Source organism: Psittacula echo, assembly GCF_963264785.1.
Source record: "Psittacula echo genome assembly, chromosome: 1".
Lineage (NCBI taxonomy): Eukaryota > Metazoa > Chordata > Aves > Psittaciformes > Psittacidae > Psittacula > Psittacula echo.
Genome location: NC_137735.1, coordinates 63,544,994 through 63,617,082, shown reverse-complemented (window position 1 = coordinate 63,617,082; position 72,089 = coordinate 63,544,994).

Sequence of the window (72,089 nt, the reverse complement as noted above, 5' to 3'; positions counted from 1 at the left end):
GAACAGCTCTATTGATTGCCATTGGGTTATTAGCATGGGAAGGTGGTACCCAGTGTGAATGCAAGTGACAGCAGCGAGCCAAAAGAAAGGAAACAGGGAATCAGTTCCCTTCAGAAGGAGAGGCAAAAAGTCCCCTGACCCTGCTTGGACTTACTTTGTATTCTGTGAGGGATGAGCCCTTTCCTGAAGGTTTACAAGGCAGGAAATAAACCATGAGAAACCTTCCCAGCTCTCAGCAAATGGAGGCTGGGGAGACACAGGAGAGCACCAGATGAGTCTGTCACATCGCAAAACCCACCCACAACAAATGAACATTGGAAAAAAACCAAAACAAAACCAAACCCCAAGAACAAACCAAAGACACTTTTTCTCTCCATTTTCTTATGTCTAAACAAACATGTAATTCACTCCTATTTGACTTCAAGGTATTTTGCAAGGAAAGCAATAATTCTGTGTCCTGGTTTAGCAGCTTAAACCATGACATTCTGCTATAGGGAACATTGGGCCAAATTCTCTGCCATCAGCCAAGCACACTTCTGTTTTCACAGAGGTGGCCCAACTTCTTCTGTGCAGTGATTTGGGCTTGTCCCTCTGCCTTATGGACATTAAAAGTAGCATAAAGCTTAGCCTCCAGTAAACTATACTCAAGTTCAGATCGAAGAGGATGATCAGGATTCACAATAGACCTTGGTGTAACTTCTGGAAGGGATTTCAGAATGGGAACCAAAAGGCTGGAGTGACAGGTGTCACTGATGCAATTTTCCTATGAGGTTTCCTTTTAATGGGTACTTTTTCCCCTCTGACACCCACTAGCAACTCAGACTCATGTGCAATTGTCCGAGTAACCAGTTTCACCTCTCATGACCAGGGCTAAGTAATGATTCTCTGATACAAGGGAGTGAAAATCCTTCAGAAATGCCAAGAAAATTTTCTGCTTTTGATCTTTACTAGGGATAAAAATGCCACAGCTCCCTGTCAATGTTTGTGCCTCTTCAGCACAGGATAAAGCAGCCCAGCAGGACACCAATTAAGTGCTGTGGGATGCTGTGTGTGTTTCTGTATGTCTGCATGCCTGCATGCCTGCCTGCGTGTGTGTGCGTGCGTGTGGCTGGTGGGTGGCCTGCTCAACATTTTGGTGGATGTTTCATTCCCACCCCTTTTACTACGACCCTGGTTAGGCCACTTTTATGCCAGTGACAGCTTCATGAAGCACAAAACATGGAGCAATACATGGCATGAAATTGGCAACAAAGCCGAGCAAAAGAAGGAACAATTCTCTGGCAGGATGTGATCACAATATGGCTGATTGGATCTGGAAGCAGATGCCAGCAGCGGGTATTGTCCCAGTGACTGAAAAGACATGACCCCTGAGGTACAGAAGACAACGAGGCCCTCCTTATGAACCACAGGGGGAGGGGAGAAGAGGTGAAACCAATGAATAAATCAGGCGATGGAAACAGGGGAGAAAAGAAAATGCTAAAGAGGACTTTTATGGGGGACAGGGGCAGCTCAATATGCAAGAGCGTTGCCTCCCCAGCTAGCTGAACACTTGTGCAGACAATGGCTTTTTAACAGATGGGAGCCCTGCTGAAAGGGGCCAAGTTTTGTGCAGTTGAGAATCCCTGTTTGTTTAGTCTGCTGCTCAGGCAGGTGTCTGCAGAAAGGCAATCCAGCAGGTTAAGTGTCTCAGGGGCAGTTTAAGACAGGCAAGCCAGCGTATCTACGAGGACTGGTTTTATTGGCATGGGACTGATCTTGTTGGACTTATTTGTGAAGCCCTGGGGAAGAAGAGAGAAAAAGAAACCTCTTTTCTCCTTTCCTTCTAAGGACAGATTTCCTCAGTCTGGGCAATCAGGCCCTGGTAATAAACCCGGCCAGTAAGGATGCTTCATGTCATAGGTACCAATAGAGCACAAAACATCGCAGCTTACATTGTCACAACTCTCTGCTCCTACACATATTTGTTCTTTTCCTCCTTTCCTACAGTGCATTTGAAAACCCAGCTGCTTACACTACAGTTTTCTGGATGGGCTCCTTCATCTATTTTGGCATTTACTAGAGATAATTGAAATTCGACTCACATGGCTCCTGACCTCAGTGATGTGCAATTCTCCTCTGCAGTAACAGAGATGCTGCCGTTCTCCTCAGTTAACGATGACATCCAGCTAAGAGGACTGGTGGGGTTGATTTTTCCCTAGTCACATAAGCACATAGACACTAAACGCCACATACAGGATTGGGAGATCCCAGAAAGTAAGCATGGCGGGTGTGTGCTGGAGGAGGTGAAAGCCTCACTCACTCACTGGATACTTGTTTCCAGACTGGGTAAGAAAATGCTCACTGTGAGAAGGCCAGTGCCAGAGGATGCTTCTCTGAGGACATCTCCACAGCAGGGTTACAGTCCTAAGCAAACCAGCAAGTGGCAGCAGGTACAGCTTCTCCTTGCAATGTAAGAAATGGCACTAATTGCAAAATCCTGACCTGTTCCTGGTGTGAGCAGGCAGCGTAGCAAGCTGGCTGCTCAAACAGCCAACGTGCCTTTGTCCCTGCCCATAAGCAGCCTCTGATAATGCCAGGCCCCCGTCTTTCACAGAACTGCCCTGTGTTGAACCACAAAGTATTTGGTGATAAACTCACCAGCATCCAAGATGGGAAAATTTTTTGCATGACCCTATTCAAAATGGCAAGGTTATAACGATGTGGATCATGCAAGGAACACAAAGCATGCGGAGAAGGCAAGAGAAGGAAATGGAAGGGAAATACACACTGCATCAGGTCTGAGTGACACGGTGAGTGTCACCTCCTCTCACGCTAGATCATGACAATCATGATAGCCCTGAATCTCAAACAACTCAGTGAAAGGATAAAGAGACACCCACATGGGTTGGATAGTCTCACTTGGTCTCAAAGCAGTGCAGCTGTGCTCTGGACATACCCAGTTCCTGGCCCATCTTGAGGTGTACCCAGTGCAGTTGCAGAGCCGTGCAAGGCAGGCATGCAACGTCAAATGCAACATCCACCTTTAACTCCTGCCTGTGCTATTGACTTGCTAAGCGGTTTCAGAAAGGAACATGACTTCTTTGTGCTCCCACTCCCCCCGCCTTCTATATCCTTTCTCTACTTAAAATACACTGACAGTCATCCTTGGTAAACGTATGGATTCTATATGCTCATATATTCTTAGCATATATTCTAAGAAAGACTACTTCTAGCTATTCTTCCTCTCAGGAGTGTGGGTCAGCAGAATTTCCTATGCTGTTTTACCTCCTTATTTGCCCTGAAACCTCTCTGTAGTCATGATTCACATTGGGAACAAAACCATCACCTTATTTCTATCTAAGAAGCCCACCAGAGGATAAACAGTGATCATTACTTTCAGCGGCTGGAGGTAGCACGATGTTTCCATGACTAAATCAGTGCCTTTCTGCCCTAGGCCCCTCTCCCAGTCTGTCTTCTGCCTCCAGATCTGTTTTGAAAAGAGGGAGGTGAAATCTTTTTTTCCCATATATACTGGATTGCTGTGTGACTACTGAGCCCACCCACATGAGATCTGCAAAAATCCCCACAAGAGCAGAACTCAGTATATTGAAAGTTTATTCTCATCCTTTCTACTTTTCTTTAAAGAAAACCCTTTCTACTTCTCTTTAAAAAAGACCCAAATCTTTCTCTGGTTGGATTGGGTTAAACAGCATAAAATAGTAAACTCCATACACAATTGCACACGCAATTGCATCTTTGATACCTACTTTCTGTCATAAAAAACTTCGGTCTTGAACTAGTAACATAGACACAAAGGTTTTTCTATTACTTTCCACCTTGCAAAGCCTCTTATTTTAATATTTTTGGTACAAAGTTAAATATGTTTCTTCAAAGCACCTAAGGACAATGCTAATGCTTTCTGAATTTGCCTCTTCCTGTTTAGTTATCTTGGTACTATTCATTTTTAGAGGCCTAAAGTAGGGTTTATGTGGCATTAGTATTCATGGGCACTGTGTAATTTACTCTTATGTTCGGATATGTAAGTGGGTTTTTTTCAGATGAAACAGAGGGGATTAGATCTAGATCACTTGCTCTGAAGAAAAGTTGTAACATGCTCCAACTTTTTATTCTTTACAACACAGCATCAATTACTAAAAATAGACTTTCTATTCCTAATAAAAAAAAGTATCTGCTTCAGTCTTGGAAAGAAAAATTATTGTATGCTGGCATAAGAAAGTCACAAAGTCCCCAACCCCTCCCTCCATCCTCTCCTTTTCACAGGGATGAGGGATTATCACCACTGATCCCTAATGCCAATCTCAGTGCACTGGCTTTGCACTGTTGTGGAGGCCCTGGGTGCACTCCAAACCCTCGATGCGGGGCTGGCTGCAGCCACTGCTGCTTGGGGAGGTGGGCTGGCCACTGACCACAGAGATGCCAGACGCAAGGGCTGTGCTCTGGCTGTTGCTTATTAGCCATTGCAGTGGGAGGGAAGTGGTTTGGGTCTGCCCCAGCCAGTCACAACTTGGAGAATCACCCTCATTCATGGAGGGGAGAACACTGTAAGGTCAGCATGTCCCTTGCCTAGGTTTCACAGGCATAGAAATTTGCTTCCACTTACAGATATGGTTGAAGGAGAAACTCATAACAAAAGCTTTTTCTAAACGTTCAAAAGCATATGGTTGGAGAGGAAACAAGCTGCCTTTTTGATTCTGTTATAACTCAGATTTTAAACATCATTACTGTTCAGTACATTGACATTTGAAAGTAAACACAAATTTTCATCACTTTTTCCTGTATTTTTGGTTTGGAAACAAGACAATTACCCCCCTAAATTCCATTTATGTTGCGAATTTGATTTGGAATATGTAATCCTCCATGAGATGATAATGCAGTTAAAGGGATGTGAAACAATGCCCTGTTTCCCTCTTGGGCAGCTATAAGGTGCCAGGGTCCGAGCCCTCCCGCAGAACCCCCGCACCCCACAGGCCCTCCTGCCTTTGGCCCTGCACAGACACAGGCAGCCTAGGGTCACTGTTAGCTTGGATGCTGCGTTTCTTTCTGATGCCCTCCAGCGGCCAAGGCAGTCCGACGGGCTGCAGTTGACCAAGGACGTGCTCAAGCAGCTGGGGTGGATGGGGCAGGAGAGGCAAGCAGTTCAGCAAGGTCTTCTTCAGATCTCTGTACTAGGGAGGGAAAGGTGTCATTCCAGGCACACTTTTGTTCCAGCGACAGGTATTCACTATTAAGACATTTTGCGTTTTAGTTTCGGAGTATGTGCAGCTACATGCCGTTACTTGAAATGTGTAAACATAAACTATTCATATGCTTGTGAGAGTATATCAAAGTGGTGCTCATTACCCGACACTGGATCTCAGGTCCAGGTATAACTTTTAATGCTTTTAATGGCTATTTTACATTTTGTCCTAACTATGCCACTAATTTGCATCAATAGAAGCCACATAAGCGCACAAAAGGACTTTTCAGACAATAACATTCTACTAACCAAGTCAACCAAAGAAATGAAGCTAAAGTATGACTGCCTGGCCAGACGACCAGGACCTGGATCAATTAGACATTAAGGTTACACCAAGATGAGCGCATTAAGCAGTGAGAGGACACAGTTCTGAGCATGTGAATGCAGCTACAACTTTCCCTGACACTGTTTTGGTCCATGCCAACCTGCACCTTCTTAAAAGATGCCCAGGCACAATTCCATAGAGAGTGCACATCTGCACCTGGGATTGCTCACAAAAAGCAATGCATGTGCTTCACCCTGCTCCGGAAGCTAAGAGGATTTACGAGCAAAGCTGCAAGCCGTTCCTCACCAATGGCCTCTGTGTCTGGGAACACTTCAGAGCATGTTTAATTGTGTTGTCTTGTGTAACCCAAAGGTCTGCTTTCCCCAGGGATTCTGAAATTATAGTGGTTGCTTGGCATCAAACTCTAAGGACATTGCACTGCTTGTTTTATATCAAGTAGTAGTACAATTTATTACATAATGCAGACAAAAGTAGGGGCTGCAAGGTCTGTCATTCCTGAGAAAGGAAATTTTGGTTTTAAAGCTGCACAGATGAATTCTGGTACAACCTTTAACCATCATCACTACCCCAGCCCTTCACAAGCATTATTGAATTCACTTCTGTAAAGACGTCATGAAAAACAAAACTTTTTGTGCACTCATTTCATACATGGGAAATGGGCACTGGGAGATTCAGATGAAGAAAACTCACTTTTTAATTTTTTGAAATATTTCTGCTTGCTTTTCCGGCTATTAAAATTGTTTTGTTTTAGCCCTATATACATTCAAAGTACAGTTCCCTGTTGATTTCAGCTACTGAACTAACTGAAGGGCAATTGTATCCAGGTTGCCGTGCTCTTAATTTATTTTGCATTTAGTCTTGGCCTCAAGCCCAGGAAGGACAGATACCACAATGAAATCTGATTTTCTAGTAACTGCATAAAATGTATTTTTCACCCATCTTTCCCCTAGAAATGTACAATCTTCTTGGGTTGAAACTTTACACAGTATTCAGGCATCTAACACAGAAAAGGTGCTTTAGGGTGGGCGGGTGCAGAGAAAAAGCTGGTCCTGAGAGCTTTCATGATGGCACTACTCCTTCCAGTATTTCTCTACAACAGCTGGAAATGGCCTGTAGTCAGTGAAGCTTCCTTTTGGGAGCAAACTGGCTAAAATTGCTGTTCTTGTTTAGGTAAAAAAGGCCCTGGCTGGTGCAAATTACAGCATACAGAAGGTTAAAATGGATAATGGGAGTGAAAAAAAAAAGGAAGAAAGAAAAGTGCCATTTAATGTCACTGGAGCTGCAGTCCTGCCAGCCCTCAATGTTTTACTGTGAGTTTCATAAAACAGTTAATTAAATACTCCAGCAGAGGCTGGGCTGCACAAATGCCTCAGGTTTTCCATGGAAGAACATCTCAGTTCTTCATGCAGCTCTGAGAAGCCTGAAATCACCACCCCAGTGCATAGGAAGAGCTTAGAAACCGAAAGGCCCCTTCTGCATTTCCCAATTTGTGGTTTTTGAAAAGCTTGCCATTTCTAAACCAGCTTTATGTTACTTTGGTCTCTGCTTGTGCGATGCTTAGAGGTGCAGCGCCAAGCAGGGACCTCCTGTCATGTCATTCTGCATACGATTTTTGAGAGTATTCCTGATAATGAACCTGTTCACAAGCAAGTGGGAAATAAAGCCCTCCAGAGATCAGTGTGGCACATGCACATCCTAGGACATAACAAACCTCCCCAGCTGACCTCCTCTGGGTTGTGAAAGCCATCTCCTTAGTCATCCAGGGCCCAGTCTGCCTGAGGTGGCAATGTCTGCTGACTGGTGTTGAAGCACAGAATGAACTGAACATGTTGTTCTCTTTGTAAACTGGTTTAAATGGACAGAATGCTTGACAGACTGGAGCTTCCAGCTCTGCTTGTTTAGCAAGGAATGCTCTCTTAATTTTTTATTGTGGCACACAAGATTTAGTGAAGATCCTTTAATTTAAATGTCAGAATGTGAGCAGTAATTTATTTCCATAAAACGAAAAGCAATAAAGTCAAATATATTAAGCTCTGGCTGTGAGAGCTTAGATTATACAATTTATAATTGTACAAAACACAAACAGCAAAAAATTACCCCACAAAGGATGAGTTATTATCACTCAAGTGTTGATTCACGGCTGGTGAAAGCAGTTGCAAGAAAATTAAAAAGGAAAGAGAAGGAAAAGCCAAAGTACCTGGGACACTGAAAGGCCCTTGGTGAAAGCTGAAAGTGGGGAGCAGGAGCATCTGAGATGTCCCTTCACCTGATGGCTTTCCCAAGTGCTCCTCTGCTGCTCCTCCATAATTTGCGCTCTGAGGCTTGCTCTGACTTCCCATTTTCATATTGAGAAGCCGAGTCTTGGCTACAACCCATCATTTTCATATGTACGTGACACCCCTAAAATTACACTCCCTGACAAACGATAAGGTATGTCTAGGGATAAGGTGTTGTGTTCCTTGCAGCAGGGACCATCTTTTTTCAACACCTGCGGTAGATGAAACCTGGTCCTCAGTAAGACCTTATCAGACACTAGTGATAACACAACTCATAATGTGACATAGGCGTTCAGATGATGATTAGCTGAACTGAATCAGAATGACTCCACATAAAAGTAAAGTTAGACTGTGAAAACACATCTCTCTGAAAGGAGCACCAGTATTTCAGATGGTACCTGCACCAGAACTTCTCCAGGAATTTGATTCCGATCCCCTCTGTCAATCTAAGCTATCCATAAGATGACCATCAAGTAACGAGGAATATCTGAATTATCCTGGCAAAACCAAGTATTTGGAGGAAGCATGTAAACATCAAAGAGCACAGTTAAAATGTACAATGGGTAAGACAGCCTTACTACGGGTATTTAAGTGACAGAGCCAGAACTGAGGACAAAACCACCAGAGACGCCATTCAGAGACTGATTTATACCACAGTTTGAGCTATTACAAAAGCCACTGAAGCAGAGCTACAGAAACAAACATCTGCTGGCTGCAAACCTGCCAAGCCTACCCACTTTCATGGCTGACCCTTACGCTACATGCTGTGGAGAGGCTAAGAACAAATTTGCCCTGTGCACCATTTCTGGAGAGTGAATCACAGGCCCTCTCAGGTCCACAAGGCTGTTGGGGCTAGAATGTGCTGGTCCACATTTTTTTCCCTTTGACATAGTAGAGGCTGGAAAAAAATGTAGTCGTACCAGGAAGGTCTACAGTCATAGAATCATTTAGGTTGGAAAAGACCTTTAAGATCATCAAGTCCAACTGTTAACCCAGCTCTAACCACATGTACACTTCTTTTAAATAACTCCTGGGATGGTGACTCAGCCGCTTCCCTGGGCAGCCTGTTCCAATGCTTCACAACCCTTTCCATGAAGAATTTTTTGCTAATATCCAATATAAATCTTTGGCGCAGCTTGATGTCATTTCCTCTTGTCCTATCACTCGTTATTGGGAGAAGAGCCCAACATCCATCTCATTACAATCTCCTTTCAGGTAGTTCTAGAGAGCAATAAGGTCTCCCCCTGAGCCACTTTTTCTCTGGGCTAAACAGCCCAAGTTCCCTTAGCCAGTTTCTCCGAGAGAATGGATGCAGGATGGGCTTCCTTGGCAAAAGGTGTCTGCTGTGTTTTTTGAAATCGAAAGAGTACGACCAGACACAGCTGCAGCATGTGTGAGGGCTTATCAGGACCAGAAGGATGCTAAATTTTGGGACCTATGTGATTTCCTTGCTGTTTCTACTTGCAATCAGCCAGAGAACTTAGGAGTGGCTCTTCCAGTACCACTTAATGCCATCACTCGCAAGCTTCGCTGAAGCCTGAGGAAATACTGATTAACAGTATTCATCCTGGACTGGGGCTTAGGCACTCCCCTCCTTTTCACTAACCCTTAATGTATTCATTGCCTTATTTTCATACATGCTGATTGAATAGCGATTTATTCTTCTGGTGCTAGGCTAGTCCCCCCATACTAAATGTGAAATCTTTATTCTAACCAATGTCTAAATCATTGTTTTCTGGCGGCACAGATCATGTGGCACAGATTATTAATAGCTCTGGTCTCTACACCACTTGACACGGCGCTCCAGCTGTCATTCTGCTCCCTGGCTCGTATGATTCTTGCACTGGTAAAGTGCCAGGCCCGGGCCGAGCCCATCAGTCACTGTCACCCACCACCCAGTGATGAATAGCCCCACGAGCACCGTGCCGAGGCCCCGGCTCCCGTTCACACGCGCCTGACTTTTACCGGCTCCAGCACGCCAGCTGAGGCCGGTCCCCGCTGAGGTGGGCCGTGGCGACCTGGAAAGACCACCCCCCCCCGCGCCCCGGATTAGTTAAAAATGAAACAAATCCTAATGCGATCATGTCACTAATTATGCATTTAATTCAGTTATAAGGAGCTAATGGCTCCCCCAGTGACAGCTTTTACTGCTAAAAGGCAATTCATTCCTGAAACTGAGAAATCTAATTACACAAAATGCTTCGTCCTAATCCTTTCAAAGAATAATCTTATTTGTAGACATTAACATCCCAGATGCTGCTGCTGTTTGTCCATTATGACAGTGTTTGTCCTGAATAATGTATAAATAGCTCTTTCTGGACAGTTGCATGTCACTAAATCAATACAATTTGCTGCCTTCTGTTACATTAAGTCAGCCTGGGCAAGCTGGAGAAAATTAACCTTTTGTTTCCCACTCAAAAGGGCCTTTGAAATTAGAACAAGAAAAGGTTGGAGGGCCTATGGGAATCATGAGGTTTTTTTTCAAGCCCACAAAGTATTCAGCAGATCCACCGGGCTGGTGATGGATATATCCTCAGAAAAACTGACAAAACATTTCCAGGCAGCAGAGGAGGAGCAAAAGGCAAAATTATGTTCTGCTTTCTTGTCTCTTCCTTAAATGTTTCAAGTTTCTTCTACTGAACCAGCTTAATTGTGGTAAATGCTCGCCATAGTGTTTTGTTGTCAAGGGAACAGTACTGCTGCTAAGATGTTCCCTAGCAGTTGTGGTTGCTCCCACTGCTAGTGAGGTGGGAAACATCTCCATGGAGTTGCTGTCTACACAAAAAGCCCTTCAAACACAGAAAACCTCGAGAAGAAAAAGTCCTTCTCTCGTGCGGTGTATAACTGAGAAGATGAGCTGAGAGCACACAGCTTTGGACAGAAATACCACTGAACACACAACTGGATTTTAGTGTTTTCTCCTATTTATCTTATGTGTTAAGAAATATCTGCCTGTGTCTGTTGCTGTGTTAAAGTAATCAGCTCTCTTCTAGTTTTAGTAGAGGAGTTCCAAATTTCCATGTGATGTTCTGGTAGTATCCCAAGAGACACTTGTAGGATTCCCTAAATGTCACTCATATTTACGAAAGGCTCTGAGAGACTTGTTTTTAACCATAAACTCAAGCCCCACTGAAACCTCTATTCCTTTGCCAGGGACAAAAAATGCAGCTGAATAGTGTGGAGAACAGAACATGGCTCTGATTGAAAAGGAAAACACAGGTCCTACCAAACCTGTACCTTGAGTCAAAGTAAATATGAAGGGTATGTACTTAATGTTCCACTATGAAGTCGTTAGGAAGCTAACCCACTGGAAAAAAATAGTGCTGAGAAATTATGTCCAAGCTCCCTGTAGAGTAGAAGTGACAACTTCAGCATTTATTCTGTCCCCAGCCTCCATGCATCTATTCCGTGAGCTTACCAGCACTGCCCCTAATTGCACTGGTTTCTTGAATCAGCACAGAGGGAATTCTGCAAGCAGAAGTATCGGGGAGAAATTAAGAAGTGATCTGCTGTTCAAAAAGTGCAAAGTGCAAATTAGGAAAAGCCAAGTTTCCCCATTGTGGTTTGGGTTCTGTCTTAGTAGGAACAGCTTCTATGGGCAATCTTCAGGGCACTGTAGGAGGTGAAAAAGGTAGAATAGACCACAGCTTCACTAACACATACCTATCCCTCAGAAGCAGGCTTGCACAGAGCTCTTGCTTCCCTTGCACACAGCTCTAACAAACTCTAATGGCAAAAGAAGTAGTCAAAAGCTTGCTCTCAGAACCAAAAATCAAATAATAGTCTGTTTACCCAGAGAAATAACCATACAACAAAGCATTCATGTCTGCTACCTTGTGAGAGGATACATGGAGGGAGCTCCCTGAGGCTGCACATGCACTGCATAGCATTAGGAAGAGCCCCTTGCATGATGACAGGGCTGTTCTAACTGCTTCCCACACAGATAAACCACATCTGGTAGCATAACCACTTATACTGTGATTTCAAAAGTATTCTCTCCCTGTTTTCTCATTTTGCAGATGATTCTTTCTTTTCCATGCCCACCTGGGTTTCTTCATTTTACTCTTCAATAAAGTCTCATGGCAGGTTTCTCTTGTAGGAGCTGCCATAAGACAATGCTCTCCAGGACCTTTTCCTGTTTGTAGCCTCCTGGACTAGCTGATGGCAGCTGCTTTGCTAAAATGAGCTTCTCTTTGCTTCCTCATCCTATCAAGAGAGCGGCTCCAGAGAGCTGCAAGCACAACATCCTTCACTGCACCACACTGCCGTATTTCCATTGCCTTCTATGGAGGCAGTCAGATATAGAGGCTGGGAGGGTGTTACCTTTGGGGTCCCCCCATGAAAGCAGTGATTAACCTGCAACATCACAGATTTCTTCTGGAAACACATGCCTGTGAGGCAAACACAGAATAGAGCCCTGCAAAACCTATGTGCTCTGTGGCATGAGCCTCTTGTCCTAGCCACTTACTCTGGCTCTGACATCATACTGAAGCTGGCACTGGGAATGGTGTGCGGCAATGGTTTTAAACTGATTGCACTACTACAGAGAATGTGAAACCACTTCTTCAGACTCTGCTGTTACTGTTCTGTGGCTAGGAGGACATAGATACATAGTAATGTCAGGTCAGCATTTTCCACATGTACTAAATGTATTTAAAATATTCAATGTATCCATTTGAATATTTTTAGGGGGATTAATTGTTCAAATCTAAAAAGTTTATGCGACTCTAATGGACTACTAATGGAAGAAGCTTTTAAAAAAATGTCTGCGTTGTTCTGAGACTGGACTGTGACCTAACCACCAGGTATAATACGCACCAGTATCTATCTTACACTGTGAAATTTAGACTGCAAATCCATTATGATAGAGTCTGTGTCTTTATGTATTGTGCGCTGCTGAGCAAGCTCACAGAGCTCAATAAATAATAAATGGTAGGAACTTGACCTTGAATATTAAACGTGATCTGAACCATTCTTCACCCAGGAATTTGGGTTCATTTTCCCCAGAAGCTTTAAATTGGAGATTGAGGTGCAGCTGTGACAGAAAAGCAAAGCTAGCACTGTCTTCTGGCTGGGCTGGGTCTGATTTTGAGTCACTGCCTGTTCCAGTGTCTGGCTGAACCCAGGACAGCATGCAAGCTCAGACAGTCCACTGGTGCCCATCTCACCCACAGAGTCTCCAGCTGCCTTTTTGGATGGCAGGTGCCTTACAGGTGAACTCATCTGGGACAGGAAACACAGCTTCCTACAAGATGATGTCTTTCAGATCCCTACACCAAACAAGCTGACAGGTTCTTAGCAAAGCTAATTCACAGTGTAAAACCCAGATCTCACACTCCTAAATCAGTTACAGAGAAAAAAGAAGGACATGATTTTCTCAAGTGAGGACCAAGTATTTCAAATATTCCTGGAACAGAGACAATCTCCTTTGACCATCTCAGCAATAATTCCTCTATTGCTTAAAGACAGAGAGAAACAAAACACAGAAAAACTATCTCCTGACCACAGTGGTTTGAGCAGGTGCCTGGAACCTCATTCAGTTATCAGGATACTGTGAGGTTACTAATTTATTGCTGTTAGTGAGGAGGCCACATAGAAAGGGCTCTCTTACAGCTCTCATGATAAATAATGGGTCCCTCCTGCTAAGTCAGTAACTATCGCTTAGTAGCAGGTTTAGTTTTCATTTAATTCAACAAATTGGACATCACCTCTGGTTATCTGTAAGAAAAGAACACAGAAACTGGAAGATGCAGCGTCAGGACGGCAAGAAAAAAAAAATTATGGTATATTTTCCTTCCTGAAGGAATCACGGGTCCTTGGAAAAGCCTTTTCACCCCTCATTGCACGAATTGCCACTGGTTTGAGGTTTTTTTTTTCTGTGTAAAACATTGCTGGAGAGAGTAATATATTCTGCCCCTGAAAGATACGAGACTTAAGCTACTCCTGGGGAGATGAGAAGCTTACACTACCTTGCTTGCAAGCTGTCTGGATAGCAGATGATTTCTCTGTGCTGTTTTACATACATGCATGTTTTCATACATGGCTTAATGGAACCGGTCCTATGTGGAGAGCTGCTTTCTGCTTTTGACAGACTAAATCCTGTCATTGTGAAGCCAAGGGTTACTCCACTTACAGCTGACATGAGAAGCATGTCTGCTATCGGAATGGTGGAACTAGACATCTGGATCAGAAAGGCAGGCGTGAAAGAGTGAGTAGTATGTTGAGAAGTGCTAACGTCTCCTGGCTAAAAAGTGTATTACAACTGAACCGATGGGCAAGATAAGGGAAACCTCTTTAATTTTACAAGTCTTTGGAGCTTTTGGGTGCACTTTGAGGGCCCGTGGAGCCAAGGCAAAGAACTGATTCCATCCTGTCGAAGGGGAACACAGAGACTTGTGTCCTTTCGGAGGTGTACATGTGCCCAGGGTCAGCCTAAGGAAAAATGCAAGGTGGGAAGAGAGAAAAAGAGTGCACAAGTTCCTGACCATTCCTTCAGGATTGCTGTTCTTTTGTTTCCAGAGTGAGACAGGGTTTACTAAGAATGGCATCTGAGCTCAATACCTGGTGTTACCATCACACATCTGAAATTTGAAATTAATAGAAAAGAATCTCCTATTATAAAACAAGTAATATTTTTATGCTATGGAGTAGCATACAAAAGGAAAATCAATTGCAACGTCATTTAAGAGAGAAGTCAATAACATCTTCATTCTTCCCAAAAATACACCTAGAAAGATCGCTTGGGTACTGGCTACAATATATGGCATCCTTTCCAGCTGTATTTTCGTGTATTCTAGGATACTTCATTGCTTGAGCTGTTTTAACAATCAGTAAGAAACAAGAAGAAAAACATCATGTACTCAACATTTCTTGTCAGGATGGGATGAACAGCATCAGAGCAATGGAAAAATTAAAGATTCACGTAAGAAGTACTTTTAAAATGTAAAATAATAAATGTAATGTTATTGCTTACCAAACAATCACAGCAGCAACATTTTCAACCATGCTAGATAATCCATGCACTGTACTGAAAGGCTTTGTCCCTTGGGATTGCCATTTCAGATACACTGCTGCATGGCACACCCAAAATACCAGAGTTACCTTAGAGGCCTTTTGAACAGCATCTGAAGGTGGCAAAGGAAAAGGAAAAGCAGCATCTAGTAGAGAACCATTAGCTCTGCTTTGCAATTTGGTTCATTGGAAAGTTTGTGTCTGCCTAAGCAGGCCTGTGTGGTCAGGCAAAAAGCCACAGCTGAGCAGCAGGGCTCAGGCACCCCTCCATCACTGTCAATAAGTGAAATGAAGGGCCTTTACATCATTTCATTTACTATTTCAATGATTACATAGATCATTGCCTTCTCATTGTTTCAGTGATAGATTTAATTAACTTCCAATTAATCACAGAGGGTGATATTTAATGCTCAGCCCTGCACCGAGCACAGTGTCACAGACCAAAGAATATATTTTGAAGGCTTCAGTAATCAAGAGGTCATGGAAGATAGATGTTCTTCACCAAAAGAGAGAGAGAGAAGATAAATTTGTGTGTCCACTCTGCTCTGGCTAACTGTTTTAGGATAATTGTTTCACATCCAAATTATAACTTTCCAAAAGGTCCATCCATGCACAAAGAGAGATAAAAGGGAGGAAGGGGGGCAGGTAGTAGGGTCATGTTATAGAGATTTCATAGGGCTGTAATTCCTATCTGCCGGCAGCAGTGATGTTTGCAGCTGCAGTGGTTAAGGCCCTGACAAATGGGCAGAAAGAAATTTCCTGTAAAGATACTTCCATTTAGATAGAATGATTCAAAAAAAAACCCAAACCCAAATCAATGACAAAAAGGAGAGTTCCATTACACCAAGGGTGATTACATGCAGTGCAAACCCTGCATCTCATCTGCTGCCTTTCTAGGAGCAGGGTGTCAATGTTAGGGCATCTGCTGGTGGCCTTTTAGAAGGGGCTCAAAACATTTCTACTAGAAAAAAAAAAAAAAGCCCTCTTATTTTAAGCAGAAAAATTTAATTGATAGCATCTTCCTAATATATCTAGTGAACACACTTGGGGTAGCTGTGCCACTTTAAAGAAAATTAGATTTTACATACAACACACATTAAAAGCAGTTTTGTTTCTTTTGACAGCATTCATGTCAAGCTTTCACCTGAGACAGTGCCCAAAGGTACCACTGTAACACAAACGGTGACCAAGTGACCAAGGCTGAGAGCCCTTCAAGTTGGCTCTTCGTTTACTGGGCAACATCTGATCAATTCCAAAACTTCCAGCTATGCAAGCTGCGGGACATGCTCAGCAAGGCCGGGGATTGCAGCACATCAGCTCTTCCCTGGGAGCCAGAGAATATCTTGAGCTCATCAGTTCGTAACTCCCCATATCACCAACATGCCCCCAGACCTCTGCAAGCACAATGCTAGTGCTTTAGAAGATTAATTATTCTGTCTGGAAGAAAGAATAACAGCACTTAAATGGGAGGATAAGGAGAACCCAAAGAAGTGGGAAGGACCAGGAAGGCAGAAGACACTGGCCTCTGGCCTGAAGGAGCCAGAGCGATTCTGACAATAGCCACAAGACACCATTGCCTTCCTCACCACCTCCAGAGACATGCTGCCCACTGCTTGCCTCAGCTCCAGCCCTACCTTTTAGCAATAGTCGTGAAAGAGGGGTAATGTTTTCAAACCCTCATAACAAGCAGAGCATCATGTTTGGGGCAACTTCTGCAGTTTGCATTGTAAAAGCAAATACAACGAGACAGAATGAGTCTGTGCTTGCTGAGAAATCTTCCCATAAGGATTTCTCACATGCTGGCAGTCCTGGCTAACCTGACACTGTGACAGTAAATTCAGCTGTGTGCATGTGTGTGCATGTGTGAGTGGGATGGAGAGAGAGCAGGAAAGCTTCTAAAAAATGCAGAGTATAATTCTTCCCTTTTCTTTCCTTTGGCTAATCTCTGAGTGCAAAGTAATTATCTTTCTCATGACTTTAAATCTCTCTCTCTGGTATATTCTTGCCTGTCCAACATGACTTTACAACTCCTTCATCTGGCACACAGCTGGCATGTCTCACGGTGGATTCCTCTAAAGAGTGATTTAAAGTTGCTTTCCATCAGTGTAAAACTAATGAGCAAGAAACATATTGACACATGGTAACTGTAAGCAACACGCTTGGTCAGCTGCGTACGAGACAGACACCCTCACTTAAGGCTTTCCAACTGTTCTCTTACAAGCACTCACAAGGCTCAAAGCCCAGGATGCTTATTTATTAGTATCTTCGCTTACCCAGGTGTCTCTTTTCAGATAGACACTCCACACTTTTAATGCAGCTTCCCATCTGGAAGTACTGCTTCTCCCTCCCGCTGTTTCTAGAGATGAACATATCAGAGTTTTAAATCACAGGACACACATTTTCAGTTAAAAAAAAAATCCAAAACAAGCAACCACCAAAAACCTGAAGCTTTTTCTGTAGCGCTCAGCACTTTGTTGCAGCAGTGTGAATACAGCCAGCTTGCTAGCTTCACTGTTGTGATCCCAGATTTACCTCAGCTGAACTGAAAGTAGCGTGAAATTATTTCAGATTTACCAAGCATATGTGAGAAGAGAGTTTTGACCCCTTCTAATTTATCTTCATTTTTTCCCTTGTGAAACAGAGAAGCCTGAACAGAAATGAAACCTCAGGCCAGCGTTTTATTACACAAATAACCAAATCAACACTCTAAGCAGGTTCAAGCCCCTAAAGGAAAGCACCCCCATTTACTATAATTTAATCTAAATAACTGTTGGTTGTCAGAAGTTTCAAGAATTCGGCTCAGTGGAAAAACAGCTTCTACATTTAGTACTTGGACGTGATTTTGTGGTTACTTTAAAAAACATGAATGCAACCGTAGTAATATACATTGGAACTATCTAACACTAGAGTGTTTGCAACTCTGTGCTTCAGCAGCCAAATACTTCATAGCCAGAATTTAAAACGTATTGACTGTAGCACATTTGTAAAACAAAAGTATCTGCAGGTAGAGAATATCTTCTCCTCATATGTGTGTAAGACCATTAAGTAAATAACAGAAGAGCCATAAGAGTATCTTAGGACATGGCATTGTCTTACTTGAGTATATACAAGGCAAGCTTTGTAGGAAATTAAACCAATGCACTTCAAGGAAACAAATTAAACAAAACAGAAGAAAAGCTTTTGCTCACAAAAGATTTGAGGATAAAGCTGAAGAACAACTTTTGTGCCTGAGAGTTTGCCTGCATTTTCTAAAACATAACAGACTTCCTGGGAAGAGGCTTACACGCCTGGAAGGCTGAACACACCAAGCTGGCCAACATTACCAAACTACTACCAAATTCAAGCATTTTCTTTAATGTACTGGAATTTATTAGTCCTTTCTTTACTGTGCACTTTCTACCTTCCTTTCCAATGCATCCTCAACCCTAATTATGAATAAATGTCTTCACTATTGCTCTTTGTGCACTCATGGAGCTTCCAAACCCTACCAATTTGTTTGAAAAAAATTACAAATTAACTAATTCTTCTATCTCAGTAGGCATCAAAAGTGGTCTCCGTAGTGAGGTTGAGATGGAAACATCCACAAGGTGCTGTAATGTGCATTGGGGTGTAAATAGCAAAACTAAAAGAAACTGTCAACATAGAGCAGCCAGAAAGGAGGTTCGTGCCTTTGAACACCTCTCTGCTACCCTAGCTGAGAAGACAGATAACTTTAGAGAGATGAATGATCTTAAACAAATTGGGAAACATGTTACTAGAAGAGGGAAAAGATTTCCACAGTATTTTCACTCCTCCCAGAATTAAAGGTTATCTACATCAGGCTTACTGAAAATAGATGCACTTCGGATTATGAAGTTTGATTGGCCTTCTCCTAACATCCCTCTCTTCCGGATGACAATAATTTCCTATTAGCTTTGTTAATGCATGAGGAGCTCTGCATCTGCTTCCCAAAGGCTATTTCTAATTCCCGAACAGAACTCCCTGCCTCTCAGATCTGTACAAATCTTCAGCAAGTGGGGCATCCTCTGTGCCCCCTAACATCATGGGAAAAATGCTCTCTCCATCTCTTATATAAGCTACAGAGCTGGCTGCAGAAAGCAGTGACTTGTAATTATATTTAAACTTCTCCCTCCCTGTAACTTCTTAGTCTGCATGCCAACCACAGCACTCACCACAAAATTGCCAAAGAAAAATAAACAAAGATCAGTCCCTCTCGCATTCTAGCCTTTCTGCCCCATTACAAGAGCACAGTATGAACACTTCTTCAAAAGAGCCTCCATCAGCACTGAGCAGACATTAAATACGGAGAGAGACAGAGAGAGCACACGCACATGAGTGTGTGGGCACACACGTGTGTGACCCACTCTGTCCATGAGTGTCCCCTTGTGTACTACTGACTATGGGACAGAGGTCTAGCAGTGAGCCTGGAGTGGAGGAGTATCCTTCACTTGATACTTCTATTATTTTTAGCAGCAGCAAATGCAGCCCCAGGCCACCCAGCCAGGTGTGAGAACTGAGTGTGCATGGGGCTCTAGCATCTGTTGCTGCCCCAAGGAGCAACCACCTAATCAAACACAAGTGGAGAAATACAGGAAAGTGGTGAAGCATGATGAAGCCACCTCCTCACTTGGCAAGCCTGTGGTCAGGCTGAATATAAACCCTAGAATTTCCAGTGTCCTGGCCACATTCCCTCTGAAATACTAAACAAAGGAAGGTAAAGGTATTTTTGTTAGGACCCAAAAGTATGTTCCACACAGACACATCAAGATACTCTAAGAATGAACCAGATTGTGTTAGGTGTTTTCTAATGAAGCTAAGCCACTGGTTACTAAAAGACTAGGCAAAACAGAGAAGTTATTTATATTTTGTACAATACTCTGCTTTGTGAACAGGAGCATTACCTAGATACAACAGTATTCCCCAGAGGCTGGGAGTCCACTGTGCTCCACAGCACACAGGCACTTCCCTTCCAAAGGGTGAAGGCTGAGCATCATGGAAAAGAAGATCCAAACGTGTAGAAACATGAGGCATGTCCACATGTATCTAAACAGAGGCACAAAGAAATTGCTGACTTATCCAAAGTTATGAAAGCAGTCTGTGGCCAGAGTCTTTCCTGAGTCCCATCCCAAAGGCTTCAACTCAGCACCCTCCTGCTTCCTGCAGACAGGATCAAGGAGCAATCATTTGGCTGTCAAAACGGAAGGCATAATTTTGGACTTATTTTAAAGAACCAGTACTCCATTTTGGATATGGATGAAGGCAGACAAAGGGAACTACTGCACTTAATGTAGTTTAAGAGCACCATGGTGGAAGATGTTTTTTTTATCGAACTACTCAGCCCTGTCATAAACCTGCATTAGATGGTGTTTATTCCTTGAAACTGGCCAGGATCCTTCTCTGATTAACTTTCATTTTTCTGGTCCAGATATCTGCACAGTGTGTAAGGATAAATCCAGGTCATGCTCTCTGAAGACAGATTGATAACTCAGTCAGAAATTGGGAAGATCTTCATTTGACACATGTTGTCAGTGATGGAATTTGTTGATGAAGCTAGCACGTTCTTAGGCTGACTGGGGGTGGCAGTGAGGACCTAACAAGCTGTGGGTGGGAGACACCCATCCTTGCTCTGACTACAGCCAAACCCTCCTGACAAATGCTTATGAAAAGGCCTAGGATGGGTTCCTGTATGCACACTGATGCAGACAGATTGCTGGTGGGCAGCAAAACAACACCATAGCGCTGTGTTCCATAATGGCAAAAACAACCCGGACAAAGAAAATATCTCCTTCTGCCTTCAGGCTGTATAAGATGACGTTTATCAAGATCCGCATCTGAACTTGGCCCCTGATGGTAGCTGTGAATCATGTAGGTGTCTGTTTCCCCATAGTTACAAAAATTAGGGGAAAATTCCTATTTGCAGTATAATAGTGCTCTGTAGAGCTTGCTGAAATCTTGCTTCTTCCTTAAAAATACCTGGTGCTGACTGCTAGTAAAGATGAATTGCTGGGCAGATTTAAGGCAATTCTAAATCTTCCCAGCTGTCTATCTCTCTGTTTACTTTCAGAAGTTTTAAAATATCCAGGGTTCGAGGAAGACAACCCTAGAGCTGGAGACTCCTCAAGGTGCAGGCAGTGAGAAGTGACTTAAGTTCTAAGCTGCTGGATCTCAATAACCTGAAGAGGTTAGGTTTAAGTCTTCCGCTTTCTCTGCAGATACTGGAATCTGCCTGTTCTTCAGATGAATACTTGCTCTCCATTAGCAGTTAAATATCTTAAAACCAGACAGAGCAGGCTACAGCATTCTCTTTTCCAAGATGCTCATGTTAGGGGTGGGCACTGGCTCTGCAGCTCATAGGCACGGAACAAAACACAACGTGTCTACTTCTTAGAGACTTTTCTGTTCCTTACAAACTGCAAGCACAAATCACACAGGGGTAAAGGCCAGGTGCCATAAGCAGTTTGGGGACTATGTATTTTGCAGTCTTCCTAAGAGGTCTTCCTGTCTGAATGAAGTAAAAAAGTGTTGATCCATTAGGAAAGAAGAGAACACTTTACATATTCAGTACTGGAAAAACATTGTGGAAATGTATCCTTAGCCTACCTAATTGCCTTGAAAGAGATGACCAGGAGACTGACACTAATTTTCAGCTCATCAAAGATGTCCCTACAGACCCTGATCATGGGTGGGCTCACATGTGGGCTGCTTCATGACACCCACCCTGCCCTGCCACAGGGATTTGGTTGGCATCAGGTAGATCTTCACTGCACCTATGGGGAGCATTGCTAAACCCACACTTGGGATGTGCCCATGAGTGCCAGATAGATTCTAGTGTTCACCACTTCTTTCTCAGATGGTCAGTCTCAGCCTAAGTTCCCCCTTCTTGCTACATGTTGCTCCATTTCACTTCCTATAGCACTTCTTCCCGGTTTGGTGTTCAGCTCTCCGTGACTCTCAGAGTTCAAATCACAGAACTATAGGTAGGAGGGTAAGTGGGAAGGAATATCAGTGATTCCTCTGTTTTGGACTTCCCTTCTAGTTCCCCCAAAACCGCTTACAGTTTTCATTTTCGTATAGTCAAGGGTATTTTACAGCTACCGAGATGGAACTTTTCAATATCCCCATCACCATAGTATAATTTCCTTGTAGTGTTCATGAGGTGCAGTTTTTCTTGTCTGCACCTTGTAGCTCTACTGAATGAAGACCACTCACATTGGCGCATTTGTTGTAACAAAAGCAATATATTTCTATACAATTATGTGGCCAGCCCCCTACCAAATAACAAACAAGTTAAGAGGTCGACACGGCTTCTTGATGGATTTCAAACTTGCAACCTCTGCGTCTCTGCCTCTGACTACATCAGCTTATTTGGCCTAATTAACCTGAGTTTTCCTTGCTCAACAGAAATCATCCCCATGAAAAAGACATAGCTTGCAGATTCTGAGAAAGGTTTTTCTGTTTTGAAATATGAATGAGAACATGCTCTGGGCCATCTGGTGCTGGCCTTAGTAAATTCCAAAATGGATTTATTACAAATTAAAAAGGAATTTTGGAAGTATATTTTTTTTCAGCTTATTCTAGTGTTTACATATAGCTCGAGACTGCAAAACTGTGGTGATGTGAAGTTAACATTTGAACAAATGTGTCCCCCCAAATCTTTCTTCACTCCTAGGGATTAGCCTTAAGGACTGGGGTAACGATGAAGAGGAGTGGATATCATGGCTTTTCAAAGACACTGTTCTTCTCACATTAAAACAAATGTGAGATAATTAACGTCTGGACAGTATTTACTGTGTTTGAGTGGGAATTAGAAGTACCTATGGAAGAAGTTAGCAGGACGCATCTGAACTTAAAGAACTTGGTGGTTTGCCTTAATTGGCTTCTATCACATATGACTGGGTGAAAAACCACACTCGCTTCATGCTTACTATCCCTCCCCACAGCTAAGACGCCATTGTACAATGTACTGCAGTGGAAAGACATCTGTTTTGCCATTAGCCAAAGCAATTGCAGAACTGTGAGCAGTGTATCAAATGTGTGTGATGCCTAGGTAGTGATGAAGTTAGTACAGTTGGCTTAAAGGCAGGAATTACTAGCCTGAGCACCATGAACATTCATGCAATTGCTCTGCTAATGAGACCTGAGCAAGTAACTGCACATGGTGATGTACCAGACTCTTCGAGGAGCTCAACAGCGCACATGGCAGTGTGGCATAGACATCCTTTGTGCGATGCTCCCAGGACATTTGTTTCCTACAACAACTTGCCAGAAATCTGCTTGTTTCCTGCATCACAGTGATACTAATCTAACCAATCTAGCAGCAGGCACTGAGTGTTATCACCTAACCCAGGAATGAGAGCAGATTTGTTTCTCTGCTTGCTTGTTGTCAGATGGGAGCAGAATTGCCTTTTGAGTGCAAAGGAGAGAAATAAAGATGGTGGGAAACTGACCCACAGATACTCCATTGCTGTAGGAGTGAAAGCTTTAAACTGGCAAATTTAAAAGCACGGTTCTGTTAAATAACCCAAGAAACTGGGAAAGCTGATCTTCTAGTAAAAAAACAAGCTCATTTCTGAGTAGTTTAATTCACTTGGGAATAGCTCATATTTAATAGAAAAGAAATATCTACAAAAGCCCAGACGCAAGATTCACATTCAACTGAATGACAAAGGATACTGAAAAGAATTGCTACATTTCTGTGGCAATCTTCAGCTTTCAGCATTTGTGAATTTAGGAATACTATTACTTTAAAAAAGCTTTCACTGAAGCATGGCTATTCCTAAAAAAATGAAAAAGAAAACTTGCTAAAAAAAATTAATTTCCAGTGGCTCTGTTCTATTCCCCCACGTCTTTAAAAATCTCAGATTGAAATGGATGAATATGCAAGTGCCACTTATTGACGGCCTCCCACAAGCAGTGAAATCCTTTGAAATCATTGTGGAGGTAATTGTAAAAGAAGTTATATGCATAAAATTACTTCTCTGGTGCAATACGGATCATAAATCAGTTCACAATCAATCTATCCACAACTATTTCAATCTAGAAGATTTAAAAGTATATATCTATACATGGAAAACCAAAGTTAAATGACTAGTAACAAAAAGACGTGATTGAACAATATATTTCCCTCTTGCTGTTATGCAGCACGTAGGTGCTATAGATTATTTTCATATTAATTGAATTTGGCATGGAAAGTCACTGGTGGATTTTTTTTGTGTTACTTAGTTGCACCAACAACATGGTGAAAATATTTGGACAACCCTAGCCACAGCGATTACTGCACTAACTAAAAGAAAATGTAAGGTGAGCATGAGCAACTGGATATCAAGATCCCTGGATTTTATCATCATCTCTTCCCACGGCTACATTAATCATGGCCAGGTCTAGACTTCTGCATTGCTCCTTGTCAAGAGTTGATGCTTCATCACACATGGGACTACAAGCATGGCCAAACTGCAGGCTAGTGCTAATCCAAGCTTTGAGTGCTTCGATAACAGGGTTGGATAAAGTTGGGATTTTTTTTGTTCCTGTCAGATTCTTTTTCCGGGTAAGCTCGGAGGTATAACACAGTATTCTTTTATATTTCTCTTACATCTCTTTGAAAGCCAATAAGCCACCCATACAGAAGCACATGGTTTCTCACTGCTGCTTTACTTGGCCATCCAGTGTAATGTTGTAGTTGGTTTTTAATGAACTATCTTGGAGGTGGGGAATAAGGGAAGGCATCGTCTGCAGTTGAATTAGACAACCTTGGTGATGAGGGGAGAGCTGAGTTTTTTCCAAAGAAGCCGACAAGCTACACATCACAAACAGTACCGATACAGGGTTGTGGCTACTTTCCAGTTAATCTGTTAGGTATACAAATCTCTGAAAAGAATATGCTGCATTTAACAGAACCTGCACTTCAAAACAGATGGATTTTTTAAAATTTATAAGGAGTGGTGGGATGGGATGAGATGAAGTGTGGAATGGAATGTGTATCTCCCCTCAGGTCCACACCCAAATTTTATTTCCTCCTAAGGAAAAAGTCCCTAAAGCAGTGACCTAGGTTCAATTGGTGCGCTTTATAAGTAAAAAAATATTTGAAATAAGTATGTTCAATGGACCCTGCACTTAGCAGAGGAAGGGGCTCTGCAAAAGGATATTTCCAAAGGATAACATGAGCAGGCACTGAGCAGATTCTGACTGTGTTCACATACTTACAATAACAGTAGGTGAAATACATTATTAGTGATGGTTGATGTTGACTTTTACATTTTCCAAGGGTAAGGTTTATGACTAATGAGTCCCATAGTAGCCCCATGTTACAAGAAATAACACCATTATAATATCAAAGCAGTAACCAGAGTGCAGAGGAGACTGCAATATAAAGCTGGAATGGAATCACGCTTATACAGTGGGTTTTCTCCCCTCTGCTTTAAAGAGATTGGTTTTAAATAAAAAATGAAGACGGCAGCATTTCACCTCAAAAATGAGTTGGAAAATTACCTTTGGCCTACCTAAATTTCCCTGTCTTGTTTGCGGAGCAGAAAGATGTTGCTTCCCTTTGTCTTGCAACCTGCTGGGCAGTGCCTCTCTGCACCACTAAACAGATGCCGCGCTGTGTAGGGAAGCAGTTACAGTCTCCAAAGCACGGGAAGCTGGGCTCACGTCTCCGCTCCAAGTCAATGATAGGATTGAGGTCATTTGGCTCCCTGGCCCGTACTTTTAGATCTGGATGCTGTCCTTCTGCTCAAAAATAGCTGGTCACTGCTTCTGGATTCTCAGATTAAAGGATTTTAGCTTGCTAAGTTTGATGGGATGCACTGGCCACTTGGATCAAATGTAAAAGAATCCTACGACCTAACTATGGTTCATAGGGATTTCTTGCATTTATTATTATATCACTAAATATCTCTTAACACCTTCAAGAAATGTCAATGCCCTAGAGAGCTAAGGCTGAACGTTTACATGATGTGCCCACAACATATCCTTCTGGAAAGTGGATACCCAACTGTCTCAATGATTTTAAAATTACACATTTACTTATTCTCCACTAGGGTTTTCTATTATTAATTTTTAATTTTAGTATCTGTAAATTGTTCCTGAACATCTGCTTTTGCTTACTTGAAAGGGAAAAAGCTGTCCTGGGTCTCTTCTCCCCATACACACTCAGTTTTGATTTCTTCTTTTCCCTCTCTTTCTAGAAATCTTTTTGTTTGTCAAAACTATACTGATATTTAAAAAGTCACAAAAAGAAAATAAACTGCAATTATTCTATAGGCAACTTCTGAAAGTTGAAGCAGTTATGAAAATGATATATGCTATGAGTTAAATTAGCTAAAATTAAACATTACCTGGAGAAGCCTTTTCCCATTCCTTTGTATGCAGTGCTCAAAAGGGAGGAAAAAGGGGAAAAACAAAGCCCAATCTGCTGAAAATTTTCAAAAGCAAATTTTCAAGTTTAATCAGAAGGGGCTTATCTGGTTGCACTGTAAAATTTCTTGTTGAAAGTAACCAAAGTGACACATTCCTGTGAGAAATATAACTTTAAAATACAGTCCATAAAACAGAGTATATAACATTACTGACATGATAAAACACTCACAGGAATAGTAAGATACTCTTCTTATAGTTTTCTTAGCATTATCAATGATCCTCCTATGATCTCCACATCATGGGAAAGCTGAGAATCACAACTAATTAGCTGTGTGCTTTATTTAAGTATCTTACTGATATAACTGTGTCTGTTAGAAGCACAAATCATGCTCACAATAGACATGACTACTACAGCAAACCTCAGTAACACAACATCCCATTAAAAAAACCTAAAAACTATCTTTCTCTGCTAGTGGGACTTACTCTTCACCCACCAATTTGAGGTGTCTGGAAGTTTGTTATTATAGGCAGAGGGGCTGAGCACATGTCAGCCTGGCTCTCCCCAGGCAAGCAAAGGTGCTCACATTCCTGGTTGCATCCTGGAAGATGCCCAGGAGGGCAGATGCAGGGGTACTGTGCAGCATCAAAGTGCTGAGCTCATGAACTAAACAGCAGAAAGGCAAACTAAGCTGAGTGCAACTTTACTGTCAGAGACTCCCTTATTTTAGAGTGCATTGAAAATGCCGGTGTTTTCCTTTAGGGCAGCTGAACTGAACAATAAATTCACACGTTTTGAAGCATAGGTTGGAACAGCCTGGAAGTTGCACTTTTTGTAACTGCTTTTAGACAGCAATGGTCCTGCTGGCTTCAGCAAGTTTAGAAGTTCATACTTTTTCCACTTGTTTTAAAAAAGTGCCTGCATGAATATCCATGACAATAAAATACACACGTCAAATCAAACAAAACCCCCAAGCCAAGTAAATGCTTCTTCACTTTCGTTTCATCACCTGGGTAATTCTCCTTATTGTGAGACAGGCTGCTCCACAGAATACAATCTTCCCCTTCTCAATCAACGCTACCATTGCTCAGCTGAATAAATAAATTCTTTCAGTTTGCTATTTTTATCTTGGGTCTATGTCCATTCCCAGAGATCATTACTCCTCTTCTCCTCTTTCTTCAGGACTTTCACAACTTCTTTTGGCAGGAGGCTGACAGAGCCCTCACCAGCCCACTCAAGCCTTTCCCAAGGGCTTCCCCACTTTTCTTAGTTTTCAGAGTTGTTATCAGGAGAAGGCAGGAAAACACGTACAGGTGAACAGGGCAGCATATATTTGGCCCCATTTTCAACTGTTTAGTTTTTTCCTCCACTGCTTTAAGTTTCCAAACAGGTCATTACACCCACTTTAAAAAAGTCCTGGAAGCACACCAAAAGACGGCTTGACTGCTTTGCATGATTTTCCCTTATTCTAGCTCAGAGCCCACATTATCAGATCAAAACTTCAGAAAGAAGCCGAAACAGCTGCTTAAATTGCTAGCACCCACAACAGGATCAGATACTTCTGACAAAGCCAGTCTGTAACTGCTCCTTTATAGCACGTCCTCCTCTGAGGTTTATCTCCTTGGCACTTGTTAAGAGGTCCCTCTTGAGAGCTCACAGACTACGTGAATTTTTTATTTCAAAATATCAGTGCCTCAGCTACAAAAGTAATGAGAACACAGGCGTCTGACCAGCTTTCCAGCCCTGATCAGCCACCTCTTTCCCCAGCACCTCCCTTTCTTATACCCACAAGCCAACATTCCGGGTATATTTCTCTGACAGCTCCACACGTACTACAAAAGGCACGTAACTGCTTGGGTGAGGGAGGAAGAAGGGGGGCACTGAGCTGGTTTCTTTCCCACAGAGGAGGCTGCGTTCAACAGCTGCAAATATCACAAGGAAATTAACAGGACAAATTAACTGAAATACCGTGTGCCATTCATCTACCATTTCACTTGATTGACGTGCGTATCCACCCACTTACTATTACCCTAATGAAGATGCCATAAAAACTCTTAGCTACTTAAAAGCCAGTAATTAGTACAGTTTAAGGATGTATAAACTCAGGAGCTGTCATGCCATCCACCCAGTGGGGTAGCTATTAGCAAAATGGAAACAGGGAAGGCCCGGCATGCAAAACAGGGGCTGTGTGATCTGAATAATTCAACTTTTGTGAGCAGCGGCACAGAGCAGAGCCTGATGGATATTTCTATCAGCAAGGGACCCAGCCTTGTGCCTGCTTTTCCACTACAGTTTTGCACCAGGTTTGGCTCCCCACAGAGCTCACTTCTCTCAGTTGCTGATGGGGCAATCCAGAGGCACTGGCAGGGGGATCATCTGCTCCACTGGCATTAACAGAGCTTGGGAAAACTATGCTGTTTGAGGCTTAAGCTTTGTGTCAGTGAAGATTTATATGGTCAACCTCTTTTTCTTGACTGTTCTCTTTATTTCCAGACAAAACTGAGTTAAAAGCACCTGTCAGTAATCTGTGGATCTATACAGGAGCGCTGGTGCTTATATAGGGGTCAGCCATCATATCTCCTAAAAAGTTCAGGCTTGAAGATTTCCATGAGAAACTGTCCTTTCAGTAGCAGAACTTTTGGGGAAAGCAACTCCCTCCCACCTTGTAAAAAAAACCCCAAAGTCCAAAAAACCCAGAAACTTGTAGAGTAAACCCATTCCTATGAGCCTTGACATGACATAAGGCAGTAACCACACCACTTATAGTTTGATATATTGGATAAAACTGCAGACAGACTGTTACACTGCATCACACTAGGAGCAGGTTAGGGTTAGGGTTTTGAAGAATTTTAGTTCATGAAACCAGATGGTGTTGTATTAATTTAATCCGAGGGCCACATTAATTTAGTCCATCCATTCAGTTCACAAACCAAACCCACATCAGTTCTGAGACCACAATAAGCTTGAAACAACAGATAGCATTGTCAAAGTGGGCTGATATCTTGGGGAACACCTAATTCAGCCTTTCTTACACACCACAGGTGAGTGGCTGCTGTAACGTAAACTCATTCTCAACTTCACTGCAAATTCCAAAACAATAGTAAAAATAAAATCTCCATACCCGAATAGTCCTGAACATTTGAAACATGGATCAGCATCTGAATTATTCAGCTGAGCTCATTCTCTTGTTCTCATCTATAGAAGCCACAGTGTTCAGAAACACTGCTTTTTGAAATAGATCAAAATGTCGTTCATTGCCAGGTCAGTGTATTTGTTTTCATTATTTTTTATTTTTTTTCTAACATGACTAATATGGAACCACAAAGATCTTGCAGAATAAACGAAAGAAAGGTTGGAGGTTTTTTAATAGAAAATTTCATAGTGATGATTAGCAGGCTGTGGAACTTTTACTTTACAAAAAGACACTAAAAAGGAAGTGGCTGTTTATCCAGTTCCTGGGAAAATAACTAAATGCTGGCTGGTATTTATTCAGCTGAATTATTAGAATAGCATTTGCTCCTATACTTAAAGTTGTGTCAGCATTTCCATTATGAAGCGTAGCACTTAAGAAAATCAACCCAGAAGCAAATTGGTTAATAAATAAAAATAACCCCAATAAATCAAATTAGCTTTTTATAAGTTAAAATGCTGTTAAAATTCTGACTATTTAAAAAGATGTTGGAAAGAACAAAGAGACACTAGTAACAAACTGTACCAGAAATCCTTCAGGATGCTTTCATACTGATAAATACATAAAATGTTCATTGAGAAGATGTTAATATTTTTCTTAATATGTATCAGAATAAAGACAAAAGTGGGAATTATTTCACAGACAATTCTATCACTTTGAAGTTGTTTTGCTATGTTAAGGACAGAAATGGACTCTTATTTTGAACTTCAGATAATTTCTATATCTTTCATCATTTTTCTATTAGATGCTGATTTCCCATTATAGAATTTCAGTGAACTGAATATCTTTATAAAGATTCTGACTAATATGATTAAAAAGCCTTTCTCAATATTTACAAACTATTGCTTTATTTGAAAGATATTGACACTCTTGTAAATATTTAAATAATAATTTTCAGTCACTATAAATTGTTGTATGTTTCTACTCGGGCAATGTGCGTGTAACCACATTTTCAGTTGTATTAAATTGAGGCTACTCTCATGTGCAAAGTTATGCACTTGAACAGGCTTTTGAAAAATCTGTCTATTAATTTTCCTGTAAGCAGTAACTACAAATCCCAAGTACTGAAATTGCTAAATCTCAATGCGCAGAAAGATCTTTGTCAGAACCCCATATGCAGCCTTACGCCAGAACACCCACAAAATAACAGCACCCTAGCTACTCAGATTTAAAACTGGTGGAAGAGTTTGTCCCTGATAATCTTGTTGCTTCTTGAGATGCCAGTTTGCTCACCCCAGGCAACTCTGGCTAATTGTGCTAATGATAATCTTCTCCCTGTTCCTCAGCCCCACACCTCACCACCTCATCCTCCTTAGTGGGAGATAGATTTTTCTTCTCTAGTATTTAGTGAGGTTATTATACCCCTTAGCATGTCCTTTTAATGATATTCCTTCTTGTATTGATGCCAGTTCTTCTTTCACTCAGTATGAGCTGCCCACAGAGTAGCCCACAGGACAAGAGAGACAACCACGGACGTCATTGTATCAGCATTCCCCATCACATGCTCCAAACCAAAGCATGAAAGCCCTAACATTTGTACTTACAGAAAGGTTCACACACAGAACAAACTGATTGCGCTGCCACAATATACACCCTATTATTATTGATAACATGATTACATAGCCTAATGCAAAGCTCTACCTTGCCATTCATGAAACTGCGTTAACAAAAACATTTGTAACATTGGTCCTGACATCCTTGGGATTACATTTAATGTGTATGTGACCTGAAGTAGACCCCTGATAGACGATCATGATGCTAAGCTCTTTATTTATTTATTCTTCCTTATTTCAAATGTTGAAGATGATTAATGCCACTACCTTTACTGCATTCACCTCTGCTTTCTGAGGGCTGTCCTTGAAGGACATCCATTTAAAGAAAATGCTGATAAATCTAATCTCTCCTTGTCAGGCTATGCAAATGATGACTTTATTGGAACCTGTGAACACCTACTTCATAAGTGTGAAAAGCCACTGAAAGAGACCTAGAGACTTCAATGGAAACAGCAATAATCCTTATGAGAAAAAAATAAAAAGGTTCCTATAGCTAACAGCAGTGATTTAAATGCTACACCTTTGAAGAATGATACAGTTAAGTACAGCTAATAGAGAAGTAAAACACAAGTGAGAACTCAGAAGTTTCAGGACATTGCATTTTAGATGAGGATGAGCTGGGGAGCATTTCTGGGGAACACCAGCAAACCCACACATTTTACAAAATTGAAGGCAGCGCCTTCGATTTTGATAGATGTTACTGTAAGATCTAGAAGAGTATTACATGTTAAGACAAAGAAGGCAGATTTCTGCATTTCCTGCCCTCACCCCCAATTCTCATGCAGATTATGATTTTCTTGGACAGTGTTCATCCGTTAGAATGATTCACCATGCAGATCCTGTGAACAATCCCTGGTCTTTACAAAGGTTCTCAGAAGCTTGGTCAAAGCTAGACTTTACATTATTGGATTGAAGCATTTGTGGAGAACATGTCTGAGGTTTCCCTTGGGATACTTTCTACCTTTACTGGCACTTCTGCAAAATCAACGTCAGCTGCAAAAACACCCAGATCACCAAATATCCATATGCAAAGTCATAATTTTTCTCTCAGTAAGTTCATTGGACTGCATTTTAAGTAGTTGTATTCACTTAATTCTTGTTTTCTATACACATGCACACAGATGTGCTTAAGGTGAAAATTTAGCTACAGCATGCTGTCATTTTTGTGTTGGGAAGGCTTTTTCAAATGAAGGAGTTCAGTATAATCTATAAAAGCAGACAACAATCTCTGGTAAACAGCAGCATGTGCTAAAGGCTAAGTAGCAGTATTACTGTCACCATGGTGGTCCAAGAATATAAATGACTTGAGGGTAGCAAAATGTAATATCCTTTCCAAGTATGACTGAAATTTGTCATAGTTTTTCCAAATGTGTCAGTTGCTCTTAGGAAAGTATAAAAAACAAAGATAGTCTCCCTGTCACAAATCATGACTTGCTTGTGGATGAGACTGATCCTTACACAGACAGGGCATAAAATGCCCTTTACCTTTGTTTCTCTCAACAAAGAAAAAGGGGTAATCTGGAAAAGATGGGGGCACAAGTTAATTGTTCCTCATTGACTGGATCATTGTTACCTCTAATATATAGCTTAATACAACATACCAGTTAGGGTAGGATATATAAGAAGGAGCTACAACTACTAGCCAAAATTTACTCCAACCCAAATAAATTTAATGCAGGGTTGCATATTTGGTTAGCTAAATTATGTCTGTATTTAATTTGCACATGTCTGTGTGTTTCTCTGAGTCAGCTGGACCAAGAGGTGAGACATTATAAGAAAGCTTGTGATATTCCCAGCTGAGTCAAAAGTAGGTAGCATCCAGACCTTCAGGAAAATCCACTGGGTGAGATTTCCCACTCGCTTTCCATCCAGACCAGATTTGTAGGTCCTTAGGTTAAATGAAAACAAGAACTTGACACCTGAGCCTAAAGTTCACTGACCCAAAGGGAGACAGTGGAGGTCCCATGTTATGTGTCTGCTTTCTCAGAAGAGAAATGCAAGCATAGGGACCTGCCAGGGATGCTGCAGGTCTGGGTCCCTGATGGAACTGAACATAACCCTGCACGTAGGGGACAGGTTGGCTCCTTTGTTACCCCATGGTCCCATGTGAGACCTCTTCTGACTGACATCGTGCACAGGTCTTGCACAAAGACCTCTGCACAGGGCTGAATGTCACCTTCCATCCCCTGTGACTTCTGTCAGGGACACTTTCCAGCCTCCAGAGCAACTGCTTTGCCTCTCCATTTCTTACAGATGTAGTTTCCGAGTAGCAGGCTTTGTATTTTTGAGGCTTTGCCTTGTTATTTCAAAGAACGAAATTACCTGTCAGGGACATTTGCCATATAGTTCTACCGCCGCAGCAGAACTATTTTAAATACTACTAGATTATTAAAGTTCTCCTTCAGGAATACTTCAGAAATAATTTTGCTGCCCTCTAGCCTACTGTTGAAACCTTTCTAGCATGCCAGCATTATCCTTCAGGAATGCTTCTGAAATAGCTTTACTCTCTTTACTGTCCTTTTCATTACTATTGAAATCCTTCCAGAATGCTGAAGTTAACCTTCAGCAAGATGCCAGAATAACTTTCACATTCTGGAAGGGTTTCAATACTGATTTAAAGGATATCAAAATGCAGTTTTATCTCTTTTTTGGTTTTGTTTTGTTTCAGAGTAGGGATTGTGGTGGCAAAAGGTAGATATGCACTTCACTATGTTGTGTTTTGTGTTTATATAAACACATATAACCACTCAGGCTGTAGTAATAGCAGTCCTGGAACTCAGAGAAAGTTATTTTTAAAAAGAGCTTCTAAAAATTGCCAAAGCATGAACTGAGGTGACAGCAGGGAATGTGGTTTTGTTTGCTTAATGGACCTGCAAGTGAATTCTGCTGATCTTACTCTGACAATGAAAGTTTTAAGGGCACAAGCCAACTTCTTTGATTAAAACGAGAAAGATCACAAACCTTTGCCCCAAACTCTGATTGAACCCAAATTAAATCTATTTTGAGGTGTGAAAAGTTCCTTTTGTTTTCTGTTGCTGTGCACGTCTGGGTTCAGCAGGGGGAAACATTCAAATACTGCAACAAAGACCGTGCTTGTAATGTTTCCAGTTCAACAGAATCAGAAAATGCCGAAGTCCCGAGAAGCATTTCTAACAAACTCATGGGCACCTGAGATTATTTAGAATGTCCTATACATCCAGTGCAGAGCACTTTCTTGTCTCATTAACTCCTATTATTCCTGTCCCTGTATTAAATCAGACAAAAATATATACCAGCCTGAGATTCCCATGGCCGACCTACAAGCAGAAAGTAAATTTTCGCTGGTTTTGCAAACAGCACAAAGACTTCTACTTGTGTTTAGTGGGGAGAGTGTGGAGCAAGCCATAAAACCCACTACTTGCGTCATTTGAATTGACTGCCAGTGAAACAAGAGCAGGAAGAAACATTCTTTTTCAACTCAGAGTCACCCCCAGAAAAGTGAAGGCCCTAAAGGCATCACAGACATTGGCACTCCTCCCAGTTAGCACACTGGTGCCTGCTCAGCCAGCTGTCTTCTATGGGACCTGCTCTCAGGCTCAACACCTTCCCCAGGCATCATGGCAAAAGAGAAGGTGTCTTGTGGAGGGCTGTAGATACTGAAAGGCAAAAGGCAGTTCAGCACCCTTCCTGAATCGAACCGGCTCCATAATAGGGCCATTATTTAGGAGCAAGTAATTCTGGTGGTTGCTGGCATTTTCATGCTCTGGCATGCAGTCTTGGCCCTGCTGAAGTATAAAGCTGCAACCAGAATCAACAGAATAAAAATAAAATGATGAATGCCTAAGCACTCACTGACTGTTTTCTTGCCTCCTTCTGTTCAAATAGATTTTTGTTCATCACTGGATTTTCCATTTTTCTCTGCAACTGCATCCACAGCTAGTGGCGATCAGTTAGGACTGTGGGGTCATTTGCACTTCTCAGCAAGAAGTCCAAAGAGTTTTGATTTAAAGAAAATCTTCTGAAAAGATTTCCTACTGTGTCAATAAAAAGTCTTATTAAACTTTCATAAGGTATCCAATGATGTTTTTAAAATGGTTTGTCATGATAGAAGCCTGTAGCTAAAGCAATATACAAATGCATTGATGTGATTTTTCGTGAACACCTTATATGAATACTTGTAACAATATTACTATTTGGCTTTGAAATACAACTTTGAGAACCTTGATCACATTTCTTTCTGTCTCAGAATAAAACCAAGACTGTACATACTGCACAAGAGAGTCAGCATACTTACCCTGTTTTAAAAACCTACAGGCAGCAAGGTTTTTACCCCCGTATGAAGATCAGTCCCAGGCACGAGGCTGCCTACTCAGTAGCTAAGCTGCTCAGAAAAAAACCCCAACAACCCACAACTGTGCCTGTCTCCACTACAACTGTGCTTTGAGGCAGTAAGCTCATTTTAACTGAGAGCATATCTGCATGTAGGCAAAGGAAGCACCTACAGCAGTGTCCAATAGCAGAGGTTTCAGCTAGCAAGGTCCTGCTCCTGCAAAATACTTGAACACAAGCTGAATGCTATATGCACAACTAAGTCCTGGGGATTAAAATAGGAAAAAGTCTCGTCTTCACACAAGTGCTTTGCAGGATTAAGGTCTACTCAAATAACATAAAGCAGTGACAGGTTCTCCTCTCTAGACTGTGAAACCATCTCCTGGATTCAGAGAAGACTTGCAATTGTTTGCTTTATTTCCTAGCAAGTTCATTTAACTACTGGAGGCAAAACCATTTAATCTTTCTCTTGCTCAGTACTGCATCGCTGTTTTGTTTTTTGTTTTTTTACAGTGCTGTTGCTGGAAGACGTAAAGTACAGTGGTAAAACCAGTCTTGATCATATTCTCCACCCTGCCACATAATTATGCTCTTTCTCAAATTTCCAGTTGTGAATACCAGCTATTCCTCATCACAAGGGGACCTTTACTACGACAAAATATTATTTTAAAACCATACTAACAGTAATTGGAGGCAATTGAGTTTTATCAACTAACACAAACTGTGGGATTTCAGACTTGGATTTCAGCTGGTATTTTAATGAAGTGTGCTCTAACAGCACAAAATCTTCTGTCACTCCAGCAGCTGAGTTTCATATACAGACCTTTGATAGGGAGACCATGTGTTAACACTCAGATGGTTCCAGCACATGAGCGTACACACCAGCAGGCCATAGATCCATCACCCAGGTCAATTCTCTACCCCCCTTCCCCACACCAGTGAATGATCTGATGCGGCGGGTACAAGCTCTTAGTTCAGGCACTAGAAAAGCTGATCGCAAAAACCCAACTTCTTCTACTCCAGCCCATATGTTTGTGTTCCTGGTGTGGCATCAGTACTTTGCCCTAGTGTGTATACACACTACAAATGCTGTCATTTGCCATGGACCTCAGCCACACTGGGGCTGATTGCTCGTCCATCAGAGAGGAGGAAATTTTTTCTACTAGCTGGAAAGTATGTGACTGGATCCTGTTCCTCGCATTGGCACTGTGGAGGAGACCAAGTTCTGGACTTTTATCAGCCTATGGTGTCTTCTAGATTTCAACATACTTGAATAAAATCTGTCACTCATCCTGATTTTGGTCTCCTACATAATGTTTGGTAACAAAGTTTCTCCTGACCAGAAATATTTCACGGTGGGGGCTTCACTGAAAATCCTTCAAAGCATGTAGCCACCAAGAGGAAAGAGTCAGGAATGAATAAAGCTCTCATCGATACTTAGCATGGTCCTGCACTGTAGGTGAAGGACTTCTGGGCTTCTGTGAAGATTGTCTATAATATTTTGCACAAACACGTAAAGGCATATTTATGATGACTTTCCCTTCCCTTCCAGCTAAGCAGATGATTTCATATTGTGCTTTATGCATTCTCACAAAAATTCAAAGTGTGTATGACCACACTGCCTTATTTACCTGTTGGTGAAACAGCTGGTTAATACATTAAGTCTGGAAAGAATAACAGGTAAAATTATATTTCACAAAAGCAAAATGTTTCATATATTTCTTAAAGGCATCAGAAAGCACACAGGCTCCTTTAGACTGGTCTGTTTCTTCACTGAGCTAATTTTATCATTCAGCTTTAATGTCTGTGGGTTTTTCTCCTCTAAACCTTATCTTGACACAAATCGCAACCTAAGTAGACTACAATTTTGATGAAGATAAGGCTTTCTTTTTTAAGCAGCTGGCCATAAATGAACTTATGAACTTGAAATTGAAGATGAACTATTAAGCTCATTGGTACAACAATTTGATTAACTTGGAATTCATTATCTGTAGTATTGCTATTTGAATAATTGCAAATTAGGCCAGAGTAAAGCAATATGACTTTGCTCAAGTTTAAGCCTTGCTTTTTATAAATGTGAGGTTGGTGCTGAAGATGAGCTACTTAATTTAATGATATTATAATCTGATTAGTCTAGAACATACGCCTCCTATATCAGCTTTCTCAATAAGCATAAAAGAGGCAAGAAAAACTCCTTTTAATTTGTTTTGATGTCTAGTGTTCCAACCTATTTACGCTGAGACATCTTTCTTTTACCTTAGCAAAGCTGTAAACATTTTTCTTAACATGCATTGTTGTTGATGCTAAAAAGTAACTCCACTCTCTGCCAACTGGGTCAACTGTAAAGAAGGTAGATAGTCCAGAGATCAAAGAGAATAAGATATTGGAGAGGGAAAAAAAAAGCGCTCACTTCTTGTATGGCCCAGCAATATGAAAGTAGAGTACAGGTTCAATCACAGAAAGGGTGGAGCAATGTTTCATTTGAAGCTGGCATTTGGTACAATAATGCCTGTATGTACACTCACAGCAGGTTGTCATTCGGGATGGAAACACAGGAGAAAGATTCTAACTATCAGAAGAGCGTGGGTCTGCCATGAGGCAGACTGGCAGCTAGTTAACAAACATATTTTATATGAGAGTTTGATGAAAGTATTACTATGACTACGGGATGCGTAACCTGTAATACCCATCAATTGGATGCAATGGCATGTTAGGGCTCCTACAGCATGATGCTTCAGTCCTCACTACTGAAGGACATATGACAAAATAATTAATAACGTTATAAAAAGAGAGACAAGTGTGGCCCAAGGGCTCAACAAGGAGAGGTGATTTACAAATTACCCCACTAGCTGACCTTGAGATAAGAGTGAGATTATTAGGTGTGCTTTCATGGCAGACATAAGTGAAAACAGGCAAACCTGTTAGTACAGACTAACAGTGTAAGTTTTGTTAGGCTGCAAGTTTTGCTTCTGACACAAGAAATCTTGACAGTATTTCAGACATCAGCTTGCAGAAATTATAGTCAAATACCTTTTGAACCCTTGTTACTACAGAATATGTGCAATAGGAAAACAATACTGAGAACTATGTCGTTCCACTGCTTTCCTTCCCAAACATATGTAGGAAGAAGAAGTTATTCTCATGCAAATGCAGCCATACAGAGATCAAGTTGGATGTCTGCTGTCCTACAAGAAGAATTTGGAAGATCAAAGAATTCAGATCAGTTTTTCCCAGGAAGAAGGATATGTTCAAAGTTAAGTGGGTGGATAGAAAAATTTGAGGAAGCGTGAACTTTTGCTCAGAAAATTTCACAACTGAGGGATGGCTGAAGAGATGGACATAAAAATAGATTGATAAGAACAAATAACTCGATGCAAACAAGCATTTCCGGCTGACGGCCGGACTGGATGATCACAATAGTCTCTTTGGTCCCCTAATCTGCAAGCTATTTATATGCACACAAATATGGGATTTTCATGTATAAAGATAGTTACATGAGTATATAAACCAGACTGTATAACAGCGTGTAGTTTAGCACACTCAATTACAGCAAGCTGATTTCTAATGCTTCTATTTCCTACATGGTATTCACAAAAATACAACACATGTGGCTAAGTATTTTAAATATAGTCAGAGAAAATGATCTTAGGACTATATATGGATATTTTTAGTACCTTTTATCCCACCAACCAGGAACCATTCAGTACTGGTTGCTTCAGTGGGATAACCTGGCGTTTAATGGCCACAGTAAAGCAATGAGCTTTCTTCAGATTCACCGTGACCATATTTGTGCCAGGAAGAATATACTGGATTATACTTAAATGACAATTATTTCACAATAAATAATGTCTTCTAATAACTTTTTTTTTCTTCTTCTTTTGATTGCATGGTGAGGCTCTCTACTTGTTCAAAATTAGAATGATGTATCATGAAATTATTCCTGGAACATCAGTGAATATAATGTGGTATGCAAGCAGCACTGGTAAAATGTAGTTGGTCCTTTAAATCACAACATCTTGTTTCTAGTCTCTTTTTGAACCACGGTAGCTCTTTTGAGTCAGTCCTTCTGTCAGTCAGAACCACATAAAGAAAGTGAAATGTTTCAGAAAGATTTCAAGATTTTTTCAATTTTATTGTTCTGAACTGGAAAAAGAATATTTCTAAGCTTCCTCATAGGAGAATAGTAATTGAGAATTCATTCAGGGTTGTCCAGTGAGGTTTTGCCTCAATAAATTATATCACTTAAATTTACTTTCTAAGTGTGGAAAAACTAACCTTTCCTTCTGACATCTCCTCACCTGTAGTTCAATAAGAGTAAAAGAGTAAGAGTATTTGCTATAAGCTGTGTGTACCCGTGTAGATGAGTATAGATAGGAGATATGATTTTGACATAGATAAGCAAGGACAAATACATTTCAGAGACTATCCTGCAAGAGGTACAGGTCAAAATCAGATGACAGCAAGAAATTATTTTAAATTACAAGCTGTCCATGTTATTTCACATGGAGCTTTATGTTGCATGACTTTCTACATACCAGCATCAGAAGCATGTAACTGCTGGCAGCTGCAGGATGTGATTTCTGGTGGTTTGGAGAAAGGCCTTTCAAATGTAGAACAAAGATGCCTCTCCACAGCTTTGAAACCTCTCCATCTCTTTTAGAAAATCATGCTGTTCACTGAATCTTTTACGGAAGGACCCAAGTACCTAGATGCAGGTAACAGATTTCTTAAAGGGACACTTTAAAAGATTGGCAAGAAGAAAGATTGCAATGATTAGTGCCTTTGTAACTACTTAGGTAGATATTATCTCCTAGTCCTTCTAAAGCCAATTATTACACTTTCCTCCCAAAAGAGCTGAAGTCTCCAACAGTGAATTGAGCAAGAGAAAGAAAACAGAAACAGGGAACAGTGCTGTAAACACACATTATCAACTCTTCCCCACAAGACATTTGGAACCTTTATGATAGCAAAAGCATCGTGTTTCTAATATCTTATTTGAGGTAATGATAAAGGTACAATAAGAGAAAATCCATGCATTTAAAGAATGAAATTATTTTGTTAAAAGATTTGGAATAACTCCACTGTAAGAAAGAGTCAGAACTTAAGTAAATGAAAGTAAAACAATGTTGAATAAATGCAAAGATCATGATAAAAAGGAGCAAATGCTTTACAGAGCAGCCACAAAATGGTTATGATTGGTAGCCAATAAGCTTATGACAAAGTCATTCTTTTCCATTTCAGAACAAAATACTTGTTAATGAAGAATAATGCCCTGAAAATGTGATGTAAGTGCAGAAAAGCGGTGTTTATCTTTGGCTTGTGATGCTGACATCAACAATAGAGTGCTCATATTAACCCACTGCCCTTAAAAATAAACAGAAGTGCACTTTAATCTTGGTGTTTCTACTTTTATCTGAGATTAGTCCCTCTGATTTGTTGAACTACAATTAAAGGGGGAGAAAACATGTAGAAATTGGGCAAAAATTATGAGTACTTTTTAGAGCACAAGAATTTTACTAAATCCTCATTTAGGCCATATGTCAAAACATTTCTAAGATGCATGAAGCCCGTGCGCCACTCCAGCTTTATGGCACCAATAATTTGTGTTAAACATTTAAAAGGTATTTATGTTCCCAGTGTTACATATTAGTCCTTGCAAACACAGCTCTGGATGCTTGCTCCTCTGCAGTTCTCATGTATTTGTTAGTGGAGTTTCAAAGTGGGGCAGCCCCAGACATGTTGTCCAGTGCTACAGAAACTGGTGCGAGTTATGCCTTGGATTTCAATTGGAAACCGATCAAGACCTTAGTTTGGTGATTAAATGAGTGCTCAGTTTTTGTAAAGCTCTCCCTCAGAGTGAAATTCCCTGCAGAGTAAAGGGTCACAGGGAGGCCTGTGTGTGGTGGTGCAGGTCTTGTGTGAGCTCTCCCAGCAGTGTTTACAGGCTCCCCCACGGCTGTACGTTGCAGCACTCCCATATGGTGCTGAGCTGTTCTCATCCCTAAAGCAGAAATGCCTTTTTTTCTCCACGGCTCTCTTTGCCGAGTACCCATCTATCCTCTTGTTAGTACTGAAGTTCCAGTTTCTTCAGCAGTGAAGAACAGGCAGAAGAGATTACAAGCAGGGTAACACAGACTGACACAAACTCTTGTGTTGTCCTTTTTTCAGTTACAGGCCTGGATCAAGTGGTTTGCTCATCTGCTTGTGCTTCCTGAGTACGGTGCTGAGCACCTCTGGTTGTTGCAACGGAGATTTACCCTCCCTACCTGGCTGGTATGTGCTTTACCCTGAGTGGCGGTGGCCAGAAGGTTGCTCTAAAATGTTGCTATGAATCCTTCAATTGAAGAACTTACGACTGTTTTACTCTGAAGAGACTCTTAAGGAAGAAAGGTCATTTTTCAGTGCACAGCTGCTTCAGCATCAAACACATCACACAACTCACTGAAATGCAAGTAAGTTAGAATAAGTGAGAGTGACCTTATCAAAAAGAGATGACTGTTGTGAAAAGTTGAAGCCTGAAATTTCCAGTTAATACTAACCGCTATGAAAATGCTCCACTGGTCTCTCTCCCCATTGAAATGTGGGGGGGGAAAAAGGAGAACAAAATGAAAGAATTTATTTGCTTATTCTGAACATGAAGAAAAGAGAAACAACCCTTGCAATCCAAACAAAGGAATCTGAAAAACATGTGTTTCAGTTAACAAACAAGCTCTTTTACATCTGTTTATGCCTGTTCACAACTTTTGGACCACTTTAAGTACAGCCTTTTCAAGCAACAGTTTGTTTCTCTCTGCATCAGCGGCACATTACAATATCTAGGTGTTGCTGTAAAACAGTATGTACATGAGATTCTGCTCAAGTAAGCATTGAAAAAGAGAAGACCACGAAATTCTGTCCTGCCAGATCATTACAACTGAAGACTGCCCCTTTAAGTTTTTCCAAGTTATTCAGTGCTCAGAGCCTTTTTAAAAATCACTCTGCTTTATTTTACCAGAACACAAACACCAAAGCTCAGAACAACTATAACCACGAGATTTCAGAGTTGAGAAAGCAGTGAGCTAAAGACTGCTTTGAAACCATGTATTGATTCTCCTTAGAGAAGCAGGGTAGCAGAGAACACGGAAAGACGAAACTCCTGCTCAGCAGCATGCGTGTCAAACAGACAAGCATTCTTCCAGGGTGGTCAGCCTTAACACAGCTCCATCCATGAGGCAAGATGAGATTTAAGAAAGTGAAGGACCACCTAAGAGCAGCACATGATCACCACACTAACACTGCTGGTAAGACAGAAATCAATGGTCAAATAATGACTGAGATTACAGATGCAGATGATGATTTTAAGCCACCTGTTGGAAGGAAAGGAGAGGTGGAAAACAGAAAAAATATCCTTTCCAGGTGCAGAGTAAATCTGGGATGGTTACAAAGGGAGAAACTTCTGTGATTTTTCTTGAAGATTGGAGTAGATAGGTGTGACCTTCAACACTGAAACAACAACTTCTTTTAAGATGGATTTAACTGAGGATAGCCCAGATGTTTGTAAGGTTGGTGCACTCAGATTATTGAACAAACCTGAGCAAGTTCCACCCCCATCTAGACAAGGCTTAGTTAAAAAAAGTCTGGAGGAAAGAATGTGCCGTGAGCTTCCTTCACCATCATCTGCCATGTAAGAACAAGCTCCGTAGCACGTTGTGCAGTATGCATCAAAAATCAGGCTTTTGCGACATGCAGCTTGTAAGTCATGAATGCCAAGAACCCTGTCAGATTTGAGGAGTTGTCCTTTATCCTTGCTCTGGGAAGTTGTTAGTCTCACGGGATCCATTTCTCTGGCAGTTCTAACATACCATCCATTGATTTCCTTTCATTCAGCTGGCGTTAGAGAAAAGGGCCTGGCTCCAGCGAAGAGCACATTCCACACTCCTTGCTGGATGTGTTGGGAGCCTTTCTTCATGGCAGGGCCACCCATGTCCTGCCAGGACTCTGTGTCACTCCTGTGCACTTAGTTTACTCATATAGAATTAGCTTATGGGGCATGTACAAAGATGCATTATTCCTCAGATAGCCTGGTTCTTAGTACATGCTTATTTTTGTTAATTTCCTATTGTTCTTTGTATTTATCAGGAAACAGGTGAGGAGGTGGGCACCCTCTAAGAGACCTGTCTTTTCCTGTAAACCCAAAAAACTCTTTGGAGATGAAAATATGGCAGAAGAGACATTTCATCTCCCATCAGCTAAAGCAGGAGGTTTACAGCTCACTAGAACTCTTCTTCCTATATACTCAGTCATCTCTTGAGAGTTCAGAAAGCTGTACATGAATATGTAGGTATGCGCAAGACAAGCAAAGCAGATGTTGCACTGATCTCTTCTGGGGCATCTTAGATCACAGAAGCTAACCTATGGCATCTCTTCCAGCTGCCAATTTTAGCATCCACCCTCCCGTTGAAAATGCAGAGCTCTCCCCTGCTGCAGTACTGAACAGCTTGAGCTTAAGCAGTCAGCTGTGTTGACAGAGCCCATCACTGTGGCTTTTTGTGTATCTGTGCAAGCACAGCTCTATTTCACCAGCCTACTACAGCCATCACCCGAGCATCCCCACCTCCAGTGCCAAGGACATTCATTTAGCCCTGAGTCTCTCAAATGAGGTTGCCACTACTAAGCCAGGCACCTCTCTTGAACTACGCTGAGTTTGCTAGTTAATTCAACATACAGAGTGCAGAAGAATCACAAGGTGTCAAAATCTTCTAAATTAGTGAGCTATAACTGCAAGACTTTTACTCACTGCCATTCCCACACTTCTCTGCCCACCATGTCAGTAAGATTTCTAGAAACATCTGAAGCATTTCCAATGCTGTTTTTCTGGTAGGGAAGAGCTGTCAGCCTTCCATGTTGGCCAAGGCAGGACATGACCCCAAGTCTCACCACACTTCAAACAAGCTCTTTCCCTGGCCCAGCCACCCAGTGGCCAAGCCCAGGGCAGCTGAGAAGGGATCTTCACTCTTGTGCTGGCAGGGAGAAATTGCTCCTCAGCTTGTTAATGCTAGGGAAGATGCAGCTGAAGAAGAGAAGGATGAAGGTTGCTGGCTACAGAAAATTAAGCTCATATCTGGTCAGCTTCTACAGATACTACCCAACTCCCTGTAAAAGCAGACTGCATTACTGTCAAAACTGTCAAAACTGTAGAAGTCACTACAGTTATTAGTAAAATAGTTCCTTACCAGCATCTCTGGTCGTTGCAACGGAGATTTACCCTGCCTGCCTGGTTGGTATGTGCTGGTTGGTCCTCAGTGCTGGTGGCCCGAAGTTTGCTCTAAAGCATTGCTATGAATCCTTCAATTTAAGATCTTATAATTTTTTTACTCTGAAGAGACTCTTAAGGAAGAAAGGTAATTTTTCTGTGCTACATCACTCCTATCTTCATTCCTATTAATAAAAACAAAAATATTTTCTAACAAACCTAAGTGCAAGTAGCCTATTGAAAGCAAGAGCCCATATTTTGTATCAGTAAGCACTGAGCTTGCAATGGAAATGCAATGACTATAAAGGCTGATGATGTCCCTCAATACTAAACAGCTTTTTAAGCCATGAGACAAGAACAACACTGTCACTTTGCTCCATAGTGCACATACGGACAACATGTCTTTGACATCTCAGTGAAGGAAAAGGTTTCATTCTTCTGTAATAGGGACATAAGAAAAATCTGATAGCAGACCACAGCTTGTACAAATTGCTGCCCTGACACTGTTCTCTGGCTGATGATGCTGGCTAACAATAAGTGTGCAACTTAAGAAGGATGAAATCAATCAAGATGCAGAAACAACTGAAAACAAAATTGAAGACTGAGATAGAATTCTACGTATTTTAATACTTGCATAGACTTATAAATTTGCATATTTATTCCTGCTATGCAATGTGAATGAGCTCATGAAAGAAAACATTGGGAGTCAGTCCTGGAAAACACTGAGAGCTAACTGCGATTCCCTTCCACTCAGAGATGAGTGCTCAGCCCCCTCAGGCTCCTCTGAAAATCTCAGCTTCTATTTAGGCATGTGCTGGGTCGCTGTTCTATTCAACCACAGTTAGTAATAATATCATGTTTCAGGTTTCAGCGTAAGCTTTAGAAAAAAAGAGTAGAATAAATAGAAAATCATAGTCTCTTTTCAGCATACGACACTAAACAAATAGTTTAGTACCTTCTGTCAGATCAAGTTCCTCTGTGTGCTCCTTTAGGGGCATTTTTGCTGCTGAGATGACTGATCACATACAACTGTGCCAGCTATTTGTGGTTTTGTTCCTTTCTGTCTGGTTCATGTAAGAGCTTACAAGTCTACAGCTGTTGACAAACCAAAAGAAGCAATGGGGTAGCTTAAACTGTCACACTTACATTTCCCATGCAGAAGTCCCAGAGTTATTTTCCAAGGATGACCACCCTTACGCAACTACATTATAGTCCTGACTGGCATTAGACGAAGCAACCTTTGGGCATATAGCCAGGTAGAAGAGTCAGCACTCAGCAAGAATGCTTCCTTCTGTACTGGGTCCCAATAGAAAGATAAATACTCAATGTTTCCCTCTACTCTACCTGCACAACCTCCACAGCTATTGCTTTGTGGCACCTTGTGCGCTTCTTCCAGGGTGAGACTGAGCAGCTTACAAGCCCCTGTCCTCCTGCCCATCCTCACACCTTGCTGGTACACGTCTTCAAGGAAAACGGTGTGTCTACCTCCAGATCTGGCTGACCTATGCATTGCAGACCCCCCATATGCTGTCCCCCCAGATCTTTTAAAATACAACCACATTCGTCCAATTTCAAATGTAGCACATTACTTGAGCGAGAACTTTATTGCAGTTATATACTGCACTGTTGCTGTGATTTGCCCAGAAACCTCTCCACCTCCTCTCCATCCTATGTACACAAGATGGTAAAAACTGCTTAGTGCTAAGTTCTGAGCATGAAATTCAATGCCACTGAAATGAGAAGTAAGAACTCCAATGACTTCACAGTGAAGTAAGCCATCTCACTCTGCTCAGGAAAGCACCCACAAAAAAATAATTGCATGGATGATTTTATTTCTTTCTAAAAAAGGCAGCAGGAGCCACTAGGCTGGTCGTCTTCAAACAAACAAAACCACAAGAGCATATCTGCAAGGACACGTCTGTTTGAATCTGCAGTGTTTCTTTTATATCTAGGGTGTTCACTGAAACTAACAGATAAAGTTAGGGTTTTTTTCCACCAGGGCTAAGTCAAAGAAGCTAATAATGTGAGGAGCTGGCATTCTGTACCTCACTTAGCCCAACCAAAGCAGGCATAAGCTGTGCACTACTACAGATGTTTGAAGGGGAAAAGAGTCGTATTTTCTCTGGGAGAGAATGAGAAAGTGACAGCCATTGAGATTTAAATGACAGCATGTGGCATTAAGAGCCACAATTAAAAGTCATTATGGGCTTCAGAGTAACAAATTGTCATTCCATGCTATTCCATCAGGAAAACAGTAACAAATTCATAGATAGACCAGTGGCTTACGTCAGGTGGGAGAAAAGACCAGAAGAAAAACCCAAACAACAAAACACTAACAAAACAACTCTCTGAGCTAATGTGATTTGAAAAGGAAGGAAAAGAAGAATCCTAGATGGCTGAGAAGTGCTACCTGGGTACTGTTAATGCACCTTACCCAGCGGAGATGGCTGCAGGCTGAGGAGGTGTCAAGTTCATCTGACATTCCATGTTTTCCTGGCTAAGGCAAACTCAGACTTTAAAATGGGAGTACATGGAGAAGCTACACTTTCTTTTGTGCTCTTTCCCACTGTTTCATAACTAGTGGGTCTGTTTTCCTGTGTATCAAAACTTACTGCACCTGGACCACATTCATGGAAAACTTCTCCCTGAAACCTGCTTTGAAAGCGTCCATACTGCGGTATTGAACAGGTCTGGGATTGTGCCTTGAGCTCCTTCCCCAGTTTTTGTACATGCACTCTTTGTGCAAGGACTTTGCAGAAAACTCTGTACAGCTCTGGCCAGGGCAAAGCACAAAGCGACAGGTCACAGCATGTGGGAGATGTAGTCCTGAATGTATTGATAGCTATTTGATAAAGCTAGCAATAATGTAATTTAGTTAAGTGCTGTTCTTTTTTGTTTTTTTATTTCCAGGTTTGGAAGCCAGTAATTCCTGAGAGAGAAAAGTCTTATTCTTTTATATGTGTCCAGCTACTTGACATAATATATAGTGAGAATGATAATAAAAATTATTATCAAGGCCCTGAGTAATTTATTGTATGAATCATACTGGCTCCATATCCTTGGGATTTTCCTAAAGGTCATGAGGTGTTTTTACTGCCTGAAAGATATCCTTCAGTGAATAAGGAGAACACGGATTCCCTTTAACATTGGAGACAGCCCCTGGATGACTGACACCAGCCTGTCATTCAATCCCACATCACTGATCTGAAAGTTTGCACCTGGAAGCAATGACAAGTTACTCCTGTTGCTGGCTGAACTGCATGGGTGGGCTCTGCTTTATCCCTACATCTAAGTGTCTGCTGGGGGCAGGGAAATAAAGAACCAACACACAAACACAAAAAAATAAGGTCTGGGACTGAACACATCCAGAGGCTGAATGTTGCCAAGACTTGGACTATTACATCCTGGCTGTGTCTGAATAGAGGCCCTCTTCGTATACTGGTGTGAAAATCTCTTGCCTGGACAGCAAAGAACTGTTTAAAAAGGAAATGGCAGAGCAGAAGAGCTGATACAGCTTCTTGCTAGCAGTTGGTATCCAAGCTTTTTTCTGCCAGTTGTTATGTTTTCTTCTCCTTCAGTAATCAGTTACAGCACTGCTAAAAACAAAGGCTGCTGTGTCAGAGCCTGACACACAAACTCCTTGCATGCTGTAAGCAAATACTTATACAATCAAGATCTGTATTTGTAAACAGAGAAAAGCGTTAATTAATTTGTTTTAACATTAGAAATTTAAATTGTTTTATATACCTGAACAGCTCCTAGCAGCTGCTTAAGAAACTGGAGCCCTGCGTTGACAGGTGAGGTTACATTCTCTCATCCAAATTTAAGATGATTAAATTTGATGTCCAAACAAGAGGTAATCAGGGTAGTTTGCATTTCTATTCAGTACAGGAATTTCTAGGAAGCATTATTTACTTCATCAGAAAATCAGACATCAAAAATGGGTCAGATGAATTTTACCTTGGGAAAGATCAATTCATTCTGTGCGCTGCTTGTAAACAGGCCCCAAACAGCCACCTCAGGTGCAAACACCTCTGTGGCAGATGTTAGAAAGCTTCCCAACTATACGGCCATGCAACGCAGTTCTTCCCTGAAGAACTTACCCTTTACATACACACATTTCCAGAATGAGAAATGGAGCACTGTGCCTAGTCCAACCCATGCACACAGCACTCCTACTCTGCTTCTCCAGGCTAAGAGCCATGCCTGAGACTGTACTTTTTAACCCACAGACCTGACTGACTTATTTGCCATCAGGACACTACGCTGCAAAATCTTCCTTAGAAAAAAAAAAACAAACCAAAACCTCCCACTGGTCAAGAAGCTCAGGAGTGGACCCTTGAATTTCTCATAACTCAGCGTACAAAGATCTTTCATTACATCCAGAATAGATGCTCAGAGGACTTCATAGAAAAACAGGAACTTACAGCATTCACCCCTCCTTCACACTCGCATAACCAGAGTCTGTCAAACAAGCCTGTGCAGAAAACGGCAAAACGTTATCAGCAGCTCCTAATTTTTGTTCCTTTTGGGTTCTTTGTACACTTTGGATGTTGTATTAATTGTGTTTTGCTTTAAACATTCCTTGTGTCACTAGATCTCTTCCACAGAGTCAGCAGTTTTGCTCTTCATCAATATACAGATAAAACCAACAAATGTAATAACAATATATAGGTCTAATATTATACTTGTGTCACATCTAGGAAACAGCAGTTTTAATAGAAAGATATTAAAGTATTTTAGAAGGCAGAAAGAAAAAGAGTAGGACCAGTATCTGAAAGGGGCCTATAAGGATGCTGGGGAGAGACTCTTCATTAGGGACTGTAGTGACAGGACAAGGGGTAAGAGGTTCAAACTTGAACAGGGGAAGTTTAGATTGGATAAAAGGAGAAAGTTCTTTGCTGTAAGGATGGTGAGGCACTGTAATGGGTTGCCCAGGGAAGTTGTGAATGCTCCATCCCTAGTGGTGTTCAAAGCCAGGTTGGACAGAGCCTTGGGTGGCATGGTTTAGTGTGATGTGCCCCTGCCCCTAGCAGTGGGGTTTGAACTAGATGATCTTAAGGTCCTTTCCAACCCTAACTATTCTATGATTCTACGATTCTTAAAGCCAGATGAAAGCAAGTGATGTAAACAGAACTAATCGTTAGAACACAATTACATGACAATTATAACATATCCTGAAGTATCATTAGAAAAAGATCTGAACAATGAGTGTTTTAACAGCAGGAGTAGCAAAAGACTGGTTTTGGCAAAAAAATCAAGTTACACCACTATAAACTGAAACAGTGAAATGGTGGGTCAAATGAAAATCTCTAACTTTGTGTAGAATACCTTTGCACATTGTAGAGATACAATTTATTTAATTACTGCATACCATTCCTCTTTCTAAATTCTTGTATTTAATGGCCATTGTTTGAGATGCAGAATGGTTCACTCATTTCCTGGGGGCTGATCTGCTTCTGCAGAGGCAGTAATTTCTTTGCACACAGGCAAGTATGTGTTCATACTGCTGATACTTTCATTTTTAGATATCCAGCTTTCACTAGAATAAAATGAGGTGTGAAAAGACCAAATAAACCCTAGCAAGACATACAGAAGGCTAAATGAGCTGGGCAAAATTTGAGAAAAGCTGCCAGTCAGTACCTCATGATTTGCTGAACTCTACTGCTGGATTTTGTACCTGCGGGGGCCTGAAACACTTCCCCTTGTTAACTCACTTGTGGAAGTACTGTGACATGAACTCCTCCTGTACCACCAGAGCATTTGTTCTTCCCCTTTCTAGGAGAATCTCTGCTCTCCCATCTCAGGCAACCTGCAGACACTCCAGTAAAACACAGTGTCCTGATCAGGGGTAAGCCTCTGGCACAGCAACATCTGGAGGAGAAAAAAAGAGAAATAAATAAAATCATATCCCGTGCACACACACCCCTTCCCCTCCCCAAATGCTGTTTCATTTTCAGAAAACTGAGCTGGGCAAAAACTCCCGTCCTCGTCCTCACTCCCATCATTCACACCCAATGTATATATTCTTTTTATCAGATCAGAGAGCAGCATTTGGATTATTTCAAACAGCTAACGTTAATCATCAAGACAGAACCTGTAGTTTTTACATGGTGAGGCTGTGCTGAGCTGTGAAGCACTTCTGCAGGCTTCTAGTGTGAGCAATAGGCTGAGTGAAAGCAAGATCATTAAAGCCCAGGGTAGTGTCACAGAGATGGCTGCTCAGTCAGAGACTCCTATGGCCCTTCCTTTTCATCTTTGTTTAAAACAGAGATGCTAAGAGAGAAACATCTCTCTTGAGCTGTTCAACACATCTTTAATCACACAACGGGATGTCAGTAAATACAAAATATATTTCTGCAGTATTCAGATGAATCATTACTCTGCAGTGACTATAGTTATGTAAGCATCAGGCTATTTTCTGCATGCTGCACCCTTAAGTGTAAATTTTGTCCTTTGGTAATGGGCATTCCCCTGTCAGCTTGAGATGGCTCTTTATTACTGAGTTATTCAGGTATAATTTGATCTCTTACAGAAATATCCCTCTCCCTTCTTGCTTCTGTATTTCTAAAATAAAGGTTATGCTGACTGAAAGAGCATTTGTTTGCCAAGGGAAAAAACAACACTTGAACTGAAACTGGGCTTCCAGAAACAACTTTGCCTAACACGAAGCCATTCACTTGCTCTTTGCAATAGTCACATCATTATATTCCCCTGTCTTTCAAGCTGCTCTTCGTTTTGAGTGGCCATCATTCAGAAGCAAGTTTCAGAGCACCAGGTGGTCTGATATAATATTTATGGGTTTCAACCTTTTCACTAGCTACTCTTCTGTACCAAACTACATATAATAAATACAAGTTTGCTCAGGAAAACAAATTGAAACTTTAAACAAATGTAGCCTACGTTATATAGGGGGTCACAGAAGGTGGGCGTAATAGTCTCTTCTGGCCTGAAAAATCCAATGATCTATGAATTTTGAAATAACTGCATAAAATACTACACTCTGATCCTAAATTTTGCAGTAAAACTTTTCAAATATTAACGAGAAGCTGTGCAGCTGAGAGAGGATGATGCCCTTGGATATTCGGCTAGGGGATGTTTGCCAACCTGTTCTAAAAAAATCCCCAACAACTTTCCTTTAGTTTCTGAATGAACAGAAGTAACTGCCTTACATGCTGGAGTAGTGAGTAATGAATGCATTAGCTCATTAAAACATCATCATCATCATCTACAACATCACCATAAAACAATGAGGACATATTATGGTCTGAGTTACCTACAAAAAAATTAAGTAAAACAGCATAGGTGGCACCTCTGTTCTTCCATGTGTCACATATGGGTGGAACAGTAGTCATTTGGCATCAGCAATAGTGTTCTCTTTCTCAAAACTCCAAGTGAAGTAACAGGGCACATAAGCCCTGGACTTACATGGATATTAACCAGCAGGGCTTGCAAAAGACCTCAGGCACAGACCAACAGAAATACAGGACAGTCATTCCTGTTAACTCTAAAACCCTCCTTTAGTCCAGCTTGGAGTTGAGGACACCACTACAACAGCAGGTGAGATCATAAGGACTACAGCAGCATTGGCCACAAGTCCTTTCTTAGTTGTGGTTGTGCTTTCTGAAGAAGCTGCTGCTCCTTCACCACATCCCACTGAGCTGTGACTACAACAGCTCTCTACCCTGTACTGGCTACTGTGAAGCTATTTAAATAATAGCTATTTAGAGGGAAACCAATTAGCTTTTACATGAGGGAGAAGTGGACTGGAGGATGCAGTACCCATTGGGAGGAGGGCAGGGATGAGCAACTGGAAACCAGATGAGCGCAGGTGCCTCCTCCTGCAGGACGGCTGTAGCTCTTGCATACAAACATTGCATAAACAGAACCTTGTGGATGCAGCCAGCCTGTTCTCACAGCCCAGGAACAGAGGTGAACACAAACCTACAGCCTCCTGATATACAATAACTATCACCCATGAGAAGAAAGAAACATGTCGCCCCATATTTAGGTTATGCAATGAGAGAGTCTTCTCCAGGTATGTTTTCTCTACCTTGCTTTCCTTTCTGTGCATTCCCAGGTATAATCATTATTGCAATATGTTTTTTTTCTGTCTCTACCCACTTGGATACATACAGTACAGAGTTTCCATATAGCAAGACTCTTCCATCCAATGTGCTGCAGGATGTTGCTGTGAGCTCTTGGTGAGGTTGTATTTTAGCACATAATTTCTACATGCCTTAGCTCTTCCCTGTGAAGATAAGAAGTTTTCGTCTATCATCAGGCTTCTGCTTATTAATTCACATCTTCAAGAAGTGCTGAAATGTTTCCCGTTTGCCTCCTAATACTCTTTGAATTTGCTTGGTAACTTGAAGTGTGAAGGAAACTGCCCAGGCTGGCATATACATGTAGCTCAGACTTATCCTCTTTGAGGCAGTCACAGGACACTTTCAAACAACATTAATTTTCTTGTCCTTATTCTCAGCCATAAGGTCTTATTCACTCGCAGGGAATGAGAAAAAGTCCTTTCACTGTCAGATATCAGTATCGTATCATTGGTATTGAATCCTGAAGAGTTAATTCGAAGAAGTACCCAGGAAAAAACCCATGGTTGTCTTCCTAGCCTAATTCAGGGCACCAAGTGGTTTAAAACGTATGAGGGAGCCGGAGAATATATCACTGCCTTAGTCACTTGTCTTCTGGCAGGAAGAAGGAAGGAGGGACAAATGGCAAGGGCTTGAAGAGTAGCTTCTTCCAGCAACTCTCTTCTCCTTTCACAGAGGTCACAGCCCTTCTTCTGACTTACAAGTGAAGGTGGGCATGACAGCAACCACACAGGACCATGAGGAAATAGACTGAAATGCCTGTCACTCTTCAAAAGTACTGATGCAAATCAGGGCTGTTTGATGAGCTGTTCGGTTCTGGAATAGGCTGTTGTTCAGTTTCCATGGTGGAACATGTGACAGTGCACATATGACAGACACACACAATAATCTGTGCCTCCTCTTTGAAACACACCAGGATGGTTTGTCATCGTACATGTGGAGTCTGGGCAGATAAAATCTGCTGAGCTAAATTCTGCTTCTGGCTCCTTTGGCGACATGCTGGAGAGACTTGAGTCACTGGGGTTTGCTGAGGTCTTTGTCCTTGGAGAGGAGGTTTGCTTTAGAAGTTGAGCATAAACAAATCAAAATGACAAAAATAGCAGCAGCCTCCACCAACATCTAAAAGTTCCTTCGCATTTGGCTCAACCACATCTGAGCTACGCAAACAGGGAACAAAGTTTTGTAACTCAAACCACCAAAAAAGCCACTTGGTTCACAGAAGTTTTCACAGTGGCTTTGCTGGGCAGCTCCCAGAGCAGCAGGAAGGACTCCTGAAGTGGCCTTCAGAGTCAGAGAAATTTGTGCAAGGCTGACCCAGGTAATCCCTGTCCCTAAAGAAAAGAAGGTGTCTGCCTGGAGAGCTCCCAGCTCAGGCACAGCCAGATCCAACAAACGAAGTCCTTCCCCTGCCGCCCCTGCACATTTGTGTTGTAGCTACATACACAATGATGTGAGCTGTCAGACTGCTTGAGTGGGCTTGCTATTAAAATTACTTTAACGAGGATAGCCAAGAAGCATAATAACGTTATTTAAAGAACTTTTACAATAAAGCCCTCCCTCTTTAACTCACTTTGGTAACACTCTCAGCAGCAGAAAAAAAAAGTACATCATCACATTTCTTAGCGAATGCTTCTTAGTAACTTAAAATCCTTTGGGGACAATACCTCCCACTTTCCTGAAACAATTAAGAACAATGGTGAGATTAACATTTCCAAAGAGTGCGTGTGTGAGCAGAACCAGATAAGTCCTTTAAAAAACTTTAAAACTATGGGGCAGTAATATCCTCCCCTGAGAGTCTAAAATTGTCTTTCCATCATGAAAGAACAGAAACTCTCATTTCCACAGATGCATCTCCAGAGCTTGATTCTTCCCAATGTTTGTCCTGTTTGAGTAGGAGGCCACACACAGCCAAGCTGCTGTGTCAACTGAGATGGAGCTGTTGGCACAGCCTTGCACGGAGGGTTACTTTTGAAAACCCTGTGTACACGATGCTGCTTGTGGATTTAAACCTTCTTTGGGATTTTCCAAGCAGTGAGCATTCAGCTGCGTATTTCCACAAGCTGTTTTGAAAATTGAACTTCTCAGAGCAGCTAGTGGGGAACAAAACCAAACCACAAATAAAAATGGTGCTGTAGGCAGAGACGTTTACCTGCAAATCACCTAGTCAATATTCAAGACTTGATCAAGAGCAATGGTGGACTGTAGTGGGGAATAATCATTTTACTTAGGCAGAAATTGCAGAAAAGAGGGGTTTAGGTGGGTTTTTTTTTTGTCCCCCATCAAGCCAAGCAGTCAGGTTTCTTTCACTGTATTCAACTCACTTGTCCTTTTCCTCAGCGCCATTTAGAAACAGAGTGAAGTTTTGGCTAATAACAGCGACAAAGATCTTGCTAGCTTCACTGTGATGAGGATTTTATATACACACCTGGCGAACGACCATGGCAGCCCTCCTCAAGCCACTCCACCTCTGTCAATGACAACGCGCTACCTCAAGCTCTGAAAAGAAGGGAAGCTTAAGGTGGTGTGGCATGATCTTAGAAAATATGCAGGTAGTATTGCTATTACAGTGTCATCCTCCCCTCAAGAAAAATCATTTAAACGACAGAAAAATAAGATAGTAGCTGAGCTGGACGGGGTGCAAGCAAATAGTGTTCACTGCAATACAAAAGTTTTCAGAAGAGACTGCTGAATGGAAGTGATTGTGTCCCCACAAAATACATGGAGGATCCTGTAATAAGTGAATTCACGTGCCTGCAGGGATGAGATCATCCAAAATTACTGTGTCATAACTAAGACTTCTCAGAGGCTCTTGAGGTCTCCAGTACTATCACTATTATTTATTCTTTGCACTGCCCTAGTGCCCAGCACCCACCACAGAGAAACCTTCCCTGTCAAATGGCTCATAGCAGAATAGACCTAATAATAGTTTAAGCCTAGAGGCTATCACACGCTAGTATCCTCTATACCTGTATACACAAAGACTGAGCTGTTCTCAGATTTATAGATGCAAAGAGAATTTACTTGTGTTGAGCACCTCTAGGAAATGTTTTCTTTAATGTTTCCAGATTTAAGGTGAAAATCATCAACAGTGCATTTCTTCTCTAAATTTCTGCATGAAAAATTTCAAAACAAGAGGACTGTAATGGGATGTACTGAATCCCCAGTCAGGTTTGATGTGACTGTCAGAGGTCCTTAGGTGCTAGAAACCATATATGCTAAGCCATGAAAAAGTGCATACTGATTGCTCATTTGAAGGACAGACTGAATCTTAGAACTTCAAAACAACAGTGAGGTGGGACAGTTGCACCTTTGCTCCAAATGCATTAAAACAAATAAATAAATCAGTGTCGTGGTTTAAGCCCCGGCTGTAAATTAGAACCACGCAGTCTACTTCCCCCCCCCCCCCCACTCCCCAGAGGGATGGGGAGGAGAATCGAAAGAATGTAACTCCCACGGGTTGAGATAAGAACAGCCCAGTAACTCAGGTATAACACAAATCACTGCTGCTGCCACCAATAATAATAATGATAAGAGAAATAACAAGGGAAGAAAATATGATACCGCTCGCCGGAAAAGAGCCCGACCGAAAAGAGGACGTGCCCTTCCAGGTAGCTCCCAGTTACATCCCCGGGCATGACGTGCTGTGGTATGGAATACCTCTTTGGCTAGTTTGGGTCAGGCGTCCTGTCCCTGCTTCCTCCCGGCCCCTCCTCCTCCCTGGCAGAGCATGAGACTCACAAAGTCCTTCGTCAGTCTAAACATCAGTTGTTATCAGCTCTTCCCAGGCCAAAAGTCAAAAACACAGTGCTGCAACAGCTACTAAGAAGGAGAAAAACTGACTGCTACTGCTGAACCCAGGACAATCAGACTGGTCATATTTTAGGCAGTGGCAGTGCATCTGCACTTCTCTTTCACCCAGCATGGGTTCCAGGATCCAATTTACCCACTCTTCAAATACTTGATACAAAAATTAGACTTTATGGATGGTGGGAAAAACATTTGTTGGGCTTCATGCGTGTGTCTAACTTTTGTTCTAAATAGATACATAGACACAGAGTGGCATGCACATGAAAAAAATCCATGAAAATATGTGCCAATACAAGGACTTTGAATGATACGAGCTGAAGATACCTGCTTTGGCCACAGAAGAGAGATTTCTCTTCCTCCCTCTTCCCCCTGTCCCTAAACATTGCCATGTCGCAGGAAAAGATCAGGACAGGCAAAAAATGGATGAGGCACTGGCTTTTGTGCTGGAACCATAAACCATGAATGTATTGAGGAAAGGGAGAAAGAGTCAAGGTTACTGGAAGTCAGTTACACATTCCTGTGGCTCCTAGCCTCCTCCCACCACAAGGGAGGCAGCATGGGCTCTGCGTTATCTGGTTATCTGGCAACACTCCTAAGGTTGGAAAAATGTGGCACATCTACTATATTCAAATTTGAACACATCCTACAGCACTGTATGATAGATTCTCCACTAACATTATCAGCTGCACACACTGCTAATTGTAGAGGCTGCTAATCTGAGAAGCCAAAATGATATTGGCTTTCACCAGGATTCACATACATTCAGTCTTATTTCTGCATCAGCTAGCAATTACAGTTTAAACTGTTGAACACGCAGCTTGCTGTAAGCCTAAGTAATATTTAATAGCATTAACAATGCACTTCCCAGGAAGCCTCCAGATCTCTTTACAGGCTCATTAATTCACTAGCCTTGCTGTGCAGCACCACAGCCATTTGGTCTCATTCCAGCAGATCCCCAAGGAGGCACTGCCATGTGAAGCATTGTCCAAGTGCCCGCTGCCCCAGCCCAGTCCAGGCAGTTCTCTAGTAAAAGGGGCATCTATACACCACTTCAAAGTGTACTCGCTAGAAGAAGAAAGCATTAACTGTGGTCAGCATAAATGCTCAAAAAAATGGAAGCAGCAGAAGCCTGAAGAGGAAGGAGGGCTTCATGCTGCCTAGTGAAGTACCTGCTTTCGTGGCACATTGATTGAGGTCCTTACCTCTGGCCCTTCCTGACCTTCGTAAAGCTGGGCTGTGCAATCATGCTCAGCATTGAGATTTCACTGCCAGGGTGTACCCTTCGAATGATACATTGGAGGAGGAACAAGGTATTCCCTCGGAGAAACATGGTTTTGTCCTTCCCAATGCTGTTGTTTGGTGAGCTTAGGAGCACTGATAGGTCAAACGCATCCCTTGGAGACTCCCATCGCCTGTGGATGGCTCTGCGGCACACAGCATTTTATTTCCATTCAGAAGTTGATAAATTAGGGATGGAAATGCCATCTGGATTGTGTGGATGACATGCTCATACCTGCTGTCATCAAGATGTGGCAAAGATTTCATTTTCTTTACATGAAACAAAAGTTAATGTGACTTAAAGGTGGACTTAAAACTAGACAATACCACAAGTGCTTCTCTGAAGCAGAGCCAGAACTGGGCTGCCCATGCAAAATATGCAACAAATACAAAATGTGTTTTTTATGAGTATTCTTGCAAATTGTTTATGAGTAGTCCTGTCTATAAACCCTTTTGCTAGCACTTTCATAGCAATGGAGCATGGAAGGTTACATGCTTGTTCACAAGGAAGCCATTTTAAGTAGATGTATCCAATGACTCTGATCATTTGTTAATTCTTGTGCAGTATTCACTCTGCTCTATCAAATAGTTATTTTCGTTACCAGAAGGATTTAACACAATTGATCTGCAGTAACATAGTCATCCATTATCATTCACACTTCATTTTCATTGTCTTAGCAGCAGAAAAAAAGGCTTTTTTTCTTCTTTCAAGCATTTCATATTTCTATATGTTATTATATAAAATATTAGAAGAGAAAGAAAACCCAACTTTGAAACAGGCTGTCAGCATTGCTTTACCTTGGTTTTCTACTCCCGCAGTGTACTTTATTGACGTCAACTAAAATCAAGTTAATTCAATTTGAGATTAAGTAATCAGTTAGGGAAACAGACAAGTAACAGGCGTATAAGCATACATTCAGGCTAATATGGAAAGAGGTCCAAGGAACCCCTCAATCAAAACAAAAATATCCAAAATTCAACACATCCTGGTTTGCTATAATACACAGCAGTACTTGGATACTATAAGAACATTCTCCAGACCAAGATCTTGCAGTACATTACAAAAGATCATATGCTCTCACAGATGGGGAAACTGAGGCCCAAAGAAATGAAACAATTCTTTCAGGTTTATCAAATCAGTGGCAGAGATGGGAACTGTACCCAGCCCTTGTGCCTCCAAGCCCTGGGGGCTACTGAGTGAGAGCATGAAAGAGGGATAGATCACAGCTACACAAATTATTTTGTCATTGCAGCTAGCAGCTCTGGCATAGCTGTTTTTTTGGTGTGTTTTTAGAGATCAGAGTTAGGGACTGGCTACATGAACTCAAGTGGGAGAGATAAGGAGGCAAGGTTTTTCCAGGAAAAGGAGCAAGAACAAGCAAACAGAAGATCATCAGTGGATATTAATTTGTCCTTCATCAGAAATTACTGAGCTGAATGAAGATGTTCTTCATGTTTATGCAAGTTTCTACTCCAATGCAGGGGGCTCCAGTGTGCAAAGATGCTAGCAGGACACTGATTTATCAAAAGAGGTCAGAACAAGTCATTGTGAATGCCACTGAAATCCCCTGCAGACACAGTGATGCTCTACTGAGACTCCATTGGCATTAGACTGTACAACAAACAAATCCTCTGGAGACCTGACTACTCTGCTGTGTAGAGAATGCTGGCACCAAGAAAGAAGCCGTTAGAAATTACAATAACCTTCATAACTGAAACAACTTTGGCACATTTTATACTCCTGAGCAAAGCTGTGCTCCCTTATTTTGTTCCCACAGCTCTTTTATTAGTAGACACTTATGAGAGTGAATTTTTTATAGTATTTTCAGCAGTTTAAGAGAGAGAACTCAGAAGCAAAATGCCTATCACCATTCTGTAACACAGTTTTCTTTGCTACTGCAGATTTGAGCACCTCGCTGATGGACCCCCGGCCTCACTTGGTGTTGCAAGTTCCAACATTTGCTTTACAATCCATGACAGGTAAGTCCAACATAGAGCTATAATCAGGACTACCTTGTCACTGTAGATCTATGAAGCCTCTATCCCTAACACCTCTCTGATTTCTGGGAGGTCCCATGACCAAATGAAAACAATAACTGGACCTGAACTTAGGTGAAGGGGATACCAATACAGGCACCAAGGGCCCATCTCTCAAAGAACAAACCTCCCTTTTCACCCTGTATGCCTGTATGGAAAGTATGCTGTTTTAGGCAGTGCAAGCCTAAACCTGGTGACATCAAAGTTAAAAATAAAAAGGAGGTAAATGGCTTTCTCCATGTTTCTTCTTGGCTGTATTTAGTCAAGGCTCCAAGAGCAGATGAAGCTTGTCACTTCTATACAAGGATGAGTTAATAAACTGATTGACATCTCATTGCTGCCTCAAAGTCATTCCACTTTTAGAGATGTCCAAACAGATTAAATATCAAAAACAAACATGAAGGGCAGTTTTAGTGAGCTGCAGATTAAATCAAGATTAAAGAGTGTGTTTACAGATAGTCATCAGGTTTACCTGAAGACACAACAGGAGGAGGAGTTTGGAAAACACAAGCTGATTAATAAATTCAGCAAATTTGAGCCATGAGAAGCAAATATTTTTCTGCAACAGAAAGACAACAGGCCTCCCTGCCTTACATAAAGCATCTCTGCAACTGCATCACATCATTAAGGGAAACTAAGTGCATTTAAGGGAGGGGGAAAAAAGTCAATTAGAAACAGGAGAGGAAAACGTTGGAAATCTGAGAAAATGACAAGCTTGTATTTTACAGCAGCAGACGTGTGAAGCCAAAGGTTATAAGATGTGGGTACATAAAATAAAATTATATACATTTAAGTGAATAAGGCAAGAAAGGCATCAAATTACAACAGTACCTAGCCTTGCAAATCTGTACTGGTGCCAGTAGCTATATCAATCTGTTATGAAGGTAGTATTATCATAGCTGTATTTGCACTCAGTACTTTCCGTCTCTTCAGGATTTTTATCACAGGCTATTGAGACTACCCACATGGTCCTAGTGCTACCGCTAAAGCCACTAATGCCAGGTAGAGTGATATTTTGCATCAAGGGTCTTGGTCTCAAAAGGCAGCAAGCGTTCTGGCTCCAGCAGGGCTCTACTACTGCCAACCATATCCTGGGCTGCATCAAAAAGACCATGGCCAGCAGGTCAAGGGAGGTGATCCTCTCCCTCTGCTCCACTCTTGTGACACCCCACCTGCAGTAGTGCTTGCAGCTCTGGAGCCCCCAACACAAGAGGGATGCGGATCTGCTCTAGCGGGTCCAGAGGAGGGCCATGAAGATGCTCAGAGAGCTGGACCTTGCAGTCTGGCAAGGATTTCTTTCTAACAATACCTCTGAGCAGACTGCAATATACAAAAGATTCATACAAACTCTGGAGCATACTACAGGACAAGAGATCAACATATTTGGCATAGAATAAAAAGATTCTTCATTACAGGTCAGTGGAAATCCACCTAGTGACTTTAATTAGCTCTGGATAAAGCCCCATATAGACTGCCAGATGTAGAGGTCAGGCTTACATCTAGGCAGGTCTTCCACCCTGCACAAAATAACTCTTCTGAAAAAAACCCAGTGTTTAAAAGCCACAGAATGGAAGAGCTGACCCTCATTTGCCTAATGTTAAAGACTGTAATTCTAGGAAATAATTAATATGTCAAAAATTAAGACATTGGTTTGATTTTAAAAGCACACTGTAGAACACATGCTGAAATACTCTGAATGGTGGTAATTTAGACATAGAGATAATGATGGTTTAAGTGATAAGGGCTAAAGCGAGCCATGGCAGAAAACCTCCCTGACTTAATACTGGTGGGGGTGGTAGTGAAATCACATTAATTAACATGATTTAGGATACCTTCATCTGGTATTTACTGCAAAATTACTGTGACACTTTGTACCAAGTGTGTTTAACAGGATGTGCTGGAGACAGTACAGCAAGTTTGGCTTGGAAAAGAAGAGAGCTCCCTTCCTGAGAAAGCATCCCAGGTCATCTGCCTTCCCAAGCTGTAAACCTTCCTGACTGTCAATGTAGATTCTGAACTGCTCCAGCAAGGTGACTGAATTCAGGGCTGCTATGAGGCTCATGAAAGCACAGAAACACATCAAGGGAATCCAGGGCTGCCTTTCACTTGGCAGCAGTTCAGTTACTTTGTCATCATCCAACTGGGCACCTGTCTCATCCGATTCATTTTCTTGTTTTGCACAAAACCAACTCTCCATCTTCACCTGTGAAATTTAAGGAAGTTTCCGCTGTGTATCCTGCCTACCACTAACTGCCTGTGACATCTGCCTGTGACCTCTGGCAAGGCTGTACGTGCTATGCAGCAGATGCAGTGGTGCAAAGAGACTGCCGCGAGACGGCAGTGTTTTGGAAGTCTTTTGCTCTGTCTGGTCAGGGCTACAGCTTTCAGCAATACATGCTGGTTTATGTTAAAGCCCAGGAATAATTCACTGCTACAGAAAGAAGAAAACCCAACATTAAAAAAGACAGGCAGCACAATTTTCTGTTATTTGAATTTGGTTGTGCAAGCAAAATTGTGTGTCATCTGCCTCACATTTCTCATTGTAATGGTCACTTCATTTCCATTCCTTTCTTTTGCAGCACTGGTGTCAGTGAGCTTTTCCTGAAGCCATGTTATATTGCAAGCATGTTTGAGATGATTGGAGCTGCTGTTCTCTCTAGATAACATTGTCAGAGCTGAACACGTTCATCCCTAAAGGTGAATGACAAAGCTTTTGTAACAGCACATTTTTACACCTGTAAATGATCCCAAGTAATTTAGAGAACATGGGCAAATGCCTGCCTTTAATCAAGAGGGTGAAGTACAGGCAATTGAACTATGCCAGCTCATTACCTGGCATCAGAGCTTTTCCACAGCTTCACAGCTGATGTGTACAGAGTAGCCCAGTATTTGCCTTTTGCATTTTCAGATTTTGCTCTGCCCTCCTGTCAGTGAGGAGGACTGTGTACACCCCACTGGCTAGTGCAACAGTGACAAGGCCTTTGTTTGTACTTTCCCACCATAGAAGTGCTATGCCTGAATCCAAGTGTCCAAAAGCCTGTCCATTTCCATTCATACAATGCACTGTTGATAAAAAAGTCCAAATGTGGCCCAATTTCAACACCTTTTTAAAGTATTTACCAGTAAAATATTTTGTTTAAATAATTTTTGAACCTTTCAGTTTGGATGAAACAAAATATTCCAGTTTCCCTTTAGGAGGGATTATGCAGTTCTGGAAACCTCAGGCCACTGCTGGGTTTCAATGCTGAGAACAGTCATCCTACCTGCTCTGCTTTTCTGACACTGGGGCTAATTGTTCTTCCTTGAGAAGGGGTAAAACCAGAAAGTCCTCTGTCTTCCGCGTTAAGTCACTCTAAAGAAAAGAACTTGATACATCTAAGCTCAAAAGCATACTAACAGGTCCAAAGATGAAACACACTAAAACAATACTAATAACAACTACTAAAAAAAGTCCAAGCTCTTAAATGCGAGGGGATTGAACCAACACCCACTGAAGTCTATGGACAGACTAATAGACTGTATCTTCTGATCGTCAAATCCTTATTGTTGCTGATGTGCAGGTCAAAAGCAACACCGTCTGACTTTCAGCTTCCAGGGAGACTGTGCACTACTGGTAGAAAAACCATCAGATTGCTTGTAGCTAAGCACCTTTGATATGAAATTGCTGGGAGATAAAGGCCACAAAATGCCATAGTACTATTTTGAAGTTGCTTTTTTGGAGTTAGATCCGCATTGCTAAACATCCAGAATTTTGCCTTCCTGTCTGTATGTTAGAGCTACAAAGACTATAGCTTTTCTGTTTTCATCTTCCAATAAAGTGAGCATCTTTTCTTGCGTTAGGTGCACCAGATAATTGACATACTTGTACTATTATCAATAAGCTCCAAAAAAATCCCCCTTTATCATCATGGCTGTTGGGATTTTGCCATTAAAACCGAGTAGAAACAGCAGAATCAAAGCTTTTACTTCCTACCTGCCTTTCCATCAAGCCCTTTGGCGTTCAAAGGCTTTAGATTCTTTCCATTATTACCCAACTTTTCCATTTATGCTTGCATTGTTTAGTAGAATGCATGACATACATATTAAACTCATAGCAAACACAGAGCATGTATATTCAATAACTATAAACCAGACCCTTTTCTGCATATGAGCTCATTGCTTATGCTTGTCTGGTATATTAAAACATGCATTTCTGGGAAGATGCAATAAAATAAAGTTTAGTAAAACATACTTCATCACAGTGATAAAGAAATAAAGTTGCATCTGGACTGAAAGACCATTCTGAGTAGCAATGGAGATTATTATATCTTGCCTGGTGGAACAGCCAGGGGAGTTTAAGCACAATGTTTACCCTGAGTATATGCATAGCATTTAAGAAAAATTAGGTCCAAATTCTTTTGGCAAGACAAGAACAATTTTGGCAGAAGTATTTTTGCTTTATGCCTTTTCTGCCCCTTCCCATAAAGCAAAACACAAGCATGCTCATAGCTGTATAGCTTTTTCTGAGTAATGCCTATAACACCTTGGCCAACTGAAATGTACATCTTAGTCCATTACTGTATATCATGCATATATATGTAAAACCACTGTCTTCCCTAAAACCCTGTCTTCTTCCTGACCTCACCAGACACACACAGCTAGGGACAGACCATATCCACAAACATATTACCCAGTTCTTAAATAGCACAGGGTGAAGTCTAGCTGGCTGATAAAATTATATATCACTGCAGAGTGGCTAGAGAAGAGGTCTAGGACTGCAACAACATGGTTATAATGCTCATCAGTGACCACAGTGTAATAAATTTGGAAAGATCCAGGTCTGACCCACACGTGGTTTATGTTTGTAAGTGTGCTGGAGTTAGCACTCTGGGTTTATTCCACATTTCCAACAGGGTTGTGGAGTCAGGCGCTGATCCTGTCTCAGTGCCCTGTTATTATATCTAGCACTGCACTTCATCTGCTTATCCTCAAATCTGATCTTTCACAAAGAAAGAATAGATTTATCTCTGATACTGCATTGCAGTCTATTTCTATTAGTGCTAAGATCTGTCCCAAGCTAGAACAGCCTATTTCTTCTCATTGTACCACTTAGAGACAGTCTCAGTTCTTTGGGAGAGCCGCTACATGTGGCACAGTGAACTCACTGGTACAGCTCACTAACATGCACACTGGCATTCCCTCCTGGAGAGCCCTGCTTCTTATAAAAGATACATGAATGGCGGTTCTCAAACTGCTGGATACAGGCAGTAATAAGGCGATATGTTTAAGGCATCAGCATAAGAGTCCTTCCTATCTATACTGGCTGAGGTTACAGTCATGCCTTACCAAGCCTGTTGGATTTTAACTTGCAGTATGTCCTTGCAAGGCCTTGCATGTGAGCACGCTTTCTGAAGTTCAACTGTGCCACTGCAGTTAGCTTTCAAAAAAAACATTCAAAGTGGCAAGTGCTTATTTGTGGCTTTGTGGTTTATTTACATATGAATATAAGAAATCCCCAGCTAGAAATCCGAAGAATTATTTCAGATGTTTATAGATACCAGTAAACTGAAAAATAGACACATCTGTCAACAAAACTACCTTTTTCCCCCTATTTTCATAATGATAGTTTTCAAACTTCAAATTAAATAAGAAAATTTTGTCTGAACATATTTGAAGCTTATGCCAAAAACTACTAAGAAAAAGAAACAACAGAAAGTGTCTTTTAAGATAACCTGTAACTTGAAGCAAAAATTCTGTGTTCCCAGACCTTGCACATTGCACTTGTATGGCGATTTAAAGGCATAACACAAGTATGATGCCTAGGCAGCAGATTACAGCCGTATGTAAAGTCACAAAAAGAAAAAGAAGAAAGGTAAAATGAACAATAACCTAGGAGAGCCATTGGTGTTGGCTGACTCCAAGCCAGACCACAATGCAGGAAAAGCAAACTTGCTTCTGTACCCACAGTACCAGGAGTATGCAACCCTGAGGCTGGACCCCTGCACAGTGTGCAGTGTGTCTGCAGCCAAAAAACTTTGAACAACACAAATACATGCAGATAAGTTGAAAGTTTATTCCTTTGGATGTTTTTTTTGGAAATAAGGTGTGTTTTGGGTTCTTTGAAACAAAAAAAGAGGTAGATGAATGGCCTCTGAGGTAACTGCTTGAATTCAGTTCTGGCTTTTTTTATTGTTTTAGATTATTTGTGTGATCTACAGGAAAGCTTTAAGAAACGGTCATTCCCATTTTGTTTTCAAAAGCTGTCCTTGGCAGAGCATTCACCTCAGAGCATTTGCTGGATATCAATACACCTGGGTTTACAGGGTTCTTTGCAATTAATACATCATCCAAATAAATAATGTTGTAGGACGCAATATGGAATCTTCCATCATCCCCATCCTGCAGAAAGATACCTCTTGGATTTAGATGGAAAGATGTAGACCAAGCAGTAGAGTGGAAACATGAGGAACCACTTAGAATACAATTGCCATGGGCCACTACTGTGAGTGCAATTACTTTTTTTTGTTACTACTTTTCAAAGTAATAAACATTCATTTTGAACCACACACACACAAATCTCTTTCTCCAAAGAGGAAGATGAGAAAGCAAATATTTTAATGTAGCTTCAGATAGAAAGATCTAATGTCCAGCACTGCTAGCATGACTGAACGTTTCATGTTTCCTTTAGCATTTTCTGGATGTCATAATTGCCATCATCTCTGTTTCTACCATCAGGAAACTGTGGTAGAAATCACTTGTGCTTAATTTTTTTCCTCCTCTAACAAAGATTTTTCAGCTTACCTGCTTACAGTTAAGCTGGTGCCTTCCCGCCACCACTGAACAAAAATAATGAGTGCCAGACAGCATGAACACCACACTGCTTATGAAGACTGCTTTCACTGGATAGCAGTTTGGAGCAACATATTTTATCATTATTAACACATTAGCATTCTAACAAAAGATAGTTTTCTTTCTACTTCCAGAGTAACAATAACACTATCACCATAATAGTTAAAACATTATTGTAGCCTGCCAGAATCACTTGCTCACAGTCTTCAATGCTGAATTAAAATGTTCCTTCTATTATCACATACTTTACAAGTTATTTATGTTTAATTTACCTTTGGGTTCATAAACCATAACTATACTGGCACTATCCATTCCTTTTCTCCCTTCTTCTTACACTTCTGTGTGCAAGAACCATGATTACTAGCTTCCTACCCCAACCACAACTAATCTTTAAGCATCTTTTGTGTTATCACTGCTACAGGACAGGGACCTGCTGGAGAGAGTCCAGCGCAGAGCCACAAAGATGATTAAGGGAGTGGAGCATCTCCCTTATGAGGAAAGACTGAGGGAGCTGGGTCTCTATAGTTTGGAGAAGAGGAGACTGAGGGGTGACCTTATTAGTGTATATAAATATATAAAGGGGGAGTGTCACGAGGATGGAGCCAGGCTCTTCTCAATGGCAAACAATGATAGGACAAGGGGTAATGGGTACAAACTGGAACACAAGAGGTTCCACTTAAACTTGAGAAGAAACTTCTTCTCAGTGAGGGTGACAGAACATTGGAACAGGCTGCCCAGGGAGGTTGTGGAGTCTCCTTCTCTGGAGACATTCAAAACCCGCCTGGACACATTCCTGTGTAACCTCATCTAGGTGTTCCTGCTCTGGCAGTGGGATTGGACTAGATGATCTTTTGAGGTCCCTTCCAATCTCTAGCATACTGTGATACTGTGATAGGGCAGGAGAGCAGCTGTCTCCTGCATTTGCCAGCCCACTACAGAGGAGACTGTGAGCTTCAGTTCTCTCTGCTCCCAGCAGGCACTTGCTGGTGCACAAAATCTCAGAGAAACATGACACAAGTTAGGGTATCCTTGTTGTTAGGCCTGCTAAATATTCCTCTATTATTCCATTTTATGAGAAAGAAGACTACAGCCTTGGGTGCAATTACTGCACCTCTTTCTGTGGCCTTGGGCAGGAGCTCCATACAGCCCAAATACAGAAAGTAAATCACAATCATACCATGCTTTCATTTTGGAAAGGAAACACTATGTAAGTGCCACAGTACTGAGGTAGGGAAGGATGGTGAAGTAGACTGTAGGAGATTTGAGCCTCACTTCCACAACTACTGCACTTTCCTCAATAATTCTTGGCAGGTTGGTCAGTGCGACGCCAAAGGCCAGCACCCGTCCATTCACTGACACTTGCCCAGTTTCTGTGTTTAGACTAAAAAGCCTCAGATACTCTCTATGCATATGTGGAGCTCCTACTACAAAAGAGGCTTTGATCCTCTGATCCAAATAAGACTCTGATCTTGGTTGGGGCTCTTAGGTGCAAATGCTGGAGAAATAATAACAGATGGAGTATCACAGTGATATAGTAATTACCATATAGAACCATATAGAGCTAATAGGGGAACATTTCTGGGCAAAGATCTCATAAATAAACCAAATGCGAATGCATAAATAAGTAGAATGCAAACACATAGGGCCATTATGAGGGCAGATGTGAAACTTTTTTTTGTCTGTATGTTAAGCAGTCCTTGACATCTCTTTTAAAATTTATATATTTACACTGGCAAAGGAACAATCCTTTCTACCTAAACTACACAGAGAAACCTAAAACATGCTGAATAGCTTTACCATTCAGGTCTGTTTTGTCTTTCAAGTATAATCAAATTCTTTCCCATGCCTACCTGCCCATTACGTTTCTGAAGAACTATGTACAGGAGTCTGAGGAAGTTATTCGAAATTACACGCATGCACTGAAAGTAAAAAACCAAACCCAAGTAATGTCTTCCTGGAAGGAGGCATTATAAAACTTACTGGAAAAAAAAAAAGCAACCCAGAGATCAGGAAAATCTTGGTCCCTACAGAGATACAGGGCTTTGTAACCGTTGTGTATTTTTCCATTATCTGTTTCATATCAGAGGCTCAAGGGACACTATTTTAAAGATCAACTGGAGGAGCAGAAGTATGCAGTACCCTCCGTAGAAATGGTAAGGATTGACAAGATGCCATCGGTTCCTGTGCCAGGAAGGTGCGGGTTGCAACATGAGGCCCCAGATGCTGCTGAGTCCCTCATGCAGAAAAGCCCCACAAATAGGCCATCCCCATCACCCACCCACTCCCTCATAAATCAATCATGTCAAGCTCCCCCACACTTAGGTAAGCAGTAATGCAAACATGAATATTAAAGTTTCCTTTTAAAACCAGCAAGCATTCATAGTCATACAAACATAGGGGCTAGGGCTATTGTGCATTTAAGTAATGTACATTTTGCAAGGCAGGGTTTTCCCCAGCATTCTGGAGCAGTGAGCTCCTTCAATTAATTGCAAAGTACATTTTATAATATTTTTAAAAGAGAATTTCCTTTAAACTGTGTAAAATAGCTGGCAGACAGTATACTGTTACTGGCTATTGTCAACTCCTGCAAGGGATTTCCATTATAGCTGCTTAAACTCTATTGCTTATAATTTTCCTTAAGCTTCAGCTCTCAAGCCCTTAACATTTTCCAAGCTTGAAGTCTGCCCAAAAAGAGAACTTTTGGAAAGCTGAAGAAACTTTCCCTTCAGTTGAGCTGTGGAGTTTTAACAAGGGTCCCTCATGCAAACCTGGTAAAACCTACCTCACTGGAACCAAAACCAACACACATTTTGGTGCCTATTGCTGCAATCACAACGCAGAGATGGGACAAAAGAATTTTTCATCCTAAGTAAGACTGTTGTACCCAGCAGGCTAAATTCTTCCATAACATAAGCCCTTGCACTGTCCCTGAAGCCAATAGGATTACACTGCTTTGCACTGAGGCTAAGTGAAGCCTGCTCTCTTCCTGTGAGTGAGCAGCTCAGACTTTTTCCTCATTGCTCTCCATGTTATTTAAAGATTTGGGTTTTGTAGCTGGCAGGCTCCCCCTTTGAAGTGTTCAATCCATACAGAGTTCCCCTGTTACCAGTTTAAAATGTTTTTGCGCCACACAGGCTGCTGGTCCCTCCATGCAAGGCTCCATGAATACTTCCTGTCTCCCCACCTCCCTCCCACATGCACATCTTGATTCAGGTCTCGCCTCTGTTTGCATCTCCATTCCCACCATTGCACAACCGCAGGCAGAGCAGTTGGCAATACAGAAAATGAAGTGTTATTTTTGTGAAGGAATGAAGAGGGTGGAAGGCAGTACAAATGCTACTTAAGAAACTACACTCATGTAAAAGAAAGATGGAAGGAAGAGGAACACCATCCTCATCATTTCAGAACAAGCCTTAACGGTTCTAAGATCTGTGTGAAAGCCAAACATCACAAGTAAAACAGAAGCAGTGGGAAAGGAAGACTTAAGAAGCAGGTCATTAGAGGTCTGAGCAGAACTGGGATGTTGATGTGGTCTCCCAGAGGAGCCAGACACTAGCCATTTCCTGCAGATCTGTCCCAGATGAGCCATCCCTGAAAGCTGCAGCCCTACCAGACTTCACCTTGGACTGCTGCAGGCAAGGGCAGACCTCTTCTTCCCCTCCAACCTCCTATATGCTGCAGAAAGCTGGTTGAAAGAGAAACTTGAGCCCTTACTGGTGTCCTGGGTACGACAACTGGGTTCACCACTGAGCAAGGAGACAAGACCAAGGAAAAGCATTGGTGGGAGCATCTCTTAGCTCTTGGCAACTTTTCTGGGCAGCACTACTCTGTTTTAGCAGACCAGAGAGAAAGTACTCTGTCTTAGCATAGCTCACTGCATGAACACCTGTAAACACAGGGCAGCTGCTCCCATTTTTCAGTACTGGAAAGGCAAGGGGACTGACAGCAAGTCCTCAAATCTGATATGATCTAAGGACAACTAGAAAGGAAATATTCGCTCTTGAGTAACAGGAATGCAGCACCCGTTTCTCTGAAATCAGAGGGATTTCTGCTGGCTCTGCTGCCAGGAGGCAGACCCTGTGCAGGGAGGGTATGGATCTCACAGAGATTCAGGAGTATCATGAAAAAGTGTCCAGGCTTTTATTTCCACCTCCTTTTCTCTGCACCTTTTTGGCAATGAGCCATGTTTCACAAGGAGTATCCTTTCCTCCCCTACAGACCTCTGTGCTCTGCTGGGATTCTCATGCCAAGGCTTCCAATCAGAATCTGCCCGCAGAAAGAGCCATACAAGGTCCATCTGCCCCTGGGAGGCTGTGCTTCTGGATGTCTCAAGGGTGTCCTGAAGCACCATATCCATGTGTGCTTCAGGTTGTATGAAGCTTGTTGTATGTCCTCCACTGGTTCTAGTGGCCATCTGTTCTCCCCTGTTTCCAGGTCTACAGGGTCATGTCCTGGCTACCACTTCTGCAGGGTTTTTTGTCTCAGGAAAACAGATCAGAAACCGTTCTTGTGACAGCCGTGACTCTGACAGGCTTTCATCAGGAGGAGCAGAGTGCTTGCACACCCCACTCTCATCCTCCACAGCCCCATCTCAGACATCCCTCCAAAGATACTCAAAACCAGATTGATAGAATTACCTGGAAAAGGTAAGAGAACAAACCTTACTGGCTCTGATTAGGATTGCTGGCCTTAAATTCCTGAGCAATTTATTTTTTGGGAGGTAAAAACTTCTCCCTTGGTAGTACTTGTTCAAGTGAAAATCACCACCTTGCTATGTTTAGAGGAACAGACCCTTTACAGCTATTAATTATCTGCCCTTTAAACACAAGCCTTCATCCAAACGTGTGTTTGCCCTGTGGGAAAAGTGTGCCTTTTTCACACCTCTCATTGTAAACCAGGCGGCAACTCGGGCTGATGACAGACAACAGTGAAAACCACCTGCTTTTATTCAACAAGATGTATCACCCCGACACCACCTTCTAACAAGCCTGCTGGGCAAATAGGAAATAAGCACTGTATGGATGTATTTATTGGAATAAAAAACCCACATCAAAATCTAAGCACAAAGCAAAACCATCACCTTAAAAAAATTCCAAGATTAACAAAAATGATTGCTCACAATTCCCCAGCAAGTTCAACACATATTGGCAAAAAATAAAAAATCCCTTAGTTATGCACATGGATAGCGATCCCACTTGACACTTTGAAAAGAAACTAAGCAACTGCTGACACTGGGTTTATTGGTCTTTTGCTTGATATTCTGTTTTGAACTGTCTCCAGCGTGGGGTGAAGAACAGGATAAGCACCATTAAAAATAATTACCTTGCTCATCCTGGACCCAGGCAATTTACATATGGATGCAACTCTGAAGAAGAGGATGTTAATAAAGAATTAAGTATTTTCCCATGCCTGATTCTCACTTCAAACTATCAAGAGGAATTGTGTGTAAACAGCAAGAGTTGACTCAAAATTAGAATATTTATACCAGTTCTTTCCCCTTTTCCATGAGAAGCACTGGCTGTTTTGCTTGCAGAAAGATTATGGTGTCAGATTCCATAACTAGGAATAAAAAAATAATGACCAATGCAC